Genomic DNA, 72089 nt, shown 5'->3' on the forward strand with positions numbered 1-72089 from the left:
CTCCTCCTCTCTCCTTTTCCTTTTCTGTTGTTATAGGTGTCTCTTTCAGATCTCAGTTTATGTTTTCTTGGGATGGTATTTCCGCAAACCCAAATATAGTTTAGCTTCATTTATTCCTTTACCTTTGCTAATCTATGCTAACTATATTTTCCCCCCTTTATATCTCGCTCTTGAATATATACTTGTATATTTAGTACTTTCTTTTCTGTTTTCCCCCTCTTCCCCCACCCTTTCTCATTTAACAAATCATTCTGATTGGAACTTGTGACTGAATACTTTAGCTCCTTCTTTGAGATTTATATTAATTTGGTAATATTTAATTAATATAATTAAAAATAGATGAGTTTTCTATTGACTGGATGCTTGCAGATGTGTGTTGACTTTCAGCTATATACTGTATTTCCCATACAAAGCCATGCTTACTGAGCATTATAGCAATAGCTATAACACTTAAACTTATATACCACCTAATAGTGCTTTAGAGCACTCTCTTGGTGGTTTACAATGTCAGAATATTGCCACCAACAATCTGGTCCTCATTTTACTGACCTCGGAAGGACGGAAGGCTGAGTAAATCAAACTCCAGGTTATAGGCAGAGTTAGCCTGCAATACTAAATTTTAACTACTGCATCACCAGGGCTCCTTTATCATAGATAAAGTCCAAAACATTTAACAGGGCACCATGGTAGGGGCCCAATTTTGGCTTTTATAGTGGGCTCAGTATCATTTAGCTGACATCGAAATGAGAATGCTAATGATGATAATCTTTTTACAGCATTTTTCTTTGCAGACATTATTTCTGTTCCAGTGATTGATAGCATCTTCATAGCATCTTCACAGTCATCGTTGAAGGGTTATAAAGCTTGTCTGCATTATTTTCACACAATACTGGCTGGATGAACGTAGATGATTTTACAAATCATTAATGCATAAATGACCTTATTCCATTTTACCACCAGATGGTTACAATTCAGTTAGTAATCTTGATTTACAACAACTGATGAATCCTTTTTAAATGCTAGAATTATTTAATAGGCATGGAGGCAACTAATAATTCCAAATATTAACAGTCTAAACCCAAAGAAATAGCTTCTTTTGTTTTCCCCATATCTACCGCCAATCATATTCACTTGTGATCCTAAGTTATTAATTGTTGTTTCACTGTATTGAATTAGGCTTTAAAATGCCAATAGAAGGATATACATGTAACTTAGGGTTGAACTGTGGAGGCCTTGATGTTCCCTGAGCATGATTGTTTGTAGATATTTTATTATCCACCTAGGTAATTTTATCAGTGCTCAAAAAACATGTTTTTTTTATTTACAAAACACAATGATTTTAAATATGATTTAAAAACATAATTATCTACCTCTGTATGTAAGTCTAAAATCTGATTTCATGAAAGATAACATTTTAAATAATTCCCGACATGTTGCTTCCCAAGCTGCAAACAGCATGTTTTCATTAAATAGAAGAGTATGCAAATGGCAGTTTTTATTGAGAAATTTAAGTGGAAGAAAAGCGATGTCACCATGTGATTGGGATGCCTTATACATGCCATTTTTTTTAAAAAAAAAGATGAAGTGAACCCATATGTAGTATGCAAAGATATGTTTAATGACACATCTATCTTGACCCCAATTTCAGAGCGGGCAGCAATGGACAAGTGGGTTGAGAAAAATAGAATACAAAGTTGCATTGTGGGTCTGCCCTTTAATAAACTGCTTTGGAGGCTGGTGTGATAAAGGCTGCCTATTTCTGCTTTTTGAAACTCACCTGCTGAACTCCACACACAGCAGAATAATGTTTTAAAATTAGAAATAAATAGATCATTTCCAATCCTCCCATGTTTCTTGCTGTCAGTTGAATTACATAGATGAATGACAGGGATTGTTAAATAGTGTCCAGCTTTTCTTCCATTCACTTTGGTATGCATAATATCATAGTGACATTTCTTGCCTTGTAACTTCTGTTCTGTAATTGCTCTATCAGAGCAGAACTGAACTACCTGTTCAAATTATTAACGTGTGTCAATTGGACTGACATATGAAGACGAATCACCACTTTTGCCTCTTCTGTTGATCTGAATCCCACACATAAAAGTACACGTATACACTTATAATTAGGTTCTGTCTGTTTGCAAAAATAATGCACACATGCACAGTGAAATCTAACAAATCACTACAAGTCATCCTTTAAAAGAGGAGTCCTTTTCTTAGGGCAAGGCTGACCCCTGGTGCTTGAGACAAGGAATTTCGTCCTGGAATGATAATGCCTTTGCGATTTAATCTGTACAATCTTTACTTATTTTTAAACTTGAATTAGCATTCCACTTTCAGCATACATTACAGAGCCAAAGGATAAAATAATGAAAGCAGACGCACCCTCCAGGGGATTTTTAAAATATCAATAACATTTTCCTTTTTGCTATTTTCACAACTGTTTACTTTTTTGTTTTGTTTTCAAAGACGTTTTACTCTTAATTTACTTAAAAGGGACTTTTAAAAGAAAGAAAGCAAACAAAACTTCAATGCAGGGACGGGATGTACATATGAGAACTGTAATTTTAATAATCTTGTAAACTGTTGCTGAAGAAACTAATAAAATAAAAAATGCTCAATAATAAATACAAACATTATAGTTTGTTTTAAAAACAAATTTACAATTAAAAACCAAATGTGGCTTTCTTAATGACCTGGTTCTAATTGGTTGGCCTCTTCATTTTTAGAATAGTTGTTCATACATAGTTCCATTTCAAAAGGTGAACAAATCTAAATTATTTCCTCCAGCAGTTCATAGCTTATGTTGCTAATTAACTATTTAGTTACTATAACAAAGGAAACAGTAGAAAACAAAACTTCAATTAGATTATTATACTATTAGAACAATATCTTAGTATTACTATTGGAATAGTAATAGTACAGGTAGTCTAGATTTACAACTTTTTGTTTAGTGACTGATCAAAGTTATAAAGGTGCTGGCAAAAAATGACTTATGATTGTTTTCACACGAATGACAGTTGTAGCACATCCACATCAGGTGATCAACATTCAGATGCTTGGCAACTGGCATGTATTTATGACAGCTGCAGTGTCCCAGGGTTGTGTGATCAGTTTGTGCCCTTCTAAGAAGAAAAGTCAATGGGGAAGCCAGATTTACTTAACAACTGTCACTGACAACTGCAGTGATTTATTTAACAACTGTGGCAAGAAAGTTTGTAAAACGGACAAAAGTCACTTAACAACTATCTTGCTCAGCAACAGAAATGTTGGGCTCAGTTGTGATTGTAAGTCAAGGACTATCTGTAATATTATTAAAAATATTACATTATTAGAAATAGTATAATCGTATGATACTTCGGGAGAAGAAAGTAATTGATAATGCCCAGCACACTAAACTAGTACAATGCACCTAGAGCAATTATATCATTTGAAATGGGACCTTGGATTCAATTCCGATTAAAATCAATGTTTTAGAAAGTGTATAGACCTGTGTTTTACCTCCTGTCAGATTCAGGTTAGATAATTTATCTGAAGGTAGTCATTCTTTTCATCTTTAAATAGAAATCAAAGTCAAGAAAACTTTTAAAGTTAAGAGGGATTATTTAGGTCACCAAGTCCTATTTGATTTATTTGTATCCCACCTTTATTATTTTTTATAAATTATTTAAGTTGGTGAACTATCCAATATACTATCTTCCTTCTATTGTCCCCACAATACTGTGAGAAGGATCAGGCGGAGAGAAAATGATTGGCCCAGTCACCCAGCTGGCTTTCATGGCTAAGGTGAGGCTTGATCTCACAGTCTTAAGAAAAGCATCACCAGTCACAACTATATAGCTTTTTACTCAGAAAAGGCGACCCATTATCAGTAAAACAAAATAATGCAAACTCTTTTGTGATCTGATTCATAGCCAGAAGAGTGAACTCATCCAATAAAGAAGAGCCTTCCAATATTCTGAATAACTGGTTCCCATATTAAATAGATATTGTTCTTAGGACTTCCCCCTAAAATTCAGCTTGAATTTACATTCCTGTCACTTAAATCAACTAAACTTATCTAATTGATTGAGAAAAATAACAGAATTTTACTTTCTTCCCATGAAATACTCTTCTAGGTTCTTCGCACTTTTCCAGGATAAATCTCTCCACACTTTTCCAGGATAAATCGCTTTAATTTCTTTTTGTTGGACATATTTCCTAGTCCTGATTATCTTTACTGATCTTCTCTTAACCTAATCCAAGTTGTCTCAATTTTCCTTAAATGTGATGCTCAGAATGGTACACAATACTAAAGGTGGCTTGATCAGTGCAGGGGAGAAAACATAAGTATTAATTCTTGTTTAGAAAATTTAATTCCATTTATGCAACCTAAAATTGTGTCTGTGGTGTGTGTGCATACTTGGAAGCTACTTGTACTGCTACACTTTTTCACAAATACTATTTCCATCCTATGTGCATTTGTTTCCTAAATAAATCACTCTGCATGCACTTTGCATTGTTAATTTCATTGTTATTTTCAGAACATTTCGGTAACATTTCAACAGTTTTTTTTATTTAAAGAAATTATTTATGTCTTCTGGTGTTTTAGTTATACCTCTTCAGATTTTGTCATCTCCATCTCCAATTCTTCATCCAAATTGCTAATAAAATCCATGCTTTTTGAAAGACATGCAATTTACTTTTGAAAAATAACTTTTTTGCATCTCCTTTCCAGCCTTGCAAAAGGAGATTCCTATTGAATATTTATTTTATTTATGTACCATATTTATAAGGCCATTGCCAAAATGTGACTCTGGGCAGTGTACTGTCAAAATATAAAAATACTTTTTTAAAAGAAAAAAAATCAATACAAAAATTAAAATTACTATTAAAAGGCTTGGAGAGTGTCAGATATCACAAACAATGGAGCCATCTCATCTCACTTAATCTTGCTTGCTGAATGTCACCTCCTTCAGTCAAATGAATAAATTCCAGCCAAACTGTGCAAAACTTTAATAGGCTGTTTGGTGTAATAAAGTTACCAATCTAAAAAGTGGGAGACTATGAGTTCTAGTCCACACCTTAAGCATAAAAACCACCTGGATGACATTGGACTAGTCACTCTCTCTCAGCCTAACTCCCCTCAAAAGAGTATTAGGTATGTTTACCATCTTGAGTTATTAGAAAAGATAATAAAGGAGGATTTAAAACAGTTGTTGCCTAGAAATCCACTGAGCTATATATGTAAACAATCTCTTTCACATTACAATGAATGATGTGGTTTGCTCCGGATTCTAACCCTTTGGATAATTATTACCTTTAACAAACCACATTCAGTTCAAGTATTTTAAAGAAGCTGCAGTCTGATCAGTTAACATTAGATGAACATGGCATTTCACATCAGCCTATAATAGTTATAATTGTCTGTTGATTCCACCATAATATCAAGTCTTTTGACATCTCGCTTATTCTTGCTTGCAACATGTGACCTCCTTCAGTCAGTCTAATGAATAATAGGCTACCATTTGGGATTTTAGCAAATTCAGCACCATCCATCTTCATTTTTCCTCGATGACTTCCCACTGTCTTTTTGCAGCTTTAGATATTTATATGAATTACTGCATTTATCACTTAGGCACCATGCCTTTTCTTTGTTCACACATCTTCTCAAATTATTAATAGAGATGCTTTAACATCATTTATTTTAATGTTATAAATGTTTCCCAACTGCTATTAAAAAGGGATGCATCCTAGAATGGGGGAAAGACCCCTCCATATGAGTGTGGAGCAAAATAATAATAATAATAGGACCAGAACTTCAAAATTCAGCTTCCTAAGGACACCTGTTTTGTTACTTAAAGAAACTTTTAATAGATCACAATTTAAGGTATCAGTGAAACAAACTGTATATAAAAAGCAGGGAAGAAAGGTAGTTATGATAATTGGACAAAACCTTTCCACTTTTTCTTTGATGATTATGTTAAAAAATTATAAGGCTTAATTTTCAATAATGTGCTCGAATTGCATAAAATACACTTATGAAAGTGAGAAATGTTTTGTTAGGTGAATATTTATATACATACACTTATCGTATGTACATTTTGTTTTTATAAGACAAAACACTGCCACATCAAAATAAAGCAGTTAGGCTTCTATCCCTGCTAATGATATTTCTGGGTTATGAAAAGGGACCATTTTTCCATAAACTTTGCTCCCTCCCTCCACTTCCTACTCACATGTAAATGGGCTATGCAAGGATTGTCACTCAGATTACTGAGATCACACTATAATTGGAATAAACAAACTATTCCATTCTGTCTATTTACTAGGACTGCATCCTATATTTTTATAGGACAACTGCTTATTCTAAAGAAAAAACTGGTTAGCCATATTTTTCTACACACACTTGAGTAACTGTTTCCTGGTTCATTTTCACAGAATAGTCTTCAGCTTCCTCAATTAACGACTCTTCTGTTTTTTAAAATAAACAACTCTGTGATTTTAGCCAACAACCAAAAACCATTTAGCTATTTTCCAGTAATTTAGGCAACTCTTAGGGAAATTCTTCCCTAGAAAATCAATCACATTATAAGCATCCTAAATTCCAGTTTCTAAAACAAAATCATAAAAAAATTCTTTAAGAGGATGCTTACTGCTGTTTACTCCAAGTTTAAGAAAAAAATTATACAACAGGATTGCTCATAACAAGAGTGTTGATATACTGTATATAGTCAATTGAAACCAAAGTACAACTGGACAATCATAAAAGTTAATGAACCTTCAAATTTCTTATACTACTAATGTCAATGTCCATCTCTATTTAATATAAACAGGGATTTAAATAGGTACCTCGGAGGTTGCTAGCTAGCACATTTGAGGCCTACTGTTTGATTATGTTTCTACATATATGTAGGGAGTATTAAAGATAAATCATATTCAATACTCAACCTCTACATTTTCAAAGCAATCATTATGAATTGATTTATCTGAAGTGTAGTTAACTTGGTTAATTCAAGTTTTCTGCTAAAACAATTTCCCCACTACTTTCAGCTGTGGCTTATTCCCCAGCATAATTTCTTTTCATTTTATTCTGTATGAAAAATATATTTACTAACCTATGAACAGCCAAATGTCCATAGCAGCTTCCAACTTCAAAATGAACATCCCTGTTTAATATACCTGGGACCTGCATCTGCTAATGTTTCAGGACTGTTACATACAGTACATATCAATAGCACTTAAGACTTATATACTACTTCACAGTTCTTAACTTCCCTCTGTAAGCAACTACAGAGTTAGCATATTGCCCCCCAACAATCTGGGTCCTCATTTTACTGACTTCGAAAGGAAGGAAGGCTGAGTGAGCCACTCAGAATTGAACTCCTGGAGTAAGCAGTACTGCACTCTAATCATTGTGCCATCATGCTCTCCAAAAGAAGGGGATTCAAATCTCATTCTTCCCTCCAAAAATGTTAAAACAAAACCAGATCATATAGTGGAAAATATGATACGTTAAAGCATCATTATCATAAGTAAATGCAGTTTGATCAAGGATATTTGAGGGGCTTTGCCCACCACATTTTTTTTCTCATTATCAGTTTATAGTACGAGTTATCATTTACATCTCTTTACATGAGCCAAGGTGGCGCAGTGGTTAAATGCAGCACTGCAGGCTACTGCTAGATCAGCAGTTCAGCGGTTCAAATCTCACCGGCTCAGGGTTGACTCAGCCTTCCATCCTTCCGAGGTGGGTAAAATGAGGACCCAGATTGTTGGGGGCAATATGCTGACTCTCTGTAAACCGCTTAGAGAGGCCTGAAAGGCCTATGAAGCGGTATATAAGTCTACTGCTATTGCTATCTCTTTAATATATATATAAATCTCAGTGTAATCTTTATTTTGATAACATTAACTTTGCCCCAAGATTTAATGAGACTTTTAACTATCAAATTATATTTACTTAAATTACATTTATACAAATATTGAATTTAACATATTGTGACATAATTGTTTTAAAAAAATCATAAACCCAAATATTTTATGCAATCTGTACAAATGGTAAATCCTAATCTAATACATACTTTCATAGACAAACTGTCAAAGGCAAATTAGCCTTGTTCCAGGTATAACCAGAGTATTAACCATATTGCTATAAGACTTCAATAAGATTTTAGTAATGACATTGCATAGTTACCAAGAATATCATCAGCATGTAAGAACAATTTAGATTCATTGTCAAATATCCTCAGTCTTTTGAAAATAGTTATCCCAAGAAGCCAATAGTTCACGAAAGAAATTGAAAATTAAAAAACAAAGTGCATCCTTACAGATGCCACAATATAATTTGAAAGTCTGAAAAACAATTCTATTCTTAATAACTCTAGCTATTGGATAAACAGTAATCCAATGAACAAAAAATAGATACGAAGCATTGTAGCATTTAATTTCGTTTGTACCATTTCAAAGGCTTTCCTTTCATATGAAAAAAATTAGAACTAATTTCATCAGCTACAATATCCATATTAATTACCAGATTAATATTGTCAGGTTCTTGTCTATTTATTTTAATAAATCCAGATCCACATGGTCAAATTATACATATAACTTTATGAAGTCTCCTGGATAGGAAGGTTATTTTAACATTCACATCAAGCAAAAGTATTGAACTAGTGTGTACATCTTGTGGGAGCATAAAATGATAAACAGAAAATAAAAAGATTAAATGATTATAGATCTCTAACTCTGTAGGTGCCAATAAGTCTGTATTCATTTGGAAGTCTGATTCAAAGTCTTTCCCCAGCTTCAGATTTCTTGCAATGTGAACAGCTGTATTTATTTAATTTTATCATCCCAAGAAATCTCTTCAGCACTTCTCAGGAAATTGATAACTTGTTGTGCAGCTACTAGAATCCCTAATTAATTAATTAATTAATTAATTAATTAATTAATTAGTCTTGTATGCCGCCCACTCCCGGAGGACTCCGGGCAGCTCACAAAAGACAAGGGAAAGGGGGGAACGAGACAAAGACAATATATTAAAAACAAAACCAACATTCACAATTTCCGTGGAGGTAGATGCTTCTCAGCTCCCCCCAGCCTGCTGGAACAGCCAGGACTTGGTGGCTTTGCGGAAGGCCAGGAGGGTAGTAAGGGTCCAGATCTCAACAGGGAGCTCGTTAAGTTAATACAAATACCATAAAATAGATTTTGTTTTGGTAAATAACTGTCCATCGTGAGCCTGAACTGCAGAAATAAAACTTTCTCTGTTTTATTGTTTCAAGTGATAAGCTAGTAATTTCTAGTTTTCTCTTATGATTCCTAATATTTTTTGTTAATACAGTTCAAATATTTAAATTGTTCTGTGTATTAGCTCCAGTAAATGCTTTGTTAATCTAAGTGCTTGACGTAGTCTGTTGCGTTCTTGTAAATGAACAAAGCTTTTAATTTTTTTTAAAAAGTCCTTCTTAAATATGTTCTATAAAAAGAGAACTCTTACAAGAACATATTCAAATACCATGTAGGATTTATTGGTTTATAAGAGTTAAATTTCATGCTTTCAGTCCCTGGAGCTTGGTTTGACATTGCAGTGGACTTACTGAAGAGTCTATAATTTGATAAAGTAGAAGAACCTTGGTTTTTTTAAAAAAAATAATTTGAAACAATTTTGAAGTACACGTAAAAAAGTGTATTCTCTACATTCTGTATTTTAAAACACCCAAATATCTGTTAAATTAAATTCTAATATATATGCTTGTAATTCCTTCCAAGTTAAAGAAATATGCTTCTAATTTCTATAAGAGATTTTTCAAGAAATATAACACGTTAGTGATGGGGGCGCTATGGGTCAGTGGTTAAGCTGAACATCAGCTGGAAAGCTAACAGCCTAGGTTTGAGACCTGAATGCCAGGCAAAGGTTAAGCTCCCTTTTCTTGCACCAGCTCCTACCACCTAGCAGTTTGAAAGCATGAAAATGAGAGTAGATAAATAGGCAACACTTAGTAACAGTGTTCCATGTTTCGCCGCACACTCTGCGCTGTGCTGTCATGCTGATCACAGGACTGTGGAAATGTCTTCAGATGACACTGGTTCCTTTGGCTATGTAATGGAGATAAGCACTACCCGCCCAGAGTCAGACACAACTGGATAGAGGAAACCTTTACCATTACCTATTATTTCATTCATTTCATTTGATTTTATTTGTAGGCCGCCCTTTTCCCTGAGGGGACTCAGGGCGGCTCACAGAAAACCAGGGAGGGGGGAATACAACACTAAGACGACAACACATAATAAAATAATAAGCAACATGCATACAACATTCGGGCGGGGTAATGGTCCTTATCCCCAGGCCTGACGGGCGAGCCAGTTCTTCAAGGCTGTGCGGAAGGCCTGGACGGTGGAGAGGGTGCGAATCTCTACGGGGAGCTCGTTCCAAAGGGTCGGGGCCGCTGCTGAGAAGGCCCTCCTCCTTGTGGTTGCCAGCCGACACTGGCTGGCCGATGGAATGCGGAGGAGGCCTAACCTATAGGATCTTATAGGTCGTAGGGAGGTAATTGGCAGAAGGCGGTCTCTCAAGTATCCAGATCCACTGCCATGTAGGGCTTTATGGGTGATCAGTAGCACCTTGAAGCGCATCCGGAGATCGACAGGTAGCCAGCGCAGCTCGCGGAGGATAGGTGTAATGCGGGTGAATCGGGGTGCACCCGCGATCACTCGCGCGGCTGCGTTCTGCACTAGCTGAAGTCGCCGGATGCTCCTCAAGGGCAGCCCCATGTAGAGCACGTTGCAGTATTCCAGCCTAGAAATCACGAGGGCCCGAGTGACTGTTGTGAGGGCCTCCCGGTTCAGGTAGGGTCGCAACTGGCGCACCAGGCGTACCTGGGCGAATGCCCCCCTGGTCACAGCCGCTATATGATGGTCGAATGACAGCTGTGGATCCAGGAGGACTCCCAAGTTGCGAACCCTCTCTGAGGGGTGTAAAATTTGACCCCCCAGCCTGAGTGTTGGATTAGTGGCCAAATTTTTGGGAGGAAAACACAACAGCCACTCGGTCTTTTCTGGGTTGAGCACAAGCTTGTTAATCCTCATCCAGTCCATGACGGCTTCAAGCCCCCGGTCCATTACGTCAACCGCTTCATTGATTTGGCACGGGGCGGACAGATACAATTGAGTATCGTCCGCGTATTGATGGTATCTAATCCCGTGCCTACGGATGATCTCTCCCAGCGGTTTCATGTAAATGTTAAATAGTAGGGGGGATAAGACCGAACCCTGCGGCACCCCATATTTCAGGGGCCTTGGGGACGATCTCTGCCCTCCCACTAACACCGACTGCGACCTGTCCGAGAGGTAGGAGGAGAACCACCGTAACACGGTGCCTCCCACTCCCACCTCCCGCAGTCTTCGCAGAAGGATACCATGGTCGATGGTATCGAAAGCCGCTGAGAGGTCAAGGAGGACCAGGATGGAGGGATGTCCTTCTTATTATATTAATGATAGTTATTTAATTTTATATTTTCAATTAAGCAAAGCATTAGCAAGATTTCAAATAAAAGCAATGTTTTCTGTTGTGAAGCAATGACAGCCAGAAGACCTCAAATTATTTTATTAATTAGATTGCTACTCTATCATATTTTGAACGAAAAGTCATAGGAACAAGCTAATTGTTTTTTTATTGGGTGCATTACCTTGGGAGATCAGGAAGTAGTAGGAAAAAAGTGCTGCCACAATGTACGTTATGTTGTTTTAGCAGAATCCTTATAAATAATACTCATTACTAAGATAAAAATACATTTGCATTTAAAAAGTAAACTTAAAGTAGATATGGATTCCAAATTCTATTAAGTACTTGCATTCTTTAGGTTTTGCCTTTTATGTTATAATGTACTACTTAATGATGTATGTCACTGCCTGAAAATAGCTGTTCTGCAACAGCTCTCTTTAAATAATTCTGTAATTATTTCAAATTTAATGAATTAATATTTTCTTTGAATAATTTTCAGGATTTTATCGCCTTCAATTATTATTGACTGAAGTGTAAGGAAATGTACTTTTACGACATAGTAAATAACATCAGTTATGCAGTGCATTTACAATGATATTGTTGAGAAAGGGATGTGAACTGTTTAATGCAATGCTGGAGTTTCAAGATGCAGTACAATGTGGAAACATGTGAAGTGTAAGTACACAATCATTCCAAACAAAAATAAAGTTTTTTTATTAGATTTTTTCTAATCATATCTAAAGCAGGTCCAGTGCTTTTTCACTCTAGTTTCAAATTGCATTTGGAAACATTGAAGTTCTGCATTACAATGTTTATTTATAGTAATCAAGAAAATAAATGCCAAGAGAGATTCTATCCAACAGTTTGAAACACAAAAATTGCATGTGAGGAAACATTCTCCTTCCATGTTATTGATGACTGCAATAATTGTAGATCACTAGATTTTTATGATAAGCTAAACATATATTAACAGCTTCAAACAAGGTTAAATTTTTTTATCAACACTTCTTACAATTTCACTAGTGCAAGACCATATTTTACCTGATTCAACTTGAAACACAGAATGCTGAATACAAAACTATTCTTTCTCCCTTTTTTAAAAAAGTGCGTCATATACCATACTTACACTAAAATATTTACAAGCTAGTGGAATACTGTCTGTCTCCATCTCTTGTCAGTGAGGAAAGGCCAAAGTGATTCTTTGATCCCAACTTGAAACGGAGTATGATGACCAATGCCCAACATCAGAAGACGGGAACAGTCAAGCTGAGCATTCTTAGGACGAGGAGCACCCAGCACCGGGCTATCTGTAATCTTTAATTTAAAAGACCAATGTACTTATTGTTCAGAATAAAAAAAATACTGAAATGCAGTTGTTTCTAAGGATCCTCTGTCTCCCATCTCAAAACCATTTTTCTCTCTCATGCTGTAATATTGTAATAATATCACAAGGAATCCTGAAATCTGCAAAAATTGCACAACAGAACCAAAGATTATCTGCCAAAATGTCTATCCAAGTTTTAGTCACGGAATCAAAGATACACGCAGACATTAAAGTCATTTGTGTCTTCTGAAAAGAAGCTTCTAAAGGTAGCCTTCGACTGTAAATAGAGCAAAAGTTGCTACAAGCTGTGCTCAACTTGCAACCACTTATTTGAGGACCATTCGAAGTTATAACTGCACTTATAAAAAAGTGACATAAGTGTTTTCCAGAGAATCTCCCCCTTCAGGGTCTTTTTGTGTGGGTCGGAGGGGGGCAGAAATTCCAACTTCGGCTCTGCTTCAACCTCCTGATGCTCTGAGGCTTTGGGTGAAGGCTGGAAGGAAGTGTCACTGGTGATAAAGAGTGGAGGGCCTTGTTCCAGTGGGACTGAATCATGGCCTGGAACTGGATGACCATCTCAGCCCATTTAGCCACCAGGCACCAGTACCTGGCATTGCCCTCCCGCAGGTCTTCCCTCTGCTTGGAAAGCCTATGTTTGTAGTCCTCAGTGATGTGCTTCTGCTGAGCCTACTTCTCAGTCAGACCCAATTTGAACTGAGCCAGCTATTTTGCTAACTCTTTCTTATGGTGGCTGCTTAGGTCCAACAACTGCTTCCAATTGGGGCTGGCAGGGGAGGGGCAAGTAAACACCGGCAAGGCACCCCTTCGATGTGACATCGGCCACGCCCATCATCACATGACCACATAGCCACGCCCATCCAACTATTAGGCAGTTCGTATTAGTGATCCGTGGGATTTAAAATTATGAATTTAGTGATCCCTGAGGTCCAAAAGGTCGGGGACCCCTGCTTTAAAGTATTTCTTTTCTAATTTTCCAGATCCATAGGTGCCTAGAATTCCTTTCACTTAGGTGAGTATTTACATAAAAGGCATGTAAAAGGACAATTCACTGAGCTATGAGAGACTATAATCAGAAAGCAATTTTTCATCCTTTCCAAATACCATCTTAATTGCAGCGGAAATTTCTGAGTTACATTGTTATAAGGTTATCACTTAAAATTGCAGGGACAAAAGCAAACATTGCTTCTCAAAGAGCCAAAGAAAGATCAAATAATTGGATTATAACATTTCATAACAGTATATAAAACAAATATCAAATGTTTACCAACTACAACTTAGCTCATTCTGATTAATTACTTACTGGTCTTAAGTGGCTACTAGGAAGATTGAAAGCGTCAGCCATAGCACTTGCCATTTCAAACTTAGTCATCTGTTCATTACCAGACCAGTGAAATGTTCCCTTAATGGATGGATCCTTGGAAAAACAACAAACACATATAATTTGAATTCATTTTCAGGAAGGGGAATATAAATTACAAGCTTTGTGGGAGGCCACTAAATAATATCAGAAGCAGCATTTAATTCAATGCACTGTTTTTTGCATTATTAAAACATATTGCTATGCTATATAATGTAATACTTACTATACATGTATTTAACTCAGGCTACATGATACTTTGTACACAATAGTGTTACTAGGAAAAAAAAACCTCAATGTCTTCTCCAGAATAGTTGCGGCTGTTTTACAACTGTTTTTGTTACAAATAATCTCTAGCACTCCATGATGCATTAATAAAATGCAACATTAAAAAAAAACTCAGTGAACTCTCTGAATATTAAGTTTAGCCTTGTATAGACATATATGGGAAGGAAGAGTTGACAGAAGCAATTTTTGTTTAAAATTTTGAATCATCTAGCTGGTTTTTTTTTTCAGATAAGCATAAAAAATCTCTATATTTATTTCTCATCTTCCAACAATACCATTATTCTGCCACCTTAGAATTCCTATTTACTTATTATCTCAATCTTAAGAACAACAGTATCATACATTGTATTGTAAATTTTAACCACGTGTTCTTATGTAAGTATTCCACATGTTTTGATCAGAACTTTATTATATTGTTCATGTTGCACTGTAATCAGATACACATTATTATTGCTTTTAGGAAGTTTGCATTTATTTTTAAAACCTCAAATACATAAAAAAATTATTTGTAGACATCAAACATGTGAAGCAGTGCTTCAAACCTGATATAATACATATAAGAAAGTTCTTACCACCATTCTCCTCTCAGCTAGCTGTCGGCAAACAATGGCTACATCCTTGACATATGTTGGAAACCTTTGCTGCCAATGGTCCATATTGGCTGATTTGTTACTGAACTGCACCTTATCAAACATAGTGGTCACAGCACTTTCTTCCAGCTTTTCCACTTCTCCATATAAAATAGGGATTCTAAGGATGGCAGAACCTAAGAAAAAAGAAATAAAAGCCATAAATGTTTCAGAAATCAAAATACATATCCATGCAATTGCCCAGCATGCTGTAAACTTCACATCAATAGAAAAAAAACATGGAAAAGGAACAGATTTAACTGGAAGAAGCCAAATTTAAAAAAAAAAGTCTGGAAACTGCTTCAAAACTGTTTCTGGCAATATTTCCTAGAATAATTCCAACTGTCGAAATGAATTCTAGACAGTTTTGTTTCCCGTGATAATTTTGACAATAAAATCTCATAGTGCAGTATACTTAAGGTAATAATACTTTGGAAACTACCAATATGAGCTTGCACATTCAACAAGCTCTGAAATACATACAAGAACTATCATTTAAAAATTCAAAATACAAAGTCTTTGTAGCTGCTTATTTCATTTCACCCTTTCTTTCCTCTTTCTATTTTTATTATCTATGTAATGCACAACCTATTCAGAGTATATTTCCTTTAATTCTCACAGCCATAATACACTTGTTTATGTAGCATTCTTCCATTTCTTATGTTTTTCCATTACGAACATAGCAAGCTGATTCTTATGTACAATCCAACCCAACCAAAAGTCTATGGAGATTCTCAGTCATCCAGGTCATGTTTGTTCCAAAGGTGCTTTTTCAAGAGGCAACTGGATTTTCTTGTTTTTATTTTGAAAACAATTCGCTTCTCATCCAAAAATCTTCTTCAGCTCTGAATGGATGCTGGGAATGGAAGGATTTATATTCCTTGCAGACACCTGGTCATTTGCATTCTTTCAGAGGGTCACTGATAAACCTGGAGGTTTATCCCTGTTCTCAGAGTCACATGAGTAGTGCAAATGGGAATGGACCCTTCTTGGCTGCAGGAAGTTTTCTGCCTGTGTCCCTTCACTGTTGAAGACAGGCACAGGCTATTTGGGATGAGTGATTGTGTTGTCTGTACCTCAAACCAAAGTGCAAATGGTTCTTGTAGTCTGCAATTTTTTCCCCCTGGAAATCTGTTCATACTCCAACACCATTCGATGCATCCCAAAATGCATAGTTAAGTCTATGGAGATTCTCAGTCATCCTAGTCATGGTTGCTCAAGAGGCAACTGGACTTTGTTTCTTCTTTGAAGACATTCTCATCCAAGAAGCGAAACTTAGATGACTTAAGACATTAATTAATTAAAAATAAATCTTATCTACTGAAATTTTCAAAGAGTATTTTAGAAAAGGGTGGATATCAGATTATTTCTGTATGTGTGTTAACACTTAAGTTAATCTGACTCATATTGATTTGGCCCTGTTCTGTTTTGACTCCATCAAATCTGAGTACGCAAACCTGGAGGGGGGGATGTAGTAGTTAAATTATGATATTGAATTAACATTCCAAAAATATGGAATTTCACACTTTATGGAGAATTAATCTTGGTAAATGAAAATAAAACAACATTCTTGGTATCAATGAGTCCAAGACACTGGCTCTCCTTCCCATTCACCCTCTACCAATCTACCAATGTAACTATTGTTGTTTTTATTATAAAACAATATGGGGAAATGTGTACCCAGAAATTAACTTACCTTCATTGTTTTTTAAAACTGCTCTTTCCCCTTCTAGTTTGGTTCTGCCGTAGAGATTTAGAGGATTTGGTACATCATTCTCCTTGTATGGAGGGTTTGTTCCATCAAATACATAGTCTGTACTAATGTAGATCAGAAATGCTTCCACTTGAGCTAAATTTGAAAAACATTTATCATAATTAAATGTGTAACTAAGGGACTATTCCATCTGGCTTTATAGCAATCAGTAGATCCCACATTCCTCTTTTAACAAAGCATGTTATGAAACATTAACTGACAGAAATTCTTCAACACTGGTCGAACTACCTACACTTAGAATATAGAAAATAATAATTTAACCTCGTTTTTTTAAAAAAAATCAATAATTTTTACCTGCTTCTTTTGCTATAATTCCTGAAGCAGTCACATTGAGCTGAGCAGCAGCATCTGGTTGACTGTCTACAATATCTGGCCTTCTCTCAGCTGCACAATGTATTATCACATGAGGCTGGAATATACACATATGAATAAGTTCATTCAAAGAGGACCACTGAACTTTCATTTAACTACCCTTTATCTATCAAAAACTTCATGTTATATTGCTGAAAGACTAATTTACCTGTGATCCCCCAGAATGTATACAATATTTATCCATTCAAAATTATTTTGCTGTTTAGCAGTTTGCTTATTACCCTATTCCGTTACAAAGAAATTCAACAGACAACATGAAGTAAAGAATTCTAGAAGTATGACCCCACTTTTAATAAATTCAATAATTTATTAAATTTACCGTATTTTTCAGAGTATAAGATGCACCTTTTTTCCTCAAAAAAGAGGCTGAAAATCTTGGTGCGTCTTATACATCGAATACACCATTTTTTTGCCTCCCGAAGCCCTGCCCCCTTCACCAAAATGGCAGTGCATAGCCTTATGGAGGCTTTCAGGGAGCTCCTGGGGGCTGGGGAGCAGAAATGAGCAAACAACAAGCCATTTTTGCCCCCTAGCCACCAGCAGCACTCTATAAGCCTTCATAAGGCTATGAATGCAATTTTTTTGACAAAAAATGGGCCTGTTTTCATGAAAAATGGGCCTTTTTTGCTCATTTTTGCTCCCCCAAAGCTATTCATTATTTTTTTAAGAGCTCATTTTTGCGAAAAATGGGCCATTTTGGGAGGTTTTTAGAGTGCAAAAACTTTTTTTTCCCTTTTGGAAAGCTCTTTAACTGATTGATGAGAATTACATTGATCAAGTGCTGGGCCAGCAGAAACAAAGTCTTAAGATGCTGCAGATTGTCAGCGATTTCCTTCTCCAGCACATGGATAAATACACCTGAAAACACCTACCTACCTACTCTCTCTCTCCCTACCTACCTATTGTATTTCTCTCTCTCTCTAATCTACCTACCTACTCTCTCTCCCTACCTACCTACTGTATTTCTCTATTTCTCTCTCTCCCTCTACCTACCAACCTACCTACTCTCTCTCTCCCTATCTATCTACTGTATTTCTCTATTTCTCTCACTCTGTCCCTCTACCAACTTATCTACCTACCTACACTCTCTCTCTCACCCTACCTACCTACTGTATTTCTCTCTATTTTTCTCTCACTCTCTATCCCTTTATCTACCTACCTACCTAACTACTCTCTCCCTCTTTCTCTCTACCTACTATATTTCTCTCTATTTCTCTCCCTCTCTATCCCTGTGTCTACCTACCTACTTTTTTAAAAAAATTGCCTCTTCAATACTTTGGTGCATCTTTTACTCCGGTGCGTCTTATACTCTGAAAAATACGGTATTTTCTGCAGTACCATTTTTTTTCTAATTAAAGCATTTAAAAAAAATAAAGTCCCAGTTGTTTAAAAGCAGAATATATAACGAATAGTATATGCTAATATTTTGGAAAACCAGTTAAATTATTTAGCAATTCTGAACAATATGAGAAACATTTCCTTTCCCAAATTCTCACCAGAAAATCTTGGATTACACTGTGAATAGCAGCAGAATCTAAAAGATTAACTTGTTCAAACAAAGGTCGAGCTCTACTGTAGCCACAGCCAAGAGTGTGCCAATGATTTGCTTTAAATTCTTTATAAACAGCTCTGCCAAGGAGTCCAGTGGCACCAGTAATTAGGACACGTCTATTTGGGATATCCACATCTTCCTAAAAAACGAAAAAGAAAATATGGTCCGTAGTCATATAAAATTATCAGTGTTTTTCCCAGAACTTTTGCAAGCTCCTCCTGCATATCTCTTTCCTTTATTTTTACACATCCCATTGAACATAAGCCACAGAATAGCAGCTACAATAATAATTTGTTTGGTAAATAAAGTTCAAATATCAAAGATAACATACTATGTACGTTTTTCACTCGTTTGTAGTCACAGATTTGATGGAGTCATAACAGAACAGGATCAAATTAATATCAGTCAGATCAGTTTAAGTGCTAACACACATACAGAAAGATAATATACCTTGGATGACTCTAACTTTTCATTGAATATGATTGAAATTGATATCTGCAAAAAGGTTAATTGAAAAAAATGTATTCTTTTTATTCTACTTTAAACTGTCAAGACAAAATCTTTCCAAGGCTGGTTACTTTTCTTTACCTATCAACCAGTAGTTTTTCTATCAAGATTCTTTAGACAGAAAGGAAAAACAGTTACCAAAAGTCCTACTGAAGTTTTACCTTCCTTATAATTATTCCAGAAAGTATTTCCATTCAAATCAATGACTTTTAGCAGGTTTCTGGTATTATAGCTGATGTACAGTAATTGTAATTCCAATTGCTTATAAAGAATGGTTATTGGAATTATACAACGTTGTTACTGAGGTATTTTTCTTTACTCTTCTCTTTTTTTCCCCTTTCGTGACTTGTCTTTTTTAGATTGCTAGATCTGACAGCAAGTTCTGTCTTGCCTTTGTTGATCCGTACATTTGTCTGGGGTTCCATGTAAACGTAGGAACAAGGACATAAATGCTCTGAAAATGTAGCTGATCAGCAAAGGGTTAATGGGATTTCATATCCCTATCAAGCACGCAAACTAGTTTAAACAAACACAAGGTCTGTCCTTGAAGTAGAACCAGCCCAAATACTTGACAAATAATAAAATCAGCATTTTTCTTTACTTTGTGTCACCTTAAGAAGTAGGAATGTTTACTTCATGCTAGGCTAAAAGTAAGGCATTCTTATAGGAGGATGGATGCAAATGAATTATCCCACCTCAGTCAAGAGAAAAAGCCTCCAAGTCTGACTCCAGAGCAACCATTAGAGGGGAAAAAACCACTTAGGAATTTCATTAAAAGCACATTACCGCTGAAAGATTGTTTACTAGGCCCATGATAATGGAACTGTGAATATTTAGTTTTATGCAACATTTGCAGTTTAACTGTTCGCCTCTCTGGATAGGCTATTTTTCATTCAACAGCGAGCAGTAGATTTAAACCATCACGTGTGCGAATGGCTTAATTTAACAACTCTCCTCCCACGCAGTACTAACGGGAACAAGGAAAGTCCCTCCGCAGCTCGCTCGCTCCCCCCCCCGAGTGTTTACAAGTGTTCCTCCAACCCTGAAGCTGGATTTAAACCCCCAAGCTGTAAACTCTCCCCCCCCCCGGCAACTAATGCTGGCTGGGGATTATGGGCGTCCCGATCTAGCACATTCAGAGCAGGGGAAGGGAAAACTGTCATATAAACACAGGCACGGGAAGAAAACCCTCTGGGAGCGCCGAAGGAGATCTGTGAGGCAACTCAAGATCTGCAGCCCCGAGGACCCCTTTAGGGCGCAAGGCAAACGTCGCCAAAGCCGAGCCGGAAGAAGGGCGAGGCGGCGCAGAGGAGGCGCGCCTAGTTTGTTTACCACGGAAAAGCCAGCGGAGAGGACAAGGGTGGTGATGGAGGGGGGAACGCCTTGCGAATCCTTCCTCACCTCCTCGAGCCAGCAGCTCCCCGGCTCAAAATGGATGCGGAGCCCTTTCTCCCACCCGACCATCCCTCCTGCCTTGGTTCGTAGGCGCCGCCGCCGCCGCCCGCGTTCAGCTAGACTGTGACGGCGGCTGTCGCCCAAAGCCCACCCCTTTCCTCCAGGCGAGCCGCGGATTGGTCCTTTCTTCCGCGGGAGGCGGGGTTGAGGGAGCGCCTCACTGCGGACGTGCGGACGGCGTGCGCTATGGGGGGGGGGGGAGGGCAAGCCCGACCCAGTTTTCCCGTCTCCGCGAAACCTTTGCTGGCTTCTTTGGGGGCTTATAAACTTTCTGAACTGGACTGTTTTAGAACCCTCCCCAAAGAAACAGCCAGGGGCCGCTCTTTGTACATTTTCCTATCCCGGAAATATTAGCGCTGCAGGGGACAGAAAACCAAAACCATGAAAACATCCTGACCCCGCCTCCCCATGAACTGAATTTCTTCTTGTTCTTTGCCTCAAAGCATTTAAGTCAGTGTAACACAATACTACTGGTTTAGTATGCAAGGCAGACTTGACTTTATTCTCCAAGCCCAGAAATCTTTGCAAAATGAGGTAACGTGTGATAGGCATGTACTAAAAGCCGTGGAAAATATGCGTAAAAAACCACATGCACAAACTTGCCACCCAGTTCAAAGTAGGTTGCTTTAATGCGCAGATAAAAAGGAACCTGGCGAGTTCTTTTACATCCAATTGAAAGTGAAATTGCTGTCTAATTTCTGGCCTTAGCTTTCACTTATTTGAAACGGTTAAAGCAAGGTTGCAATCTGATTGCGGGCAAGATTTTTGTAGCTCAAAATAAAATTTACTTTGTTATTAGCTAGCTTCCAGAAATTGCACAGTAAAATCTGGAAGACAAGCCATTACAAGTTTGAAATTATTATCATTATTGACATTTATTGTTTTTATGCTGTTTTTTTCTCATTTGCTGCCCAGAGTCACTTCTTGTAAGATGGATGGCCGTATAATTTATTGATCGATGGATTGCATATCCAAAGAAATTCAACCTTCAACATATTAAAAACATATATCACATCCAGTCCTGGAGAGATCCTCAAAGGCTGCTTGTGGGTCCTTATGGAAATGCATTAAGTTCCAAAGTGAAGTTAGTAATAAACTTAGCACCATCAGTATTGTGAAAATAAAGAATTTCCCAGGGGTAGTCAAATTGAAGATGGGGAAAAATTGCCTTGTTTTGCTGATGGAAGCTGTTTGGCTTCCCAGTTTGTTCTGTCTATAGAAGACATAGATAACAAATAGGAAACTAAAGGACATAATAGTTACATATCCTAAAATTAAAATATGAGTCAGGAAAGCATCTAGTGATTGTGAGTCTCAAATTTATTTTAATAAAATAAGCCAATAATAAAACGAATTACCATTGTAACCTAATACAAATAATCTTTAAATATCAGAATCATGCATAGTTCAATTTAGAAGCAAAAATATCAATTAGCATATTTTTAAAAAGGAAATTATGAGCTGCACATTTAAAGGCTAAAAACTTCAATAACTCTGAGCTATTTATGATCATTGAAGCAACTGTTTCAATTTCTAAAATACTGCACAAAAGTCAAAAGTTTAACTATGTAACATACCCTGTATAGGCATCTAAAGAGGTTTTATTTAGGTCTTGTGTACTGAGTCAGCTACAAAAATTATGGCTTTCACTTAAATGTTTGATAATTGTGCCCTATTGATAGTTTTAGAATTGCTGTGGCCATTTGTATTTTAGATAATTTAAAAGTACTAATTACTTGCTTTATTAAAATATATAGTTAAAGAAAACTTTCTATTGTAGAAATATAGATTGAAGCACACAAGGCAGTAGACAATACTTTCTTGGAAAGATGAAGCTCTCAAGTGTGAAGTTGTTCTTGATCAGTGTAGAATAGCTTGATTTTTGCTTCTGTTATCTGTTAAATAAATAAGATAAGTTAATTGAAATTATTATAATTACAAAAGATTCATTGCATTTCTGATGTGTTCAATAACTGGAATTACTGCCACCAATTAGTTAATTAAGCATCAGTAAAACAATAAATACAAAGAATAAACATATTAAAGCTACTCTGCTGGTTGATGTATACATCAAACTAATTCCCCAGGGCTAAGTTGTTAATGTTTATGGAAGATAAATAAAGAAGTACTCACTTTCTTTAAAAGGTGTTTTGGGAGCAACATTTTCCTTGCTAGGATGCTGAAAAGCTTTAGAAGGATCAAACCGTCTAACACCCTGAATTTCATTAATTTGATCTTGGAGGTCTTCCTTTGCTTGTTTTTCCTTTGCTACTTGGACACGCAACTTTAATACGTCCTAAAAGAAAACATCCCAATGCAAAATAAATTTCAGATATTGCAAACATGACAATGTATGACCCCTGATCAATTCCACCAAAAAGCTGAGTAATACTGTTTGAGGTTCAAAACACTCATGACATGTGTCTTTCATTTGTCATATCTCATCACATATCAAAACTGCCATGTTCTAATCCAAATGTTTTGGAGCCAGTTTGTGCAAACTTTGCATTCATTTCATTTATTTGTCTTGTATGCCGCCCACTCCCAAAGGACTTTGCAGTTAGCAAGAAGCCAAGAATAGGTATTTGCTTAGATTTATAAGAAAGGCACATATAATAGGAGAAAGGAGTGGCTAAATCTTTAATTCAAAGAACGAAAGGTTTTTCTTTCTTATCAACTAAATCTAGGGAAGAAAGAAAAAAACATTCATAGAAGAATGCATGCAATTAACTATGTTTGAAGCTGAAACTATGCTTTATTTTCTTAAGTCTGTTTTATCAGCCTAAATTTTGTCTAGTCCTATTATAGTATTTATTTACATGAGACATGGTTCTTGATTATCACTTCCACCCTCCCAAACTCAATCCAGTTTCAGGCATATATTATGAATTGTTCAATTTCCTGATTCAATTAATTGCCTATCCCTTCTTTTTGTTTCTGTTTTCCTTTGCATAGTGTTTGATAATTAATTTGAGGCATGTTTTTTCATCCAATGTTACTAGATGCTGTCTTGATCCTCATTTTTCTACTCACTTCTACCAACTGTGGGTTTTATTACCAATAAAGTTCCATGAATATTGGCTTTTACTCCCTGCTAATTGATGGGGATGGACAGAAACTCTACCTTTAGCATATGTTTGATTGTTTCATAACTGTTTAACAAATAGTTATTAAATCATATATTAGGAACCTGGTAGCACAATAGTTAGAATGTAGTATTGCAGGCTAATTTTGCCCAGTCTGGAATTCAGTCCTGATGGGCTCAAAGTTGACAGCCTTCCAAGTTCGATAAAATGAGGAATCAGATTTTTGGGGGCAATATGCTGACATTGTAAAACTACAGAGTAAATCTAAATGCTGTCAATAAGTGCTATTGCTAAACAGATGTTCTTTACTCACAAATATATCAATTTGGCATCATATTTTGAGTTTTCTCCAACACTTAACAGACACATACAGAGGCATCTTGGTGATTTACATATCCTTTGATATTTCTGTCTCTCCCTATCACAGATAAACATAAAATCTGTGTCCTTCATGGAATAGCAGACCTGTTTTAGTTGGGTGTTCTCTTCTTTCAGTTTCATTACATGTTTGATCTTCTGTTTCTGATTCTGATGGCCCAACAACTTAGCATAAGCATCACTAATTTTGTTCAGTTCTTCTTGGGTTGCACCATGCTCATTTAGAAGGGCATTTTTCTCTGCCTCATATGCATCTAACTGTTGCTGAAATGCAAAGTAAAATAGATGTTGAATAATGATGACCAAATCTCAACTGATGTCCCTGATTGACTCACAGAATCCATAAAACTAGGATGAGGTGATCTCTTTCTCAGTTGTGCTACCCCTCTCACCTTTCAGAACGGTCCCCCACTCCCCAGATGGTACAATTACCAATGATATAGGAAGAATTGCTCTTCAGCACATGTTTGTGATGAAAGTCTTCTACCATCACACTATGCCTATGTTTAAATAATAATAACAACTGGAGAAGATAACAAAATACAAACACCTTCAAATGGAAAGAGAATGTCTGTGCCAAAGAAAGCAAAGATAGTACCAGTGGTAAATAAGCTCTTTGAGTACAATCCCAAAAGAACTGGAATACCAGTTAAGTATCTCTGCTCAAGGTAGTGTCACCACAAAATCACCATCAATCAATTGCAAAAGGCAGCTTTACTTGGAACAGCTTACATCCTGTGATGATATCTTTAACATTGTCAAACATCTGCCTATTCCAGGTCCTTGGGAAAAATTTGATAGGATAGGATAAAAATGCCAAATCCAGACTGAACATCTAGTTGACTGTGCAATGAACCATAATAACCAATTCACTGCAAGTGCCATCCAACAATACAGGACATTTGTAGTATTAAAAGCATGGGAGCATCCAAGACATAATCAAAAATCCAGGTTGGTGTTGGAGTTCCAAAGTAATAAGTTATCAAAACCTGCCCAAACTCATCAGTGCTTATTAAGGACTAACCTGAAAAGGTTTTACTTTATTAGACAGGTCTTCATAGAGCGCACGCCAAGTTTTTATATTCTTTTTGTAATCTGCTCCAATTGTTTCTTTAATGGCTTTCCTAGAAATAAAAAATATTGGATACGTTTTCTAAATATCTCTCTTTATACAGGCAGCCGTTCTCTCTGGGACCACATTCTTTTGGAACACAGCATGTCAATGGGATAAGACAATATTTTCACTTTTGAAGGTTTTTTCTTCTTCTACCTCTACCTTTTTTTCTGACATCCCCTTTATTCTCTCCTCTTCCCTACTCTCTAGAAATAGGATGACAGCAAATGATAACTTTCCTTTAATTAATATATTTATATTTCTCTCTGTATGCCAAAGCTTCTCAAATCAGTTTATGATTTTTTAATGCAGGGACTTTGATAATATTAAACTTTATGGGGGGGGGGGAATCAGGTATTCATCTCAAAGTGTCCCAGGTTGCTCACTGCTGCTCTGATGCCTAGAATGTGATTTCTTTTAAAATGTGAACAGAACTCATTCTTTTTCTCCCCAAGACTCAAAGTATTTTCATCTGAAATTCCCATACAAGACAGCTGAAGCTCACCTTTCTATTTCAAGTTTTTTGTTCAGTTCTTCACTTTGTTGCTCCAGTTTGGCTTGTAGGTTAGCAATTTGCATAGTGCTCAATTCCTTGATTTCGTCTATTTCTGCATCTTTTAGTGCTATTTTTGTTTGACTGTCAAGAAGCGTCCTTAAAGGGAGAAGAAAAATGAGAAATTCTCAGTAATTTTAAGTATGGTTGGAAATAGGCAAAGTTTTAGCCTAAAAAAAGAATGTGCTACATGTTATGCCATAAATGGCAAAAGGTAAGTCGATCTCTAGATCAGAAACAATAAAAATTCCAAGTCTAAATTATACTGCTAAAATTAATATAACTCAAGTACTGGAAAACATCTTTCCAGAAAAAAGCTACACTAATAGACAAAACAAATCCCAAATGTTTGTTGTGTCTTTTTATAATGCACCCTGGATGTTGGATATAAATCCTAGGGTTTTTATTTATTTGTCTTTCTATAAAAGCAAATCCTACAGTCTAAAATCTGCTACTCTTCTGCTGATCTATATGTTTTGCTATTGAAATCATTGTAGATATTAATTCAGCAATATAACATTCATCTACTGCAGAGCTGGAGATGAAAGGAGATACATATTTTTATAAAATTTCCACTCAACCTGCAAACTTTCTGGTTGAATCAATACAGAAAAATCTTCTCTAAGTATTTTATTCTTTCTTAAACTAATCCAAAATAAACTTGATAGAAATTAGAATTTTCTACAAACTAGAATTTTGATGGAAACTAAATAATACTAAGCAGTCAGAAACCAGAACACAAATATTGGGGGGGGGGGGAGTTCCAATCATAGTCATAGCAGTTTGACAACAGAATCAGTTAGGAAGATAGGAATGTGGGCCTCTCTTCACTGAATACATAATGGAGATTGGGTATCCAATTGTCACTGACACTTTTAATTTGAATTCCTATATAAAGAAAGTTGTTGGACTTGATGAACTATACTATCTCTTTCAGTTATCTGATTCTATAAATGCCACAAAACACCAAGTACAAGTCTTCGTAGTCAAATTTTCTCGGCAAATTTTCCCAACTGTCCATACCTCATGTAATCTTCTTTTGCATGCTGTTCTTCTTGCATTGCATGAGTCACATTTTGGACTGTTCTACTCATTTCAGTTAATTTCTCCTCCAAAATAGCTTTGTCTTGTTTCAGGCATGTAATCTCTTGAGTCATGCAGACTTTGTAACTAAGAAAGATTTTAAGTTTACATTTCTTTTGACTTGTGCATAGTACTCTTAGCACCTCTATCATCTTTATGCTAAGTTTTTACCCACCATCCAGATACAAAGGGTTATCCCAAAGCTCATGTATGTCTTTCTCTTGTACTAAGAGAAAGGGAAACAATACATCTTATTCATTTTTAAGTGAAATTTGTTCACTTCAGTGAGCCTTTGCTACTTAAAGCAAAGAAACACAGTACAAGCTGTTGATTCCTCTGTTTCTATATAGTTACTCTGAAACAGATGACTACGTCCAGACTATGGAAAGAGTTCCCAATATCAAACAAATAAGACCCTTCCAATCCTGGTACTGACATACTTTTCAAATTCAGTGGCGGTCTCTCCAAATTTAAACTGGAGCTGGTTATATTCCTCTTGAAGCTTTTCAGTGATATTCTTGTGTGATGCAGCCATTTCTTCCAACTCTGCACTTTTCCTAGACAAAGTAATAATAATAAACAGTTAATAGAATAGAATAGAATAGAATAGAATAAGGGAGTAGGATTATTCCTTTAAGTTTGATTTAATTAGTTCACACTTAAATGGATAGGAATGGGAGATCTGTGAAACTCCAGAAATAGCTTGAAACATTTGGGTAACATAGGAGGATTAAAGGTAGAAAAGCCAATACAAAATCTTTTGACTCATCCTTAATTTTCAATAACCTGTTTAATTTAAACCAAAAATGTTAACATGATTATTTCTTACTCACATATTTATTCATTTTATTTCCCTGCCATATAAAACTTTACATTTTGGTAAAAACTTTGGGCATCTCTGGAGAGAAACCTGGGATCACAAGCCATGCACTACATTGTCTACCATTTATGAGAAGGATATTATCCATTAGTTCATAGCTATACTTCTGCTTCTTCAGTGGGAAAATTATATTCCTTCTTAGCAGATACTCCAATTCTTTCCAAAAGGATTTGAACATTCAGAAGAGATCTGAGAATACAAGCTTCAAATAAATAAATCTATTCTTTAATCCTATTAGCTAATTGACACAGATAATTTCAATAGCAGCCTGCTTTTCTACAAACCTCTGCAGTTTTGTTTCCAGCTGTGATAACTCCTCATTTTGGGATTCATTAGCCTGTTCCAAATGATTTAAAAGCTTCTCAACTTTAGATTCTTTAGCGTGCAATTTATCCAGCTCATCCATAGCTTCTTTCAATTCTGTCTCTAGTATCTCTCTCTCTTTAGCTACCTCCTCTTGGAATTTGAGTAACTTCTGATTCATATCATCTGAAGTTTCCTGAAGTGGGTGTCAACAAAAATACAAATAAAATATGACCGTTAACAATAAGTTTTCCCTCCACTTGAAAAATATAATATTTAAGACTTGTAACCTTCACATGTGACAATTTGCTCAGGCTTCCATTTATTTATTTATTTACAGTTATAACAGCATTTCTCTGCTATCCTACTTAATATAATTATAATTTTATATAGAAGAAAATAATAACACTATGCATCATCATGTGAAATGCAAGCAGATAGAGTTGTCTTCCAAAATCGCAAGGTCAAGGTATTATTATACGGCCGTGATGGTGAACATATGGCATACGTGCCCAAAGTGGCATGCGAAACCATGTTGCCTGTTTGTCTTCTGGGTTTTTGGCATGTGCGCACAACTATCAGCTGTCCTTTGCATGCACGGCAGTGCCAAAAACCAGCCTGTGCATGCGTGCCAGCCGATTGTTGGGTGCACATGCACGATAGAATCCAGAAGTTCGTTTTTCCTGGAGTGTGATCCCTTCGTGCACGTGGCAGTGCCAAAAACCAGCCTGTGCATGTACACCGGCTAGCTGATTGTTGGGTGGGCATGCGCGCCAGAACCCGGAAGTTCAGCTTTTCCGGAGCACGGCCCCATTTGGTGCCGAAATAGTTCGCCATCACTGCTAAAGGGTGGCATCAAATTTCAATCATCACCCACAAGTAATAATTCCATCTTCCAGGAATTAGCTTGTTTTGACCTATTTGGCCCCTCATAGCCTCTAGACATTTGACCAGAATATCTATGCCATTTCCAAATGTATAATTAAGTGTCATCACTGCTATTGTGATTATTATACACCCCAAACTGACAGATAATCTCTCAAAAATCTCATGTAGATATTAAACAGCTCGAATCTAGAGCCAAGGTTCATGTGGTAGAGAGGATCAACTAAAGAATGGCATCATCTATTCAGATAGCAGCAGAACCATTGTAAAACAATGACTTGCACTGATCCTTGCAGGGTCCAGATACCATATCTGATGGCACTGAATTCCACTGAGAGAGCCAGAAGTCATGGGAAATATGGACTCCTTCTTCCAGATAGAAAACTATATGGAATAACATATAGTTTTCAGCAACACACAGAGGGTGCTCAATACATCCTGAATTTTACACACTTATAAACGAACACAACAAACCTTTAGTTATCTTGATCTTTTTTTTACCTTAAAAATCTTCTTTTGTTTTTGGTTTTTCTGTTCTTCTATAGAAAGTTTTTCTTTTAAGCATTTTATCTCAGCATTTATAACTTGCTCCTTTTCTTCATATTCATGGACGCATTTCTCTAAATGAGAATTTTGCTTTTTACTTAAGAACTCATATATATAGACATTTTCATATATTTTTTACATTGATTATTTTTACTATTACAGGAAAATCTGATAGCTTAGGTTTCTCCCCATAAACTATTTCATAATAACATACTATTAGAGCCCATTGAATACTATTTGGACAACTTAGAAGTTCTCAAAACTGAATTATTTCTTAGAAATGCAACTGACAGAGCAAAGGGGATTTCTGAGTGGGTTTTTAAATATTTTTTTCTTTAAAAATCCAAGTAAATGATTGAACATTTTCTATTCAAGCTGCTGGGATCCATTAAAACTTTTTAGAGCACTCTCTAAATTTGTATATCAGGTTATTAAAGGCAAAAAGAGTACATTTCTTGGCACAACTTCTTGGCCAATTTTTTCTGTTGTATACAGAATATATAACTTAGGTTTGCACAAAGCACCTAGCTCTGCCCTGATTTAGCAATGCCCTGATTATAGCAGAGATTATATGCATGGAGCTTCCAATAGTTCCACCTGGAATATCAATGTAAACTTCCTTTTCTTCTTAACCTCCAAATTTTCCTAACCCAGTATTTCTCAACCGTGGCAACTTTAAGATGCATGGACTTAGTTCCAAGAATTTCCCAGCCAGGGACACTTCCTATCATTCAAGCAAAGCTGGAATTCTGGGAGTTGAAGTCCATGAGTTATAAAGATGCCAGTTGAGAAACACTGTCCTAGCCTATTATGGAAAGATGCAGGTAGAAGAAAGTTTTATGTGATGCTAAACAGAGCCAATAGAAAGGACAAATATTTAGTAATCAAGGTATAACAAGGCTAATGGGTTCCATCTTTAGTCTTAGAAAACTGATGATCTGATTCCCTTAATAAATAAATATAAAAACCATTTCATTAACTACTGTAACATGATAAAAGCTCATGTTACAACTTTTCAATATTGTTGAATAGTACTTTAAGCACCTAACTATATGTTGCTTAATATATTCCAAAAGCACAAGTAAACACATTTTCCTTAAATCCCTTTCTAATGTTCCAATTAACATAGAAACCAGCCCACTGCACTGTGGGAGTTGGGATGAAGCAACTCTGAAGTCAGCACTAAAACAAATCTTCTGACATATATTCCTGCTATAATCTATATTAGTGTGCAATCCAGTTAAAGCAGAAAAGTATTGCCCTCAAGGTAGTAATTTGCCTGGGGATCAGACATTTCTATCTAGCAATCCTTTCATCTAATAATAAGGCCATTTTGATTTTCATTTGTCATGATGGGAAGAAAGAAAATATTTCGCAGCCAAGCTTAGAAATAGATTCTAAATCCTAACAAATGGTTTATTTTGTTGAACAGTAATATGCATGCAAACTATATTTTTGCAGTTACCTTTCTGCTCCTCAAGTACTTTGCACTTTCCATTCAGTTCTTCAGTTTGTGAAGACAGCATAGTTTCTTTCAGATGAAGAGTACTTTCCAATGTTTCAAGGGCCTTGTTTTTAGATTCTATTATTTCCTGTAGTTGGACAATATGCAGCTTGTATTTATCAACTTCTTCTGTAACATTACTGTTGGAAAGAAAGAAAAAATACTCTAGTTTTCTCATTATATTTTACTATAATTTAGTGAAATAAGTTTATTCCAGCTCATTTTCTTCTGTATAATATACAAATTAATTGGGGGGGGGGTCTTATTTATTGTAAACTTCTTTTAAAGTAACCTCTTCCAAAAAGTAGTCAAGCAGTAGTAGTCATATATAACCACTGAAGATAAACCACAGTATCTTCACAGTATCTTCTATATCACACAATCTTTTTGCTTCCAGTTGAAAATTATATCTGTTCCCAGCAGAGGTGGGTTCCTACCGGTTCGCACCAGTTCGGTAGAACTGGTTCGTCAAATCTACCAAACTGGTTAGAAGAGGTTCCACCAGTGGACCTGGAAAGCAGGCCATACCTACAGAAGAGGTTCCAAAAATTTTTGAAACCCACCACTGGTTCCCAGCCAATACTTTCAGATTCTTCAGTTGCATTGTACACACTAAGACGAGTGGCATCACAAAACAATTTCAGAAGCATGAAAATTAATTGTTCAAAGGTAAGTTAAATGCTCAAATCAGAGATGCTATCTGATCTTAGTTTGAATTTAGTGTTTCGCAGGTTGAAATCTAAAAGATTTAAAAGATTTCATGTGAAAACATTGACATATTTGACAATTCCCATAATGAGTAAAGACAGATGGTTAAATGGATGGACAGGTTTTCTGTTCTTAATTTCAGCAGAACTCACTTTGAGGAACAAAGAACTAAAATAGTTACTTCAATCAGTTTATTTTTCTGCTGATCTTGAGGTGTTCAAGATACATATAGCCTTCCATAAATTATTCCTTTGAAGGGGGAAATGTGAATGCATGCCTATTTTATTACATGCATATCTAGCAATATCAATTTAATCTCTTCTCACTATACAAGTTTAAAATTAAACACTTAGCTATCAAGGATTTATTGCCAGTCACCAATATTAATTAATAATATTTGCTAAATCCCCCATGGTCCCATACACCATATTAGTAATGTTAGGATAGCCATTTTGAGAACTGGAGATTCATCCATCACATATACAACTGTAGCTTGAGAAAATTGGGGTTTGTGAGCAATGTGCTTATCTATAATTTTCATTCATTTAACATGTCTAGATACACAAATATTTAAATATACTTCTATTAGCAGATAGAGAACAAGCCTCATAATTTTTGTACAACATGGCTTGTCTAAAATTAGGATTGCATATGTATGCTTGACTTACCCAAGTTCTACAATACATTCCAGGTGTTTCTCCAAATCATATTTCTCTTCTGCTGGCCTCTCTGTTTCTGTTCTGAAATAAAGTTTGATCAGAATATTAATTTTAGAAAAAGGACAGAATATATTCCAAGCTAGCAAAAAAGTATACTTGTATTTGATTAACACCTTTGTCAGGATTGAGCTGGTCTGTTCCTCCCCATCCAGACCCCAACAGCCTCCAGCCAGATTCAGTAGCTCAGTAGTTTCTCACATCCAACTCAGACAGAGAGGAAGCTGGGAACCAATAGCATATTGAGGATACTAAACCCAAAATATGTTCTTACCAAAGTACATTTCATCAAAGTTAATAAAAATAGCTGGTACATGATAATTTATAAGATAACTTACAATTCTTTGGGCTGGGCTAGTTTTTCCTCCACAGTTCCTTGGACCACATTTAGTTTAATTTCCATGTCTACATTTTTAACAGGAACCATCTAAAATTGCATCAACAAACAGTGACATATTATAAGAGGAACTATGACTGTCCTAAACTTTCTTTAAGCCACGAAAAGGTATGAAAAATAAAATAACATTACTAGTAATAATTTTAACTCATATTCTTTAGTGAAAACTATAGATCTAACATACTATCTTGTGATACTTGTAAAAAAAAATTATTTCTGATTTCTTAGTTTTTTTTAACTGAATTGCTGGGAGTGGCAGATACCTCAATCGATTATGTTTTCTGCTCTGAATTTCTCCGCCACCTTGAAGTCTCCCTAGTTGCCTGCAGTCTGAAACAAATTTCAATAGGAGGAGTTCATTCACGCTCCTTCCTTTTAGAGTTACAGAAAGCTATGAAAACTCCAGATTGCTATAGACGTTGTGGCATGAAAAAGAAAGAAGGCAGTCCTCCAAATTCCTTGGTCACCTCAAAACTTATGAAGGATGAGAAAAATGTATCTCATCCAAATCTGTGATAACTGATGAGCTACCAAATAACAGAATACTAGAGTTGGAAGGGACCTTGGAGTCTTATGCTCCAGTCCTCAAGCAGGAAAACCTATACCCGTGATAGCAAACCTATGGCACGCGTGCCACAGGTGGCACGTGGAGCCATTTGTCAGGGCACACAAGGTGATGCCCTGTGAGCTGGCCAGCTATCTTCGGCCTTCTTTTCTCCCTCCCCAGGCTCCTAAAAAGCTTCTGGAGCCTGAGGAAGCGAAAAAACTGCAGCAAAAGCGGGGATGGGTTTGCTGATCCCGTGCATGCGCCGTGCTGGGGGAGTCACTGCATAGCATTATGGGTGTGGCATGCCGGTGCAGGAGCCCCCTATGCTTCCCCCCGCCCACTTTTGGCATGGCAGCCAAAAAAGGTTTGCCATCGCTAACCTATACCATTTCAGATAAATGGTTGTCCAATCCCTTCTTAAAAATCTCCAGTGTTACAGCACCCACAACTTCTGGAGGCAACTCGTTCCATTAATTGTTCTGTCAGGAAATCTCTCCTTAGTTCTAGGATGTTCTCTCCTTGATTAGTTTCCACCCATTCTTCTTGCCCTGTCTTCAGGTGCTTTGGAAAATAGACGAGGGGCTGCCTCTCCTTGGGTTGCCCTTCAAATATTGGAACATTGCTATCAGAACATCCAGAGTTCTTTTTTCATTAAACTAGATATACCCAATTCCTTCAACCATTTTTCATGCTTTAGCATCCAGTCCCCTAATCATTTTTGTTGCTCTTCTCTGCACTCTTTTTTCCAGAGTCTCAACATCTTTTGTATATTCTGATGACCAAAACTGGATGAAGTATTCTAACTGTGGTCTTGAAAACAAATCCTCTTTCATGACACTTAATATGAATTTCTACAAACATGCATAAGTTTTCCACACAGCATTATTACAATACTCTTGTAGAAGAAATGACTTTCACATGTGTGTTTTAAGCGTGCAGGTTCCGCTTAACAACCACAATTGGAACTAACAACTCCATTGGAAAATTAAGTGAGACGTTATTTGACCATAACAAACTGATGACCTCACATTCACTCTGGTTGTTAAGCAAACCCGCCACAACAATTGAGACATATCACTGCAATTTGTGATTTTACACTTCTTCGTTGACTCTGCTTGTTGGAAATTTGACTGCAAAGCTCACAAATGATAATCATGTGACTGCAGGACACTGTGATGATAAGCAAAGTTGACTGCATAACCACAGGGAAACTGTGACAGTCATAAGTGCAAGGAATGGTTGTTACTTTTATAACACAATTGTAACTTTAAATGGTAACTAAACTGGGCAGTTGTTAAGCAAGGGTTACCTGTATAAAACATCTATATTCACAGAATACAGACCATTACATATCTATACTACGTTACATTTTATCTTCTAACTATAAATGCAGGAGCCCAGCATTACCCCACTCCCCAAAAAAAGTATTCTAATGCCTTTAAAGAGAACTATCGATATGCACCTTTGTTTTGAGCAAGTCATTGCTTTTCCTCAACTCCAAAAGCTGTTTTTCCAGAGAAGCAATATTTGCTAAAAGGGTATTTTTCTCCCGAATTGCAGCAGACAGATTTGATTCAGACTTGGCAAGATGTTCCTCCAGGGCTTGCAATCTTTTATCTTGCTGGGCACGTATTCCAATTAGTATCCGAATCTACTCAACAGGATGAAATTAACTGAAACATTAGATAGAAAGCAAGTCCATCTCTTTATACAGTTTGGCAAAAGGCACAAGAATGTATTGCTAATATAAAACCACTGGACTGAAAGATTCTATTCCTTACATGTTCATTGAAAGAAGCAACTGTATATTTATTTGTAATATGCGCCTCTGAATAATTTCAAGATAGCATATTTAAATCACAAAATACAGGTTAAATAAAACAAGAGAAAGTAATTAATGCACTCCTACAATTTAAAATGTAAATTAAAATATTTATAACATTCTCTTTAGGGGCTAGTTTAATAAAGACTAACAATCAGACTCCACAAATATCTGAAAACAATATGGAATTTTACTGATACTTTTTTTTTGTTTATTAAATTTGTAGGCAACTCAACTCATAACATCTCTGGTCAACATACAACACTGGTTCATAAACTGGAGGTAAAGAGCCTCAAGGGTAATTTAGAAATATCACGAGGGTAATGAAATAATTTGTCATTGTCTGTGAGTTGTGGATTCAGTTTAGAACTGCAGCTAAGACACGTGTAAAGCAAGAGTTGAAGGGTCCTTGGTGCTCTCTGAGCTTGCTCGTTTTCTTGCAGATGTTTTATTACCCAAACTAGGCAACATCATCAGTGCTAGTAAGGAGTGCAGTTTACTGTCAGTTTATATAGCCATCAATAGACAACATAGACATTAACGTCTATAGAGTATGCAAGAGACAACCAACCAGCCAAAAAGGGAACAAAAAGACCAAAGCACCTCTTCACCAGCAATCAGCACCCAGACCAGCAAAGATTAATTCCACATGAGACCAACAATCAAATAAACAGTACCCCAATCAAGAAACCAACATTAAACAGCCTAACCAAAGAAACTCTAAGATCATTCCCATCAACACTGACAGGGCAAGCCACTAAAATATAAACTGATAATAAACCACACTGTTTACTAGCACTGATGTTACCTAGCTTGGGTAATGAAACATCTGCAAGAAAACAAGCAAGTTCAGAGAACACAAAGGACCCCTTCATTTCAACCCTAAGCTGCAAATATCCTCCTTTATTGGTATAACAGAGTTCGTCTTTTTGTGGGAGTGATGACATTGTTCAAAACAGGAAAAACAGGTAATTGAGTCAACAGTTTAAGAATGTCTGACATACAAGATAAAAGCATATAGTTAAGACGAAAAACTTTAAGCCCACTTTATACAGCTAGCTTATTAAGATGTATTATCAACTCCTGTGTTGACTCTACATCAGATTTAAAATAATGTTGATTCATACCTCCTTTTCCAGCTCTTTTTGTTTTTTCAATTCTTTAATGGAAATCAGACTCTTGTCAGACTTTATTCCCATGCTTTTTGGCTTTAAATTCAAGAAATATAAAAACTAAAATTAAAACTTTGCAAGTTTGCTTCCTAAAGTTACTGAAAGTTAGAAATGAGATTTTGCTTTCACTTTTTATGAAAACAACATTTAAAAGTATAAATGCAGCATGAATTGCCACACAGCTGAGAAACACACCAACTGCTGGGAAATCATACCCTGCATATAGTTATGCATCTTTAATGACATTTTGTGAAAATACTTTGAAAAATCAGTTTAGCAAATTTTAAATTATCCAGTTTAATATGTGGGGTTGGAAACCCCACCCCATAAAACAATTGTCATTGTCATAACTATTACAATGCCAAATTCTGTCTCCTTTAATATGGCTAACAGTTTGCTTAACAGTATATTCTACTGTAAATTTAAAAAAAACTCCTAATTAGAAAAAAATATATTTCACTCCCTACAAAATAATGCTAATGGAATATAAAAGAATGACTCTTACTCTTGAACCGAGAGATGGAAGTTTTCTTTTAGTTGCTGGGGAAGGAATGGGTTTCATGTTGCTTGGATTTGGCTGGTCTCCTACATCTTCTACAAAAATATAAAATAAGAGGTTTTATTTTCCATCCTAAAGTGTGTAGTTTCCCCCAAATATATTCCAAAGCTATTAACAACACTGAAACACTAGAAAATAGAGACACTATACAGAAAGCTTGAAATAGAAAATCAGGCACATTATCTATTTGACTTACAAATGTTCCAAATCAATGGTAGCAATGATGTCATTTCAAAAAATAACATCATCATTTTCCCCAATTCTACACTCCATGAAAGCTTACATGCCAAATGTAAGTATGTTTACAGTTTTATAATGACATTAATATGACTCTCAAAGAGAAATATTAACTTGTTAAATGCATAATTCCAGTAAATATAGGATTTCATTTGATTAAGCTATTTAGAGGCGTCCAGCTAAAAAGAGCAAAGGGGCTGCTTTGTTTTAACAAAGTCATGTTAAATATGAACTGGCAGAATAAAAATAGCAATGGCACTTAGACTTATATACCACTTCATAGTGCTTTTACACCCCTTTCTAAACAGTTTACAAAGTCAAAATATTGCCCCCAACAATTGGGTCCTCATTTTACTGACCTCGGAAGCTAAGTCAACCTTGAACCATGGAGATTTGAACTGTTGAACTGCAGCTAACAGACAGCTGAATTAGCCTGCAGGACTCTAACCACTGCACCACTTCTGCTCTTTTTGTTGGAATTAGGCAGGACAACACATACACATTTTTGCAAGATTTGGTTTAGTAAACTAAGATCAATTGAATACAGTTACAGTAAAATGATTTTTTTTTCTGTATGCAGGTGGTCCTCAACTTACAACCACAATTGAGCTCAAAATTTCTGATGTTAAGTGAGAGATTTGTTATGTGAGTTTTGCCTCATTTTATGATCTTTATTGCCACAGTTGCTAAGTGAATCACTACAGGTATTAAATTATTAACATGGTTGTTAACTGACTTCCCCATTGAATTTGCTTGTCAGAAGAATGGAAAAGGTGATCACATGAGCTGGAATTGTCATAAATATGGGTCAGCTGCCAAGAGGCTGAACTTTGATCATGCGACCATAGCGATGCTGCAAAAGCCATAAATGTGAAAAATGGTCATACGTCATTTTTTTCCAGTGTCGTTGTAACTCAAATGGTCACTAAATGAACTATTGTTAAGTTAAGGACTACCTTATTTAAAAGTAGAATTGTCAAACATAAACAACTATTTAAACATTTGATTAAAATCCAATTTGTATAGGACACATCGTTAATACAATTTAGCATCACTTCAGCAATTTTAAATTAAAAAAATAAATGCCCAGTATGTTGTTTTTTTAAAAAAAATACTCACAGTACTGCTACATAGTGCATTCTGAATTTTGTTGTTTTCATATTATCTCTGTCAAGTTGCTAATTAACTGTGGATTAACCTGTTTATTTCTTGACCTTAAGTAACAACAACCTTGAGTAAGATTGCCAATTGATCAAGTTAGACACTGCATTGAGCCTGAGTTTGCTACTCACTGTTTAATTCTTAGCACCTAGAATTTTATAGGAAATAAATCCTGCTATGTTTGCTAAGGGTCATTACAGAGGAGATAAATCAGGGAAGATACTCCAGTGAATAAGGTGTTATTCAACATTCAGCTGCTACACATGATCAAACTGCAAAGTAAATTAGAAACAGACGATCTCCAGACACAAACAAGCAACTGTACATATAAGTAAAAAGCTGATGAAGAAACTTTGCAAAAGCCACTGCCATTCATAACCCAATTACTTACCCATCTTGAATCGTTCAGACTTTTCAAAGGACACAGGTCCTTTTGATGGGTCTGAATTTTTGATATCGTAAGAGCCAGGTGGTGGGGCACAAGCTAGAGATGTGGGTAGGAGACAGATATTAATCAAAGTCAGAGCACCAGTTACAATACATTTAATTTCTTTTTTTAAAAATAATCTATTAGAATGATTATATTTAACTTAAATTTGTGTATATTTTGTGGGTTTTTTTTTCCTTGTTTTCATGAGGTACCTTTGAATATTTATGAACTCTTAATAAAATGCCCCCATCACAGGGAGAGAAGATAAATTGTATCTGTTCCAAAAAAATATAACTTCAGACCTTGATACAATTAGCACTTATTTTAAAGAATATACCATCCTTTTGCATGATCTACCATGGCATACTTGAAAAGAATACTATTTGAAATTTTTGTCACAGAATTTCAAAGAAATTCTTGATTTGGGGGCACCTCTAAAGAAGTCTTTCTCAATCTTAGCAAGTTTAAGATGAGTGAATTTCAATTCTCAACGTTCTGGGCTGGATGGGGAATTTTGGGTAATGAAATCCACTCATCATAAATGGTGCATTCCAGGCTTCTGGAATGTGTTTGTACAACTGCCAAGGATTGCATTGGATTTGTGATATTAAAGCAACAGGAAACTCCCTATTATCTAGCTCTGACCTTGGCTTGGCTTGAACTAATCAGGGTTATGTCTGGTTACAACCTGAGTAGGAAACTTCAAAGAAAATCAAAGCCCAGATTTTTTTTAAAAAATCCAGAATGCAATAACCAACCACTTATAAAGAGTTGCCATGAAATTATTAGGAGTTAAATTCAGCTCAAAAGAGACTACCTTTTACCTTGCATGACTTCTAAAGCTGGATGCACTAAAGTCTCCTATTTAAATGTTGTTGTTTTTTTAATTCTGACCTACCAGCAAATAAATGATCTGTTTGATCTCTACCTTTTTTGTGAGGTTTGCAATAGTTCACGGTGAAAATATAACGCTAAATGGAAGTTTTTAAAAATTTTATGTGATTTATCATGGGATAAGCAGGCACCTCCTTTTTCAATCTTTTCACCTACTTACATTGATCATAGCACTATCCTAGTGCATTATGCCAAGCAATTCCAAGATTGTTTTTCTCCAACAATGCTTTACTCTGCAAGCCAATGGTAATTTTGGCTGGCGATAATGGGAATTATAATCCACTTCATTAGGAAAGTTCTGGATTGGGTAAGGCTGTTTTATTACACGATAGAGGAAGGAAATGCTGATATAATGATACCCTAAATATCTCAAGAACGGAACTTCTTACAATTTACCATTATTTTGGAGATAAAAGGTTGCACAGAAGTGCAGCAAAGTAAGGCGGAAGGAGAGGTATAAAACGTTATGGGGCATATTTTCCATCATGCTCGAAAAAGATATTTTCAAAGATCTTTTCCTTCGGAAGGGCAACCAGAGCCTCTTGAAAAACAAAACAAACCCAGCGTGACCCAGCACCAATTCACTTACTTAATGCCTCATTGAAGCGCTTGATCGGAGCCTTCGGAAAAGACATAGCCAGCCCGCAACTTCCTACAGCCAGAACGCACAGAACAAATTCAAAAACTGAACAAAATCCCGCCCGCTTTAAGAACGCCCGAATCAGCCAATTGGAGAATTCGACCGACCAGTTGGTCAACAAATCAGGGCTCCACGGTGGAGCATGCGCTGTAGGTGGGCGGAAGATAATTAGGTAATAGATTTAATAGGTAATAGAATATAATAATAAAGATTGCGAAGCTAGGCATGGATGAGGCGATATGATTTTAGACTCCCAAACTGAGTGCAATGAAATGTGAACATAAATGATTGACAGTTTGAGATTGTAAAGTAAAATGAATATTTAACCTACTTTAGACTTTTCTTAAGGATAAATTCACAGCCTGACCCGTTTTCAAAAAAACGACAACAACATTGTATGTTGTCAAATGGAAATACATTTTATACTGTGCACATAGAATGCAGTTTCAACACGTCAACTAGATTGTGGATATATTTAGCAAGCTTCCCCAGCCTGGCATCTTTTTAATTCCAGATCAATCCTTTTTGGACTCTCATAATCTGTTGGCCAATCAATGATTTTGGGAATTGAACTCCAAAAGCATCTCTCGATCAAGAGCAACGGACGTGATTATAGTACGGAAGCCTTGTTTCTTAACCCTTTCTTCACGCAAAATATTGACATTCTGAGTGAACAGCAAAATTATCTGTGATTTTTAAAGCGGATCGTGTAACTACGCATGTTTCTTTTTACTAGCAGTGGGCAAACAAATTGACCAAATGTAGCGGATAGCAATAGGGCTTTCTCAGTGTCGTTTCCCCCTATTGTCTCTCAGTAGTTCTTGACAGGTTGTCGTATTGCTTGACTTAAAGGTTTTTCATTAATACGAGAGAAAACAGCTAGAAACTTGAACCAGCTGTTTTCACACAAAAGGGCAGATTGTGCTGTGATTACCGGTAGTTGTGAAATGTTATAACCGCGCACTCTACGGTTCTGGATCTATGGGCGATGTTGTAGGAAGCTGGCGGAAGTCTGGCACGCTTGGCTTCGCTCCCGGTGGTTTCTACCGGAATAGTTCCGAAGGCAAGGCGCAGCGGATCGGACGAGCGGCAGCCGGGCAAAGGCGCATGCGTCTTTTTCCCCCCAGACTTGAGCGGCCAAGTAGATGTCTGCGCCGTTCGAAGAGCGGAGCGGGCTCGTGCCCTGCGCCACTCCCTGGGGACGCTGGTACCAAACCATGGAAGAGGTCTTCGTCGAGGTGAACGTGCCGCAAGGGACCCGCGCGCGGGACGTGGAATGCAGCCTGAAGAGCCGGCACTTGGCTTTGACCGTAGCGGGGAAGGAGGTGCTCAAGGTATCTCTGCAAAACAGAAGAGAGAGCATGTCCTTCCATGCTACTTCGGTTTAGCCCTCATGATGTGAGATGGGAGGGCGTGGCGCAGATTCATTGCTGCGTGGTCTCGCATTGAGTTTTGCTTAATGTTTCTACTATGCTAAGCGTTTTTGACGGAGCGAGGGATGTGTGTGTGTGTGTGTCTTCGAGTCAATCTTGACTCCTGGTGACTGCCCGGATAATGTCCTGCAGTTTTGTTGCCACGATGTCAGAAGTGATTTGCCAACAAATCGCTTTTATAGTCCTTTTATCATTTCCCCTAGAAACCAGGAGTCTGGGAGTTCTAGTGCTGCCTTAAGCATGAAGCCAGACTTTGAACCTCACCCTCAGCCTTAGAAAGCAGGCAATGACAAGCCATTTCTGAAAACCTTGCCAAGAAAATTGCAGGGACCATATCAAGGGAACCTTGTCACCGGTCACATTGATTAGTAAAAGAAAAAAAAATAAGTAAACAGGTTATATGTAGAATTCTGGTTTAATTACCCCACTCATCTTGAGCACTGCATGTAAAAGCTTAGTCTCCTATCTATCTCCCATCTTAGACAATTCAGATTTCTAGTCTACCATTGATGAGCAAAACCAACAGTAAAGCCAGGAATACAGTTAGAAGAATAAATAATATTTATGTTGTATAATCTTTTTAGATGCCAGTCTGCCTTGACAAGCTGAATAAAATGTAACATTTGTGCTAACAGTTAGTCCTCGGTTTATGACCGCAGTTGGGATTGGCATCTCAGGCATTGAGTAAGGCAGTTGTTAAGACATCATATGAATGCTTTGCTCAGTTGACCACAATCCCACTGAGTGCCGAAAAGGGAGCGTGCACACTCATCTGGCCCACAACCTGGAAGAGGAGCTGGCCAGGGCACATGTGCATGCCCAAAATGAACTTCTGGTTTCCAGTGTGCACATGCACACTGGCCAGCTAGTCTTCCAGTTACTGGTGTGCATGCGCTTGCGATGATCAGCTGGCTGGCACACATGCTCATGCAGGAAAATGGAAGACTAGCTCTTCCAGTTTCTGGCACTGCTGCATGCACAAAGGCCAGCTGATCATCGTGTGCGCATGCACACCAGAAACCTGGAAGAGGAATGGCTGACGCCACACGTACCAGGTGACATGGCTCCATGTTCCACTTCGGGCACGCATGCCATAGGTTCGCCATCACGGATATATAGTATGAGGTAGTGAACAGGTCTGCTTTGGGATTGGGGGAAGCCTTGCATAGACTACAAACAAGTCTCTTTCTGCTTATGAGATGAAATTCCTCCCTGCCAAAATTCAGAAAGATTCTCATCACTCAAGTAAGGGGACACTGTGCACTGTTGGTTCTCAACTCAGGAGCTGAAAATCTTGCCTGCTGCAATTCAAGCAGGCACAAAGTTGAAATTCCTCAGAAGGAAGTCCTTTCATCCAGCCCAGAAATAAGTGAGAGTCCTCTTGACAGGCGTCTGCATATTGTATGTAACCTTCCCTGCTGGCTTCCCCAATGAATTTCTGGGAAAACCAGTAGAGACAATTGCAAATGGTGATCCTACAATTGTGGGGCACTTGGAAACTGATCGTAAATGTAAACACATTTCCAAGCACCCAGACTACAGTCATGTATGCTGATTCATTCCCTATCTTTGGAATTATGGCTTCGGAATGAAAAACATGTCTGTCACCTTAGGTGTCACTAAACAGTTGACAACTTAATCATTTCTCCTTTCCAAAAGGGATCTAATTTGGAATTAAATCTTTCCATTTTATCAGGATAGAGTTCAAATGAAAGAAAAACAAATGGTCATAATTAAGCTTTAAATTTTTATACATTAGAATCTTCAAGCCCTCAATTAATATAGCCAAATCTATTAAAAATGTGTCCTTCTTTTATGCTATAATTGTACTGTTAAGCAACCTTTTTGATGATCTACTAAATCTAATATTTATTCAGCAAAGTTTACAAAATTGTATGCAAAACTAGTATTTTTGTTACCAATTTGACATTCAAATATTAGAAATCTATAATACTTGCTTTGAAACTGGGCTCCTATATTTTTATTTTTGTTTTCCAGGGTAATCTATTTGACTCTACAATAGCTGATGAAGCGACCTGGACACTAGGTAAGATCTGTGCTTCAGAAAACTTTACACAACAATTTAGTTTCATTGTAAACTTTCCTTTTTCTAGCTTGGATTTTTTGTTATCTTTTTTTTTAAAAAAAAACACCACATGGTATATGTATGCTATTGTTTTGTAAGGACATGGGAGATGTGATTTTGCAACCATTTTTCCCTTTTGGCAAAATCACAAATTTGTTTCTCACTTATTTTGCCCATGTCAAGTGAAGGAATTCGCTAGCGAAAGCAATTATGCTGGGAAGAGTTAGTGATAAAGCAAAGCAAGCCGCCAAAGAACATGGTGATTAGATACCATCAAAGCTGATACCAACCAGAACATAGAAAATAGAGATCTGGTCCATGGAATCTGCAAGAGTCAGACACGACTGAATGGATAACATCATTGTTTTCCTTTTCTCAACTTTTTAAAATAAAACGAAAGCTTCTTAAGAGAAACCTACAGAGACCTGCATAAATTATCATTCCCATATTCTGATTTGTTAATAGAAGTGGAGGTAAAAATGAGAGTTCACCGAGAAATGCGCGCTCGACAAAACCGCAGAGAGAAAACCGCAAGGTCGAAATTGCGCCGATGCACGCAAAAGCACGCCGACAAAAGAGCGCCTTCAACAAACAACTAATAACAACCTAATAACCCTAAACCTAACCCTGAACCTAACCCTAACCCTAACCCTTAACTTAAATCGCGCTTTTGTGGGCGCAGTTTTGTCGGCACGTTGTTGTGGGAGCGTTTATGACATCGCAGTGTTATCGCTGTGGTTTCGTTGCCGCGCTTTTGTCGTGCGCGCATTTGTTGGGTCACGAAAAATGAGTCTGCTGGTTTCCATTTAGATAAATACTTCAGCTATCTTGAGTTAAGATATATTCAAATGTTTTCTAATTTGATTGAACCATTGAAGAAAAAGATGTACGGGAATGTGACAAGACAACACTGATCTCTTTAAAGTCTTGAAAGATTTACTGTAATGTCAGAACATGGATAGATGGGAGAAATAGGGAAGGTTCATACCCATGATGTTCATAAATTATACAAAGATCAACAGAACGCTGTGATTAATATTTTATTAATCCAGTATATGAAAAAAAAAACCTGTTTTTATGGACCTCCTAACTTAGAAAGTTTGAAGGTTACTCAAAAGCTACATTGCATTCAGAACACGGGAGAATGGCAAAGTTCTTCCCCATGTTGCGATGACCATCTTGGAAATTCCTGAAACATCTTGCTGATTTCTAACAACCTGAAATTTATCATAATTAGTACAAGTATCTGTCCGTTTTTTTAGCTGTAAAGGAAAATAGGACTATACTCCAGCACTTGTATTAAATTAATCTCAGTTGGAATATCATTCATTAGACCATGTCCCTTCACTCTGGAAAACAAATTTGTGTTGTATTTCCTTACAGTTCAAAATATGAGATTTATTATGATAATATGCCATCAAATCAGTGCTGAATTTTAGGGATCACATAAATTTTCTCCATGATAATTTGTCCTCAACTGTCTTCTAACAGTGTACTCTTGATCTTATAATTGAGTGTATCCACCTAATCATCCTCTTCTTTCAAATAATGGTGAATAAATCCAGTGTTTTTTTTGTTTGAAAAGAGGATCAGAAATTGATACGAATCACCTTGACAAAAACCAACCGTGATGCTGGAAACTGTTGGAGTTCCCTGTTGAAGAATGAGTATGCTGCTGATCCCTGGCTTCAAGACCAAATGCAAAGGAAGCTTACATTAGAAAGGTTCCAGAGGGAGGCAAGTCAATAGATATTACCCATATTGTAAAACAATGGTGGCCCAGTGGTTAGAATGCAGTATTGCAAACTCTGCCCACAGCCAGGAGTTCAATCCTGAGTTCAAGCTTGACTCATCCTTCCATTCTTCAAGATCAGTGAAATGAAGACCCAGATTGTTGGGGGCCATATGCTGGCACTTGTAAACCCCTCGGAAAGTGCTGTACAGTACTATGGAGCAGTATATAAGTCTAAGTGCTATTGCTAAGTGCTGTTTCATAGACAAGGCATTATAAACAAATAAAAAACACGATATTTACATACCATCTATATCAGAAAATAATATAATATATATCATATAGTATTATCCGAAGTTCTATATTAATTTACCAGGATCAAGATTCATGGAGTGTACTTTAAATACATTGTGACATTTAATTTGGCTTCCAGATGTGTTATTAATGTTGCTAGATCACAGCTGGTTGTCTTTACATTTAGCTTTATTTAAAGAAAAATGAGAGGAAAATGGAAAAAATAGAAGGAGCATTTTCATAGGTGCAGGATATATTATGAAATAAAAATAAATTATATACAGGGAATTTAAAAATATTTGTGTTTTTCAGGTACTAATACAATAAATCAAAAATGTTAAAAAGAGTACATAACAGAATTCTGTGTAGTCTTAGTTTGAAATATATTCCAGTAGAAATATTCAGCAAGAATATAAATAAAATGCTATGTTTTCTCTTACAGAACCCTGGATTTGACTTCAGTGGAGCAGAAATTTCTGGAAATTATACCAAAGGAGGACCAGACTTTTCCAGTCTTGAAAGATAGCATGTCCTATATTTCCTCCAGTTTCTACAAAATGACAAAGCATTAAGCTTCAGAATAGCTTACTGTTTTTTTCTGGTCAGCTTTAAACCACAAAATAATGACTGTTATCAGAATTGCACAAACAGTAATTAAAAAAAAAAACATTTCATGCATACTCAGAGCAATATTTATTTTTTGGAAAGTCTGTGATCTGGCTTATTTTTTGCCAAAGCAGTTAAGTAAAAAAAAAATCACTACCTAAATGCTCTGGCTTTCTCTACTGGCAAATAACTAAAATAACTGAAATATGGAAATTTATTTTCAAATACATTGTTGCATGGCATAAGAACACATTTTGAAGGCTAGTGATTAAAAACTTATTAGCCATCCTGAAAATTTGTACTAAGCCAACTTCAACACTATTTCACATAGAAGAATCATTAAAACTAGTAATGTTAAAATCTGGTATAATTAATACCTTCTATAATTTTGTGCCAAACTGTATTGTCAGTCAAACCATAACATGCAATATGCATTCTTGGGTAAAGCCATTTAGCATTCATAAATTTATCCCTGACATTCTTTAGAAGAATAGGCATTCCAGTGTGTATATTCTTTTAATGAAACTCAGAGAACCATTTTAGCTACTTTAAAGAACTATTTATGCCAAGGAAGATTTTTGACTTATTTTGACTTTGTGTTATATTTCAAACTGGCTGGAACACTTGATAAAATAATTAAAGCACATGTACTTTTTCATGCGACATAGTTCTGCTTAATCTGACACATATTTTTCTGCAGCCCAAGGTGTGATTTATAGTCAAGCATGTAACACTCTTGATAAAAAAGATCTGGGTTGTATTCTGTGATGGTCTTTTCCTGGACTACCCAAAAAGCCCCCTTTTGCATCCCAGCATGTTAGTGTTTATGGAACCAGTGGCAGGATAAAACAATGAGCTGAATTCTCATTGAGTGACAAGAAATCCATTTGGACAGCATGGCATATATCTTTTGTTTATATATGTAAGAAGAAAGTACATACATCGTATGTAATTAAAAATTCTAATAGTTGCAATACACTTTGCTTTATGCATGTACAGTGGGGCAAAAAAGTATTTAGTCAGCCACCAATTGTGCAAGTTTTCCCACTTAAAAAGATGAGAGAGTCCTATAATTGACATCATAAGTAGACCTCAACTATGAGAGATAAAAAGAGAAAACATTCAGACAATCATATTGTCTGATTTTGAAAGAATTTTTTTGCAAATTATGGTGGAAAATAAGTATTTGGTCAATATCAAAAGTTCATCTCAATACTTCGTTATATATACTTTGTTGGCAATGACAGAGGTCAAATGTTTTCTGTAAGTCTTCACAAGTTTGGCACACACTGTTGCTGGTATGTTGGCCTATTCCTCCATGCAGATCTCCTCTAGAGCAGTGATGTTTTGGGGCTATCACTAGGCAACACGGACTTTCAACTCTCTCCAAAGGTTTTCTGTGGGGTTGAGATCTGGAGACTGGCTAGGCCACTCCAGGACCTTGAAATGCTTCTTACGAAGTCACTTCTTCATTGCCCAGGCGGTGTGTTTGGGATCATTGTCATGCTGAAAGACCCAGCTAAGTTTCATCTTTAATGCCCTTGCTGATGGAAGGAGGTTTGCACTCAAAATCTCACGATACATGGCCCCATTCATTCTTTCCTGTACACGGATCAGTCGTCCTGGTCCTTTTGCAAAGAAACAGCCCCAAAGCATGATGTTGCCACCCCCGTGCTTCACAGTAGGTATGGTGTTCTTTGGATGCAACTCAGCATTCTCTCTCCTCCAAACACGAGTTGTATCTCTACCAAACAGTTCTACTTTGGTTTCATCCGACCAATCCTCTTCTGGATCATCCAAATGCTCTCTAGCAAACTTCAGACGGGTCTGGACATGTACTGGCTTAAGCAGGGGGACACGTCTGGCACTGCAGGAGCTGAGTCCCTAGTGGTGTAGTGTATTACTGATGTAGCCTTTGTTATGTTGGTCCCAGCTCTCTGCAGGTCATTCACTAGGTCCCCCCCATGTGGTTCTGGGATTTTTGCTCACCTTGTGATCATTTTGACCCCTTGGAGTGAGATCTTGCGTGGAGCACCGGATTGAGGGAGATCAGTGGTTTTGTATGTCTTCTATTTTCTAATTATTGCTCCCACAGTTAATTTCTCCACACCAAGCTGCTTGCCTATTGCAGATTCAGTCTTCCCAGCCTGGTGCAGGTCTACAATTTTGTTTCTGGTGTCCTTCGACAGCTCTTTGGTCTTCACCATAGTGGAGTTTGGAGTGTGGCTGAGGTTTATACGGCTAACAAGTTGAAACAGGTGCCATTAATACAGGTAATGAGTGGAGGACAGAGGAGCCTCTTAAAGAAGAAGTTACAGGTCTGTGAGAGCCAGAAATCTTGCTTGTTTGTAGGTGACCAAATACTTAATTTCCACCATAATTTGCAAATAAATTCTTTCCAAATCAGACAATGTGATTGTCTGCATTTCTTTTCTCATTTTGTCTCTCATAGTTGATGTCTACCTATGTCAATTATAGGCCTCTCTCATCTTTTAAAGTGGGAGAACTTGCACAATTGGTGGCTGACTAAATACTTTTTTGCCCCACTGTATATACTCATCCAATTAACAGAATGAGAGTTAATTGTAGTCTGATTCACTCCCTAACCATGTGTACCCTATCTATAATTTTTGTATCTTTATGCTTAGACATGTTTAGTTATCTATAGTAAAGTGAAGTAGTAATTTTCATGTTTAAAAAAGATTTAAACTACCTCACAGTTAGTTCTATAGTATGTTTTAATTGTACATTGCCAGGGAATGCTAAGTGTTTTGTCTGCCAAGAATTCAAGGCTGCTATTTCAGCTATTAAAGATGCCACAAGGAGAACTTGTATTGTTTATACAAATTGAGGAAATGGAATCAATAAAATTGATTTTGTATGCCTAAGGCCAGTCGTGGGTTTTGGATCCCGTTCCAACCGGTACGGTTGGAATGGGGCCGGCATCGCCCACATGGGCGCGCGTGCACGGGGTGCACTCTTGCGTCATACCTGCCTGCGACGCCTCCGCAAGGCTCTGTGATGCTCCAGCTGCTCGGCAGAGCGGCGCACAGATACCATACGCACCATACGCGTGCGCGGAAGCGCCAAAGGCTTAAAAGACAGGTAAGCTTGGGCGGGTGGGCCCTCCGGAGCACCGTATCAGAACAGTATCTAACACCATTGGTGCAGTGGTTAGAATGCAGTATTGCAGGCTAACTCTGCCCACAGTCAGAAATTTAATCCTAACTAGCTCAAGGTTGACTCAGCTTTCCATCCTTCCAAGGTCAGTGTTTGGAGCAATATGCTGACATTGTAAAATGCTCAGAAAGTAGTATGGAGTGGTATATAAGTGAGTGCCATTGCTATCCATAATCTAGGACCAGAGTATCTAACTGAATTCACACAACACCCATTTCCATATCCAGGTTAGTCTATCTATTTTAGAGAGAAGGTAAATTTCCAGAAGCCCATCTGTGGTGTAATCAATTCTATCAGGCTGCAGAAATTACTTTTTCTGAAAGTTTTTCTTTGCAAACGCATCAAAGGTGGACCACAATGATTGCTTGCAAAGTGTGTTCCAGGTATGTGTCTGACCCAGCATAACCAGGTCTTGTAAACACAGGCATACATATCTCAACATATAGCCTTGTTTAGAGAACAATAAATATTAACACATTTTAGAAAATATTTTCCTTTAAGCAAGTTACTTTCACAATCCAAGGCCATCAAATCAATTCATGCAATTCCATTTCAATGAGTTTTATTGAAAGGTGCTCTTGTTGCTTATAGGCATAATAGGACATTTTAATAACAAATTTGTTCCTTCTTGACACTGTAAACATCATATTGAACATTGTTCAGTTTCAACATTCAAATACTAAAGTTATATAAGATATAATTATTCAATTTAATAACGTCCATAAAAAAGGATAGTTTGTGGAAACTTCCCATCAGTTTTGTTCTGAAGAGCAGCTTGCAATGAGGTAGAAGTAAATGGTTTGTCCAAATGCTGGGTTAAACCAAAAATAAGTCAGATTTCTGTAACTGTAGTAAGTCTTCTAAATTTGTTACTTTGATTTTAAAGACAAGCCAGTCAGCTTTAAGTGAGCCATAAGGAAAATGTGAAATTACACCAATGATATATGTGCTAAAATTAAAAAGATAACAATTCTTACATTATCTTTCCAGTTTTTCTTATGGCAATTTAAACAACCAGTAAAACTTAGGTAGAATACTAAATTGAACACAGTACAACTATAAACAGACATTATTGCGAAAAGTGATTTAAAAATAACCAAAGTACAAAAGCTACGGAACATGTTGACAGTTGATTTAACAGATCACTGCTGGGTAGCAACTGTTGTTTCCTTGGGCTTTTAAATCGCAATGCATAACGTATGTTGGTGTAGCCACCTCAATTATTCATTTGAATCAACTGATAATTATAAATTGAATGAGCAAAATAGTAGTTTAATCCTGCCTAGCTTTTAGCATCAGCTCCCAAAGTTCCTTCTAGTAAAATTCACTCTAGTAAAATTCACTCAGCCCAACTTTGGGCTGAACAAAGCAGTACACACTATGGTATGGTAGAATACATTCTCAAGTTGAAAAGATAATTAAAACTGTTTAAAGTAGCATAACACTAAATTCTATGCTTTGAAATTATTTAACACAATGTTTTACTGAAAGCTTGATAGTAATCCAAAACCACAGACACATTCCCCAAAATATATGCTTAATATAAACATATAACTTTTTATGCTTCTAATAGCAACACATAAAAATTTTTAATCCAAATCAGAGAAGTGTAGTAAAATTAGCTTGTGTTTGCAGTGAAATGCAGATGTGTCAAATCATGCTTAATTTGCCCCACCAATTTTGGTACATGCAAGCAGAACTAAAGATTGAGGTAAAACACTCTGGGAGAAATTCAAAATGTTAATTCTATTTTTAGACATTGCCCACATTCTCAGCTGGTGCCTGACTTGCATTCTTTAAACAGCTTTAATTTCCACAGTGACTTTCCAACTTCTTTCAAATATACTTGGCTACAATCTGAACTGTAATAATGCTTGCTAAAAATGTATTCTTTATGCTAATGCACTGTAAATACAGATCTCTAAATTCGGCTCTTGAACTCAGTATGATCTAGGACCAACATATTTTTAATTCAGTTCCCAACTTCTAATGTGAATCAAGATTTAAAGCAGAGGTGGGGAATCTTGACTCTTTTATGATTTGTGGGCTTAAACCTCCAGAATTCCCAAGGCAGTCATGCGTTCCCCACTTCTGATTTAAAGGAATTATCTAATTTTGGATTAATTTCGAATTTTATGTTAGAGTTTCTCAATCATTATTACCATTACCATGTATCAGATGTAGCAACTTTCTTTCCCTTAGTAATGTTCCTACTCTCACTAGAAAATACATGCATATCTATTTTACTAGTTTAGAACATGGTTATGTTCATTTTCATATTCATTTTCTACCACCATTTAGTTCAGAAGTGCAGAATTATTTAGGATCAAGCTCTATGACTCACATTTTCACATTTCCAGGGGGCAGATTAAAACAAAAGCAGCTGGCTTGTTTGTATTTTAGCCCCAAACACTGTTTTATAAAAAAAGTCTTCAGTTTTATTAAGAACCTTGAGAAGATTAAGAAGAGTCTTGTGGCAACACGCTGTATTGTTGTACAGTTCAGAGTTTTAAAAATGTGGTTGCAGTTTAATATTCATGAAATCAGACTTTCCATAGGTCAGAAGAATCCAAGAAATTCTGTTTCAGCAGTGAAAAGCTTTTATCCTTGTTGATTGAACATATGTTGCCAGACAATGTCCCATCCACTCTTCTTCAGGATTACCACTAAATCAAAAAGAAATTTGAAAATTATTATTGTAAAATAAAATATTCAAATATGGGGTGAATTAGCATTGTTTACAAGTAATGCATTATAAAAGAACAAACAGGAATTTATCTCTTTTTGAAGATTCCAATTTTTTGACTATTCCTTTTTTATGTTATTAAACAAAACTATGTTTATATTACAGGTAGTCCTCTATTTACAATACAATACAATAGCAGAGTTGGAAGGGACCTTGGAGGTCTTCTAGTCCAACCCCCTGCCTAGACAGGAAACCCTATACCATTCCAGACAAATGGCTATCCAACATCTTAAAGACTTCCAGTGTTGGGGCATTCACAACTTCTGGAGGCAAGCTATTCCACTGATTAATTGTTCTAACTGTAAGGAAATTTCTCCTCAATTCTAAGTTGCTTCTCCCCTTGATTAGTTTCCACCCTTTGCTTCTTGTTCTACCCTCAGGTGCCTTGGAGAATAAGTTGACTCCCTCTTTGTGGCAACCCCAAGATATTGGAACACTGCTGTCATGACTCCTCTAGTCCTTCTTTCTATTAAACTAGACATACCCAGTTCCTGCAACCATTCTTCATGTTTTAGTCTCCAGTTCCCTAATCATCTTTGTTGCTCTTCTCTGCACTCTTTCTAGAGTCTCCACATCTTTTCTACATTGTGGCGACCAAAACTGAATGCAGTATTCCAAGTGTGGCCTTACCAAGGCTTATAAAGTGGTATTAACACTTCACTTACAACAGTTCATTTAGTGACCGTTAGAAGTTATGACTCTGAAAAAAGTGACTTATGAATGTTTTTCACACTCGCGACTGTTGTATCACCCCCATGGTTGCATGGTCAAAATTCAGATGCTTGACAACTGACTCATATTTATGGCGGTTGCAGCATCCCAGTGTCATATGCTCACCTTTTGAGACATTCTGACAAGCAAAGTCAATGGGGAAGCCAGATTCACTTAACAATCATGTTATTAACAATTGTAGTGATGCACTTAACTATAGCAAGAAAGTTTGCAAAATGGGAAAAATTCACGTAACAACTATTTCACTTAGCAGCAAAAATTTGGGGCTCACTTGTGGTCATAAGTCAAGGACTACCTGTACTATAATCTTTTCTGAGTGCACTCTCATGAATGGTAATAACCCTGTCAGCAAGGCATTGCTGGGATGAAAGTTTAAAGTATCTGAAAGGATCCTGGTTTTGCAAAGATGAACTTTCTATTCTCCCATTAACTAAGGTCTTTAAAATTACAAGTAATTCTCACTTGCCGACCACAACTGGGGATCACCAAATCTGTTGCTAAGCAACTCAGTCATAAAATGAGACATCATGACCCATTTACAAAGTTAGTTTCAACTAGACCTACAGCTTTCAGCCAGTTTCTCTATTGTCTTTGCTTGCCAGAAAATGCCTATGAAGCAAATGGCAGTTACATGACTTTGGAATGCGGTAACCTTCGTAAAATGTATGCCAATGCTAAGCACCTGAATCACAATCATGGATGGTATGATGGCAAGTTCAAAGACTGGTCTTAAGCAAACAAACAGTCGGGAAGGGAAGACTCTATGTATGAAAGTATATTTATAAGCGTGCAAACCATAAGAAAATCCCACATTTATATTTCTCATAGTTTAGGATTTTACTTCTTGACTATTACATGCCCATCTACTATGAACAGCTTTTAAACTGAAGAATGCAGGCAAGTATATTAGCAACAAAGGATATGGGTAATCCTCACGAGTGCAATTAGGATTGGCCACTATAGCACTATGTGATGCCGTTGCTAAGTGAGACCATGTAACTACAACTTATGATTTCACTGCCAGCTTTTCCAGACTGTTGGAAGCCCGCTGTGAATCTCTCAAATTATATTCATGTGATCGGAGAAACAATTGTGACAATTGTAAGTTGAAGGAGTTAAAGTTAAGTTTTTCAGCACCTTTGTAAGTTTGAACAATGGCTAAACAGGGTAGTTAGTAAGCGAGAACTAGCTGTATACTGAAGCATTTTAGGAAACTTGAGAATACAGAACAGACACATAGGCTTTCAACATGTTTTCCTTATAAACACCTAGAGATTATTTTTTTCTGAACCATATATACATCTACATATTTTTGTTCGTAGTTATATCTTCCAGATTACTAAAAAGATTGCTGCAACTTTTACACAATATTTATTTAAATTCAAGAATTCAGAATAGTTAAACAATCTACCTATCTATTTTTTGGGGTGTAGCTTTTAAATTATTCCTATCACATGCCAAAAACACATTTAGAAAGTTCACCTTTTAGGGACTAGTTTCTGGGATTGTGGGAAGATGGGCAATTCTGTAATAACTGGGTTTCAGTTGCCGGGCTGTGCGGCCAGACACAATCCATTTTAGCTTTTGTCCATTTGGCTTAGAACATTTGCTTGACGAATATTCTGAGAGGCACTTTGATACAAGTTCTTTCCAAAAGGAAAATTCACTGCTATTTATCTGTAGGGAAAAAAAGGGAAATTAAAAACCAATCAGTACTACTCATGAGCAACCAATGCTGATCAGATAACACAAAAACAATACACTTCATTTATCATGTGAGTCTGAAAATCTTCATTCAATGCATAACTTTAGTTTATTAAGAGGTTTTTTGGTTGTTAATATTTTTTTTTACTATAAAACTCTGGAGATATAAATATGAGGTTAAAAACTTATTTATTGCAGGGAAATACACCAAAATGCAAGAAATTAGTTATTAGTATCTGTCATAAAAATATGTGCAATATGTTTTAGATAAATAATTTAAAAAAGAATTCTGGAATGAAGATTCACTAGAAAAATGTTATGAGGGACAAAAAATTACAGTACTGTACACAATATATCAGTATCTAGGGAAAAATGTAAAATGAAATAGTATGTTTCAAAAATGAGACTGGTGTTAAAGCTACTGATTTACAATGAAATATAGTTATGCATCAGAGAAAAAATAGTTAAAATATGTATCAATATATTCATACACACACATACATAAAATCCACTTAATTCTTTCATTGCAACAGACTGAATAATCGGAACTTTCAAATACTTGGAGAGAAATAAATGATCTGTTTATGACAAGTTTTAAGACTCAAAATGTTTTCTCCATTTGGTCTTCAGGAAATGCAGATCTTCAAAGCTCTGACATTTTTGATATTACCATTTAAGACTTCATTTTCTTTTTAAAAAAAGTTTTTTATAGCATAATTTAAAAATTAATGAATTTATATATAAAACCAGGTGAGTCAAATAAAGGAAAATCCATGAACACACACACACAAGTTAATATGTAATCTGGAAAATAATGATTGTCTAATGCTATATTGAAGCACATCGTGGGGCTAATTCAGCAAATCGTGGCTAATCTATGAATTAGCCTATGAACCTTACCATACCTCCACAAAAAGGTTTCTAAATGTATAAGCTGTGAAAGTTTTCATTTGCAAAATTCCTACTCAACTGGCCTTCACCAATGTCCAAATATCAGCAACCTTAATCCAGAACTATATTCTGTTTCCTAGTGTCAGGTTTGCCCTTTAGCTACCATTCTGCTGAGCACTAAGGGACTTTCTGCTCTGAACTCTAGCCAGCTACTTTATTCTATTTTAACAAGTAATTAAACAATGAAATCTGCTGAACTGCACCATTTGCTATAACAAGAGTTAAGCCACATAAGTTATTTTAATGTTTAAATGCAAAATAACCATTGTTAAAGATATTTGCAAGAGATTGAAACTGTGACTCCAAACATACATTTGAGATACCCTTCAAAAATATGTTCCCAAAACTGTCAGCAACTATTCTCCTGAAAATTACTGTTTCACTTGCTACTTAGCTATTTCTGTCTTCCTCTCACCAAGTTAGAAGTAAACATCAAACAGATATTTAATTATGGCTTACCTTGGAATGTATTCGGAGACATTGTATTATTTCAATCAATTCTGGTACTTTCTCCTCTTCAGCTTCTAGAGCCATTATTGAAAGTGCCAATACTGAAGGCTAGTGAAAAATAAAATAATTAAGATCAATCAAATATGTTAAGCTTTTGCAAAACTGCTGAATTGATCATTAATAGATCATAGTCCATACCTTTGCTTTTGAAAGAATAAGTCTGCAGTGGCAGGCCTTTAGTTGGGCTTCAAGTCTATCTAATTTAAGATTATCTTTCCTGCATAAAACAAAGGTTAATTTGTTGATTTTCAATATTTTTATATAAAGATTAGAAGTATACTGAGTAGTTAGAAGATATGAAAAACTAAGTCATAAAGTGACTTTTTAAAGTTAAATCAAAAACACATTACTTAATATTTGACAACACAGCTCTAAATTCTCAAATTATTTTAAAAAAAAAATCTAAATATAACCATGCTTCACTCATACCATATTTAAAAACAGTAATTAACAGTAGTTCAGGCCTAGATTATATTCAGCTACTGAAGAGTACTGGTATTTTTGGTAGATAAATGATAAATTCTTATTCAGAAACTTGCTCTGAGTGGAGAGTGAGTAACTACAGAGGATTAGTAAAATTGAATATTGATTGCCCTTTATTTTCTGTTTTCATTTGGTTCCTCCATGCAGTTCTTGTACTATGATCAAAACTACCCATCTACACTTTCTACTGCATTCTGCAGGATTGAGGTAAATCAGGTTATTAAAGAGAGTTAACTGGGTTGCATTTATCTACAGGCAGATGAACTACATTTGTATGAAAATGTATAAAAACCTCAAAGACCCCTAACAGAAAGTTACTATTTAAGGGGCAAGGAAAATTAGTTCCATCCTTTAAGCTCTACTGTAATTTAACTATGATGGCCTGGCAAAAGTAAATACTGGTTTTACACAAATATAGTAAGTGGTATTTATTCAACCCTGTTTCAGATAGGTCAAATCTGATAGGATTCTAATAATACTTCAAACTGCTATGTGGCATTAATAGAATTGTACATCAGTCTTGTAAATATTAATATGTCTTAAAACCAGAATGTCTGTCTGCTATAATGTACATATGTTGGATATGGTTTAACAGTTTCAACCCCATGGTTAAAATTTGAATTGCAAAGGCACATCTGGATTATTTTAAAAAGGAATTATTGGATATTTACTAATTTTGCTAGCACATAGGACCTTTTCTCTCCATAAATTTATCTTTGGTCTAAAGGAATTGGCACTTCCAAATTGGTCCAGAAAAGGACACTTACCTTTCACAGTTGATGCTTTCACCCAGAATTGAACAATACAGTTGCAGAAACTGGAAGGCAGTTGTTACTTTTACTTTTCTATGTAGCTTCTTTAAAATAATTCCCTCCATTCTCATTAGGTCACTAACAGTAAACCGATACTGACTTATTCGGATTAAGTCCGTAGCTAATGGAATATTACTCTCTTCTTCCATGACTTTCACAGCCAAGTAAAAGCAACTTAAGCCAACACAGCCCAAGCATTTTGATTCCACCTAGAAGAAGAAGAAACTTTCAGATGAAGCTTACAATATACTTAGTTTATATACACATTGCAAACCTACAAAGCAGATTTCTTACATAAGTCAATTGGATTTTTGACCTTAAAATGTTAAGATTGGGCTATCTGCTTTCTACTGTGCTATGTTTTAAACTTTTAGTGTGTTTATATTCAAGAAAATAAGAATTCCCAGTGTGGAACCACCTTGGTACAAAGCAATTAGTTTGTCTATTGTTCAGAAAAGTAAGCTTTCATGTCTAGCTGTTCAACATCAATCAAATACCTATCATTGTACGTTGTAATGGCCAGAAAGGCACCCACCCATCTAAAATAGCACTTTCTAAAGCATATTATTAGAGGGATGCGTTTGCTTGGAACTTCTCTAATCTTTGCTTCATTAAAGAATCCAGAACTTTTAAAGATCACATGGATCCATTAAGCCCATTCCCCAAAAACAGATACTTCTGTAGCTGAAACAATGTACTTTGTATAAGGCAACATAAAGTTTTATTAAGTCAATCTTTTGCAATGAACTAGAAATTCCAGGAACCCCAGACACAATGAGAATTATGGGAGTTGCAGTCAAACAATCTACTGGGCTACGAAAGGATAATCTGCATTTACAAAAAAAGAAAAAAAAGGAGGGGAACCACTCTGGTACTATTAATAAGACTGGCAAGGAAAAGGTTTAAATAATCATAGTAGGTTCCCTTTTTGGTCCTTATTAAATATCCTGAAAAGTCCAAATGCAATTAGTATTTGAAATGATATTAAGCCATACTAGCTGCTATAAGTTCTGCTGTAAATGCTCCACCTATGAGCTGTTTATCTACTATATTCCGCTAAAAATAAGTGTTGATTCCAATTAATAAGATTTACATGGCAAAACTGCATGTTAGGATTACAGACTAATGCTATAGTGATAAAATTCTCCTTGGCTGCTGAAAATCTGAAAAGCAAATTAGCAGCAATGTGCAAAGTCTTGCATCAAAACAGAAATAAACTGGCTTATACTGTAATTTCATAATCTAAAGACCTACCTTCATTTTTGATAAAAAACGATCTAATAAATTCACGGCAAGAGAAAACGTCTCTGTGCGAAAGCTGAAGAATTGAATCAAACTAAGCAGGTCTTTCACTTCAAAATCCCGCAACCTTGCTGTCATCTGGAACCTATTATCATGAGCCGATTCAATTATTCGCAAGCCAGAGAGCTTTGGCTGACTTTGTAATTCCTGTTCAAGCAATGCATTGAGCTGCACTAGTAACTCCTGAGTCCCATTTGTTACAAACGTGTCAATCATCTGAAATACAAAACTTAGATCAAGACTGTTCCAAGCAAAACAATTAGAGAAGTTTATGTTTGCTTTTGCCACTTTTCAGAAAAGTTGCAGAAACCTTGCTGTACATCTACTCTCTTTAACCACATATGTAATATTTGCAGAAGTAACACAAAATGCACAGGCAAAAAGCAGCTTAACAGGAAAAGAATAATGAGCCGAGGTGGTGGAGATGGTCAGAATAATTGAATAGAGTATATAAACTGAGCCTCTGAAGATGCATAAAAATACAAACATGAATTAAAGTTGTAACAGAGCCATTGTATTCACAGCACTGTTTTCAGAATAGAATAGAATAGATTGGACACACAAGGACTTTGTCTTTGGTGCATATATTCTCAGTGTACTTAAAGAAAAATAAAATAGATTATTATAGCATGATCCCACCTTCATTATGTTTCTATATTTTTTTAAAAACATATATAAAGTGAAAAATTTAAACCAATTCTGTAAATGGCCTATGATTTAAGCTTTTTAGACATTATGAAGAAAGCAGCACACACAATGAAGCCCAGTATTTATTTACCAGTCCATTAATTCTGTATTAGTTACAAAGCACTGCTGTGAATGTTATCCCGACTCCCCTCACTAAGAAGTCCCTTGCTTTCTCCCAGTGGGAAAAGATTAACCATAATTTATTAGCCGATCCTTATATAATAAATCTGTTAAATTAGCCTGTCACTAGCTAGCGGCTTCTAGAAGCCTTGGACTTGACTGAGCTGCCAAGCGGCTAAACGGGCGTATAATTGGGAGACGCCAAATTAAGCGTGACCAAGTTTAACCAAATGAATGTATCAAGTAACATCTTAATAGCATTCTAACACAGCTGGCTTTATCTCGCACTCACTTTCCTTTCGGGAATCCTTATCTGGGAAATATAGGAAACCTTTCACTTCTGGTTCTCTCTTTCCCACTCCCCCGCTCTTCACTTTGTATTATTTCATAGACATAATACAAAGTTGATGGACATAGGAATTATTATGTTTAAGTAGACCCTGTCAAGTTAACGATACCAACTTCTAATACCAACTCTATTAACGATACCAACTTCAAAGACATGCCCGGACTTGTTCTCTCGATCCATACAGCACGCTGACAAGGCACTCGCCAGTAGGAACGGGTTACTACATGTTAAATAAATAGCCCAGCTCTCAAAATTCCAGCCTCTTACCTTTATTATCCTAGGAAAAATACAGCCGGCCGGAGAGTCTTCAGATAATCCGAGTTAAAACAAACTATGGACTTTAAAAAAAATAAATATATAAATAGCTACCTCCAGATTTAAAAATAAATAAATTAGCCTTGTATTTATTTTACCAAAGCACAGACCTAGGTCTGCAGCTTTAGAGGAGAAGAAGGGAGGGAAGAATTCACGCGAAGTTTCCCCACCTCTTTCAGCTCAGGAGAAAACTAGATTCTGCAGGCATTAATTCTGCTTAGTCTAAACTCCGCCCCGGCTTTTATAGAAAAAAAACTGATAATTCTTCTGATTGGCTATTGTCTTAATCTAGTGGACCAATCATAGCCTCTCAGCCCGCAATTTGCTCCAACCAGGAACTGAAAAGCTATATGGATCTGTTGTGCTTTTTAGTGTCCTTGTGCTGCCCCAGCAATATATAGTGTAGAACTGTCTCCTTTAAGAAACTGCCTCATGGGAAATGTAGTTCCATAACATGTGATCACATCTGTGTTTCTGATTGGCCACTGGAACATTCTGCCTGCGTGCAGAGATTATAGCCGGGCAGTTTAAATGCCCTTGTGAACCGGAATAGTAGTGTTTGTATCTCTGCTTAACATGGAAATGAAATTAGCATCTTTTTATACCACGTGATGGGACAGATTATGGAAAGTCAGAAGTATCTTAACACTGAACTGTAAGTTTTGCTATTAAGAATGCCTGATAATAAACTTGATCTGAATGAGATTCCTAAGCACGGAGTTAACTGCATGCCCTCAGCAAGCCTACAAGATCATGATATTTTCGCTCCCCTAGAGTAAAAAGATGATGTTACCCCCCCCCCCCATTAAAAACGACGTTGGAGTTGAATCCCAAACTCTGTTTGCATTTTAACTGAGAACAGCTGCCGGGTTTTCCCCCACCCCCTCTCGGAGCAAAAAGAAACATTCCATTTCAGTGAGAAAGGCTGATTTCTGAGATGAAGGACTTTGTTGTGATTAAGAAAATGTCCTTAAAGGGGGCCAAGAGTTGCATGAGAAAAGAAGCCTCTACAACCTAGCTGATTCAGTCTGCTTTGAAAAGCCTGTTTTTTTGTTTGTTTGTGGAAGAATGCTTACAGGCTAGACTCTTGTTTCTCCTCTGAGATACTGAGAAAGCAGATCCTGCAGAATTAGAAAAGCATGTTTCCTCTCTCTTTGTTTGAAAGCAAGATCGACTTTGTTTCAGTTTAATTGAGCTCCAGGGGACCCAGGAGTCACATGATAAAACAGCCCCCCCTTCCAAGCCTATTCAGTCGGATCTGCTGTTGTTAAGGCCACAATGCATGTATCTTGGATGCAAGCAGCAGCCTAACAAAGAAAGAAAAAACTGTTTCAGTAAATCAAAAGAAATTCCAAGCCTTACTCCTTAAGTGGTTGTAAAACCTCATGGAAAGGTCTCCATGGAAACGGAATTTGAATAAGTTCAGTTAGTCCAAATCCCACCTCCCAAGTCCTTTGAACTTTATTGATAAGCAATAAAGAGGCCCCAACCACCCCAGCATCAGCTTACTGATGTGCAAAACCATCTGATAGTCAAATGGCCACAAGGCAGATGCACTCCAGCTGAAGGGCCTGCAAGTTATGAACCTTGCTGATTTGTTACTATTGTTTATGAATTATTGGGAAAAGGCACGACCCCTTTAGGAGGTACCAAGCTAGCAAGATGGGTTCCGAGTCCGGGTAAAGACCCTTAGGAATTTCAAAACTGGAGAGTTAGCTTTACAAAACTCAGCAAGGAAAACACCATTACCAATCACTCCAAACATTAGTCCCAAACAGTGTCCTCTAGTGGCTCCTCTACAAACTGCAATCCAGTATTTCAAGCCAACACTTGCAACACACCCTAGTGGCCGACATGTGAACTGCCCCTGCATCGCCAAAGCCTTGCAACACACCCTATTGGCTGACACATGAACTGTGCCTGCATCTCCAAAGCCTTGCAATGCACCCTAGTGGCCGACATGTGAAATGTGCCTGCATCTACAAAGTCTTGCAATGCAAAAAATGAATTGAACTCAAAAAATTCATAGCACGTAGAAGAAATTTCCTGAGCTAATCCTAGTTATAGAATCTTCTCCAGCCATGGCAGAAGAGTCAGACATGCTGAACCCCATGCCTGAACCCAACACAGACTCAGTATTGGTTGTCCAAAGCTCAGAATTGGTTGCCAAAACTCAGAATTGGATGTCCAACTCTCAGAAAAGGCAGAGTCCCCTCAGATAGCCTATGACCTAAAGCAGGATAGAAAGCCTACACAAATTAAGTGGTCAAACCTGTTGGAAGAATGGGACAGGCTTTATCAAAAGCATGAGAGTCGCTGGAAGAAGTTGCAACATTTCTGCTACAAACTCCAAGATGATTCACACACACACCCCCCAAACAACTCTGCTCTTTGGACGAGGACATGGATGAAATCTTCACGCAATAGATATTTTATGGAGACCACCTCAACGACATCCAGTCACAACTAAATGATAATGAAGAACTTCAGAAGGAGATGCTGTGCCTTCAGATATTAAACAAGGAACATAAAAAGCAGTTTTGACGCAGCAAAGACCTTATCCAAACCAGTCTGAAGAGGGAGACTGCCCTGGACAAGAAGGCCAAATGTGAAGTGTCTCATTTTTCACATGCAACATCTCAGCAGTAGCATGCGGCTTCCTCATCTAGTCCCAAGGACCCACCGGGAGCAAAGGCTGTATCTGAGGTGTCTCAACATTCGCAGGCATCATCTTAGCAGTGACACACAACTTCCTCCCATGTCTCCAAAAAGGCCTCATCCTTCTGCCCAAAATCAACCCGATCTCGAGCGAGTAGCAGCATCTTGCAGCAATCTTCCCATTACAACCAGAGGTCACAGGCATCTAGCGTTGCAGAAGCACAAATAGAAGCTTAGATAGCCAAGGTAGAACTAGAGATAGCAAGGAAAGAGCAGCTGCTGAAGGTAGAGAGGACAGCTGTGGAAATCAAAGCTCAGGCAGAGAAGGCAGCTGATTGGCTATTGTCTTAATCTAGTGGACCAATCATAGCCTCTCAGTCCGCAATTTGCTCCAATCATAAACTGAAAAACTATACGGAACTGGGAAATTGTGTGCCTGTTGTGCATTTTAGTGTCTTCATTCATCTCTAGTACCGCAATCCCCGGCTTTCTCTTGAGTTTGGGGGTACAGAAAGAAAGTTAACTTTTATTTCAGCTTAAGATAGATTTGTATGATATGTTTTTCTAGAGACAATCCTTGGAAAGGAAACCCCACCCCATAGGTCATCTTTATTCATCAGAATATGACTGAGTGAATGAAAGAATTACACAAACACAATATCACAGGTGATATTTACTCAGGCGTTCGTTTCAGACAAGACAATCGGTCAAATTTGCTATGATGATAATTCCAACCTACTATACGAAAGTAATAGAATCGCACTACATTACAGGCTTGTCATCAATAATACCTGGCAGTCCTGTCCTGTCCTGTCCATCTGTAATAGACAGCAATATGTTTGCACAAAACTTGAACGGATGATACTATTTAAGAATTTAAGATACTATTTTCATCACATGGTTAAGCTCTCAATTGAAAATGCATCATAAATTGCTGCCTTGATGGTGGGAGGGGGAATAGATAATCAAATCACCGAAATAGTTTGTCAGCTGGCTTGATTTATGCATTACATTAAATCATGAAGTGGACATTAGAAAAAAAGTGTTGGCTTAGTATGGAATATAAACTTGGCAACATCATAGTTTGCTGCTAATCTCAGAACTGTTGATTCAGTTTTTTAAAAAGGTCCAAGAAGAACAATTATTTTTTACAACACGTTGACTATAGCCTTCCTAGAACAGGAGCCTGCAAAGGATATAGGGAATTACATAAAGGTAAAGGTTCCTCTCGCACATATGTGCTAGTCGTTCCCGACTCTAGGAGACAGTGCTCATCCCCATTTCAAAGACAAAGAGCCAGCACTGTCCAAAGACGTCTCTGTAGTCATATGGCCAGCATGACTAAACAACAAAGGCGCACAGAACGCTGTTACAGTATCTTCCCACTAAAGGTGGTTCCTATTTTTTTCTACTTGCACTTTTACATGCTTTTGATAGGTTGGCAGAAGCTAGGACAAATAACAAATAGCTCAAATAATCACTAGGGATTCGAACCACCAAACTGCCAACATTCCTGATCAATAAGCTCAGTGCCTTAGCCACTGAGCCACCACATCCCCACCAAAAGAATACGCCCTCTGAATAAATATGCAATCAGTAAAGTTTATTCCCAGATAAATGACATACAGTATGCTTTTATCGATGACTTGATTAGGTGCCGTCAAATATTTTTTGACTCCTACAAACCACAAGGATAGATTTTTCTCCCTGACCAACTTTCCCTAACATGGTCTCTCAGGTCTTCCAACAATGTAGTCATCACCACTGTAATTGAATCCATCCACTTTGCTAATGATTGTCCTTCTCTTCTATCTTTATCAGCATTAAAGTTTTCTCTAGGTTTTCACATAATGTATCTGAGGATTTTTTTAAAAAAGGTTAGGATAAATTTAAGGTATTTTTTTTTAAAAAGTCAGTTTTATCTAATTAGTTCTTAAAGCATCAGGCTGAAAAGCAGGAGACCATGACTTCAAGTGTCACCTTAGCCATGAAAGCCAGTGGGGTGACCTTGGGCCAGTCATTCGCTCTTTTCAGCTGAACTCTTCTCACAAGATTGTGAAGTTGATAGGAAGAAGAAGGTGTGTTGGATATGTTTGCCGCCTTATTTGTTAAAATAATAAAAGTGGGAGATAAATATATAAATACATAAATAAATAAATTTGAACCTGAACTGATGAAAACTTTTGTTCAATGATCTACTGGCTTGTTTTCTTGGCTGTCCATAATGTTCAAGAGTTTTATCCAAAATAAAAGTTCAAAAACATCAATATTCTTCCTATGCTGCTTCCTCAAAGTCTAACTTTTGCTTCCATAGATTGTCTAAGGAAATCCCATGTCTTGCAGTTTTCTTTTTTGTAGGGATAGACATTTGAATGTATTTAACAAGGCCTTCAGGACTGCCCTATCTTTATGGCACATTTCTTGACTGTTACTTTATTGTCAGTGATTGATCTAAAAAGTAGACTATATATATAGTTAGCAATAGCAGTTAGACTTATATACTGCTTCATAGGGCTTTCAGCCCTCTCTAAGCGGTTTACAGAGTCAGCATATTGCCGAGGTGGCGCAGTGGTTAGGGTGCAGTACTGCAGGCCACTTCAGCTGACTGTTATCTGCATTTCAGTGGTTCTAATCTCACCAGCTCAAGGTTGACTCAGCCTTCCATCCTTCCGAGGTGGGTGAAATGAGGACTCAGACTGTGGGGGCGATATGCTGACTCTGTAAACCGTTTAGAGAGAGCTGAAAGCCCTATGAAGCGGTATATAAGTCTAACTGCTATTGATAACTGCTATTCAGTTAACTTTGAAGACAATGAAAGAAATGGCTTTTGTTAAGTTAGAGCTGAAGCACCTTGTATCTTGGATCAAGTTCTAGGTCAATATTTTTGATGGGTGGCAACTACACTTAGCTTTGGGGAAAGGACATAGGACATAGAAGATGGATAGAGTTGAATCATGACTGGGCATTTTTATTCTCTGCGTGGTGGGATACCCTCTTTTTATACTATATAAACAATATTTTAGGGCTTACTCTAGTATTTGTGTGTTTCCATTTCAAAAATTGTCAGCGATTTTTGATAATTGCTCTAAACAAAATAAGGAGGCAGGAACAGTGAGGTCTGCAGGGGGAGATTCTAAACTGCTAATCTACAGAGCAAACTATCACATTGTGAGTCCTACCTCTTTCATATGCACATCAAAAGAGGCAAGGTTGGCACAGTAATGCTCCATCTGCCATCTTGTCAATTTTAACCCTGTCCCCTGGTAACACTGGGCAGGGCCCTGTGCAGTGCAAAATATTTCATCAACTGAATGTATATCATTCTGGAAACATTAGACATATATTCTATGTATTTATAATCCCTAATAATAAATAGGAAATAAAAAGTATGACAGAAATGGTACTTGAGAGTAGTGTTTCTTATACTAACAGATTAGCCATATGTTTGTTGCCTATATTAAAATAGCATCAAAAGCCTCAATACCAATGATCAAATATGGATAATCCAAGAGTTACTCCCATTCCTGGGAGGGAATGCGGGTAATCATACATTAAGAATAGATTCATTAATGAAAAACCAATTGCCTTTAATGGTTAAGGTGATTCCTTAAATTGTCTATTAGTATCTAGTTTAAAGAATTTTTACTAAAGTGTCTACATAGATGGAAAAAGTATTAAAAGAAAAAAGTTTTTGTTGACGAGAAGAGAAATAAAAGTCACCCAAATCCAGTTAGTAATATGTATATTAAGATCAACCAAACCCAAAATAATGCAAGCATTTTATTCCTGTACATCTAATCATTAAGACCATTTCGTCTTTTCTAGTGTCTTGAACAGCAGAAGAGTTTTGGAGAGTTTTAAAAAGCAATTTTGTGTCACTTTGCTGGTTCCAATAAAGTTTTGTTTAACTATGATTTGTGATATATTTTTAAACTTGCTTTTGGCATAGAAAGCACTCAAGCACACTCAATGCTTGTGTGCAAGACAGAAGATTTCTAATGTTTCTTACAATTGTTTTCCCAATTTTATTTTTAGAAAAGTTATACATTTGCAACACCATCATAGAGGAATGCATATTCATTTATATTATTTTATTTTAAAAAAAGAGAGACTTTCAAAATTAAGCAACTGCACAGTGGCTAACAGAGATGTCATTTGTACTAAATCAGTGTTTCTCAACCTTGACGACTTTAAGTCCTGTGGACTTCAACTCCCAGAATCCCCCAGCCAGCACAGCTGGCTGGGGGATTCTGGGAATTGAGGTCCACAGGACTTAAAGTTGCCAAGGTTGAGAAATACTGTACTAAATAATACATGACCACAAAGTAAACTGAACAAAGCCCTCAGCAAATCAATTTGCCAAAGGTTTGTGAGGTTTGAGAACACTGAAAGAAGGAAGGGACAAAATAAACAATTAGCAAGTTGGTGCCCTAACTGCCAGGGGATTGGTATTGATCACTGGCTACAATACCTTTGAGGACAATATTTAGCAAGTGACTCACTTCTAACTCTGGTTTGTTAAAAAAAAAAAACAGGCAAAAGTTAAACTTTGGCCATGATTTACTGTAGAGTGAAGAATGCTTAAACACAACAGTAAACTTCAATCCCCTAATTTTGCACTTTAGAAATTGAAACCATAATTTCAAACTTCTATAGAAAAAATGTTTTAAAAAACGTATCTATATCTATGTTATGTGTTTGTATTTTTATTCAGGTATTTCCTAACTACTTTTGTCTGTTTTCAGTGTGTTCCAGAAGACAGCAAAGTGTGAATTTTTGAAACATGGTTAGAACAAGACTTACTAATGTTTCATATACCTTGGCTAATTACTTTAGAAGCAGAAACACATCTTTCCTCTGCTAATTAGTGAATACTGTATCTGGGAGGCAAATATCACTACTAGATATCTGTAGGTAATGGCATCATAATGTGATGAAGCTATGAGGAAAATTTCTGAATTGGCCAATATGACATGGCCACTCCTGGAAAAAAAAATCCTGTCCCAGTCAAGAGATGATATCATCTGATGGCAGATCAAGATCATCACAGAAACACCAAGGTCAACTGATTTCTATTCAACAACCATCTTTTGTTATAGGAGCCCCTTCCCCCCCCCTTTTTTTTTTTGCTAAAGAAATCCAGAATTTTTGAGATTTCTATTCACTGTGCAGGAGGCCTCTATACAAACAGTACTGGTTTTTTTATCAGGAAAAAGTTGTCCGATCATGAGATACATGCTGAGGATCAGACTACTGAGTGTAACTATGTCAGAAAGTTCCTGCTATTTGGGAGTAATATTGGTATAACATACTTAATCAGGTTTTGGTGCCAATTTGCCTGATGATCAGATAACATGGCCAATATCTCAGCCAATTCTGTGATAACTGATGAGCTACCAAATAACAGAATAACAGAGTTGGAAGGGACCTTGGAGATCTTCTAGTCCTTCCCCTGCTCAAGCAGGAAAGCCTATAATATTTCAAATAAATGGTTATCCAGTCTCTTCTTAAAAATCTCCAGGGTTGGAGCACCCACAACTTCTAGAGGCAAGTCATTCCACTAATTTATTGTTCTAATGATATTTTAAAAAATAGCACATGAGAAATCAGTAACAACTTTGATAGACCTGTTAGAACTTAATCTCCCCACCCTCTTTCTATTCAATTTTGTAGGAATACATGTGTGTTTGGACAAGGGGTGATGTTATCAGGCTGATGTTTTTTTTTTTTTTTATATATATATTTTATTTAACATTTATAGGCCGCCCTTTTCCCTGAGGGGACTCAGGGCGGCTTACAATAATGAGGGGAGGGGAGTGAAAGACAAAATACGACAAAAAGAAAAGTGAAATAACAAAAAGTGCTAAAACACAACATTCACTCAGCATTCGGGAGGGGCAAGAAAATTTATCCCCAGGCCTGACGGGCTAGCCAGGTCTTGAGGGCTGTGCGGATTATTACATAATTATAATGTTAATGATAATAACATAATTATTATGTTATTATCACTTACCTGGGAATAAGTCCCAATGAACATAGTGGGACTGAATGAATGCATATACAATTGTGCTGTATACAATTTAAACACTTAGAAGATTGGAAAAGGAAATAATTACAAATTGCAGCTTTTTTCTGATTTAATTGGCATCCTGTGAAAGCATTTGGCCTTGCAAAATAACATGATCTGGCTAAAAGAGGAAAGACTGCTGACAGCACATATTCTTTTTACAGTCTACAGTTGTTTACAACTAAGTTCCTCTTTGTAGAAGAATGACAGTTCTTTAGAAAAGAGCTTGGGAACTTAGGGTTGAATAACACTTTAAAAGTGGATACAATCAAACAGCTGTGCTCTTAAAGTGGCAAGTCTAACTAACAGCTGTTGATTGCATATAATTCTGTCTTTCAGCTGTTAAATACAATTTTATGGTTGCTGTTTTTAGGCTGACAGCCATTTGCTGAGAGGTAATGCAGAATTGAGCACAATTAAGTTAAAAACTATACATAAATTATCTATTTTATATCCCAAACTGATGAACATATGAGGGTGTGTATGAGAGAGAGGATGTCAAATTGCACTAATTAATGTGAAATTAAACACATAATCATGGCACTTGAGGCATATTTTTTTTCTTGAGAACATCCATTAGAAATAAAGACAATTGTGATCTTGTTCAAAACATTAAAATGTCTTGGTATGACTTGTATCCACAAGTTATCACTTGTAAAGCAAGAATGCTTTATATACATTTCTATGTATAGTCTATGATTTATGTATTTACCTATCTTAAAGTTTTATCACACAGCATATCACTTTCTTACATTCCACAAATCAACATATAAAATCTTTATTCCATTGGTGGTATTAATTATTTGATTATTTCTCATTTGTGCACTGCTCAGAGGCGGAATAGATCTAATAAAATATTAGAAGTAGGACCACATTTATAATTGTCTGTCCTCAAAATTCAGCATTCAAGTTCTTGTACAGAACTGTAGAGATGTCAATCACAATGTTTAGATGCGTTTCAGTGATTTTGAATTAGCATTTGATAAAATAAGACATAGCAAAGTATTACAAATTCTGAAACAGATGACAAAGACATCTGAATCATAAATAATCTATATTGGCATCAGGTAGCAAATGTGAGACTAGACCAAAAATACTCAGATGATGCAGAAATATGAAGAGTGGTCAGACAGGGCTGTATTCTGTCTCCGCTTGTTTAATATCTACTCTGAATCAATTTTTAATGAAGCACTAGGAAACATAGATGTTGGCCTCAAAGTAAATGGTGTTCAGATCAACAATTTAAGATATGCTGATGATATAATTCTGTTTTCCAGTAAGCATGAAGACCTTTAACTCCTCACAACAGAGTGTCAGAAATATCCGAAAAATATGGTTTGAAGCTTAACACCTCAAAAACCAAGATCATGGTCATCAGCAAACAACCCATTAATTTACCACTGATAAATTCAGAAGAATACCACTAGAAAAAGTTGAAAAGATCACATACCTCGGTTTTAATTTACATGAAAGCTAGGACATGATCAGTGAAGTAAAGACAAGGATAGAAAGCTCGAACATCATTCTTCAAAATGAAAAAGGTTTGCAGTCATGACATAAGCCTAAGTCTGAAAATCAGGCTTGTCAGATGTTACATCTTTTCTATCCTGCTTTACGGAGTAGAGAGTTGGTCTCTGACAGAAAACCACTTGAAGAAGCTAGAAGCATTTGAAATTTGGATTTACAGACCTCTATTACGTATAAGGTGGGTTGACAAAATCACAAATGAGAAGGTGATAAGCCGCGTGGGAAAGCCAAGGGAAATCATCAAAGCCATTAAAAAGCAAAAGTTAGAATATTTTGGACATGTGATGCGACACCCAGAAAAATAAGGCATCCTTCACTTAATCCTCCAGGGAAAGATTGAAGGCAAACAAGGTCCAAGCAGAAGAAGAACATCATACTTCAAGATCTAAGGGACTGGTTTGGACAAAACTCAGCAGCACTTTTTCATGTGGCTGTTGACAAAAATAGGATTGTTAACATGACCACCAACGTCCAATGATGGATTGCTGAAATGTGCAGAAACATTTCTGAAAATACAGGTAATCCTTGAAAATTGGGTCCAACATTTTCATTGGTAAGCAAGGCAATTGTTAAGTGAGTCTTGCCTCATTTTATGACCTTTTGCCACAGTTGTTAGGTAAATCATTGCGGTTGTGAAATGAATCATGGGGTTGTTAAGTAAATCTGGTTCCCCTCATTGACTTTGCTTATTGGAAGCTGGCTGGAAAGATTACAAATGGTGATTACATGACCACAGGACAGTGCAACTGCCATTAATACATGCCAGCTGCCAAGCACCTGAATTTGGATCATGTGATCATGGAGATGCTGCAGTGGTTGTAAGTGGTCATAAGTCACCTTTTTCAGTGCCATTGTAACTTCAAACAGTTGCTAAAGAACAGTTTCAATTTGAAGACTACCTGTACTACTGTCTATTGGAGCAGTGTTTCTCAAACTTGACAAGTTTAAGAGGTGCAGACTTCAACTCCCAGAATTCCCCATGCAGCATGGTGGATGTGGCATTCTGACAGCTGACATCTTAAACTTAACAGGGTTGAGAAACATTGCTATAGAGTAAGGGTGTCAAACTCCTGACCCATGGGCTGGATGCCTTACAGGCTGGCCACACCCATGCCCAGTTTAGCAAAGAGGGGGGGGGGGGAAGTCACAATATGTCACGTGATGACACAAGTTTGACACCCCTGGTATAGAAACGTTTAAATTGCTACATAGTTATCAGGCTGATAAATATGGTAAGATGATATAAAAATGCTACTAAATTAAAAGTATTTTCCGTAGAAATTTGCATTGCATTGTCTCTTTCCTATTTTAGTGAAACTTACTTTCCTTGATTGTTCATTGTTTGTTCACAAAGAAACAACTGTACTGCAAAAGTACCACCTGATGGCAACAAGTTTGGGTTTTTTTTAAAAAAAATCT

At 36.7% G+C, this 72089-nt stretch overlaps 4 protein-coding genes across 5 annotated transcripts; 1 reads left to right on the forward strand and 3 right to left on the reverse strand.

Annotated features, from left to right (window-relative positions):
• Positions 1-12172: 12172 nt before the first annotated feature.
• On the reverse strand, positions 12173-20841 carry MAT2B (methionine adenosyltransferase 2 non-catalytic beta subunit). 2 transcript variants are annotated; one of them, XM_014061295.2, is made up of 7 exons: positions 20708-20841; positions 18744-18938; positions 17170-17284; positions 16798-16950; positions 15045-15238; positions 14128-14241; positions 12173-12796 (listed from the first exon to the last, which is right to left on the reverse strand). In XM_014061295.2, exons 1-7 carry the CDS (start codon positions 20768-20770, stop codon positions 12626-12628), a joined length of 1005 nt encoding a protein of 334 aa, XP_013916770.2. In that variant the 5' UTR covers positions 20771-20841; the 3' UTR covers positions 12173-12625. The 2 variants fall into 2 exon arrangements, with proteins under 2 accessions (XP_013916770.2, XP_087565801.1); XM_087709675.1 differs by having other exon boundaries at positions 20639-20816.
• A 1223-nt stretch (positions 20842-22064) lies between these two features.
• On the reverse strand, positions 22065-37044 carry HMMR (hyaluronan mediated motility receptor). The gene is made up of 15 exons (XM_087709676.1): positions 36961-37044; positions 36411-36491; positions 34924-35112; positions 32856-32944; positions 32470-32541; positions 31055-31233; positions 29545-29663; positions 28140-28354; positions 27416-27532; positions 26916-27062; positions 25845-25991; positions 25250-25349; positions 24313-24489; positions 22895-23057; positions 22065-22656 (listed from the first exon to the last, which is right to left on the reverse strand). Exons 1-15 carry the CDS (start codon positions 37015-37017, stop codon positions 22622-22624), a joined length of 1887 nt encoding a protein of 628 aa, XP_087565802.1. The 5' UTR covers positions 37018-37044; the 3' UTR covers positions 22065-22621.
• Positions 37045-41432: 4388 nt separating this feature from the next.
• Positions 41433-47190, forward strand: NUDCD2 (NudC domain containing 2). The gene is made up of 4 exons (XM_014061297.2): positions 41433-41710; positions 43808-43856; positions 45481-45632; positions 46364-47190. Exons 1-4 carry the CDS (start codon positions 41522-41524, stop codon positions 46445-46447), a joined length of 474 nt encoding a protein of 157 aa, XP_013916772.2. The 5' UTR covers positions 41433-41521; the 3' UTR covers positions 46448-47190.
• Positions 47191-50252: 3062 nt separating this feature from the next.
• On the reverse strand, positions 50253-60629 carry CCNG1 (cyclin G1). Its single transcript, XM_014061296.2, has 7 exons — positions 60371-60629; positions 58900-59163; positions 57601-57854; positions 56489-56567; positions 56300-56398; positions 54668-54862; positions 50253-52373 (listed from the first exon to the last, which is right to left on the reverse strand). Exons 2-6 carry the CDS (start codon positions 59161-59163, stop codon positions 54671-54673), a joined length of 888 nt encoding a protein of 295 aa, XP_013916771.2. The 5' UTR covers positions 60371-60629; the 3' UTR covers positions 50253-52373; positions 54668-54670.
• Positions 60630-72089: the final 11460 nt, after the last annotated feature.

Source organism: Thamnophis sirtalis, unplaced genomic scaffold, assembly GCF_051295495.1.
Source record: "Thamnophis sirtalis isolate CommonGarterSnake01/CBP01778 unplaced genomic scaffold, rThaSir2_p1.2 scaffold_3, whole genome shotgun sequence".
Lineage (NCBI taxonomy): Eukaryota > Metazoa > Chordata > Lepidosauria > Squamata > Natricidae > Thamnophis > Thamnophis sirtalis.

Bases quoted from the DNA above. Each gene is read 5' to 3' on its own strand.
- MAT2B (XM_087709675.1), bottom strand. From the start codon at position 20,770: ATGGTCGGGTGGGAGAAAGGGCTCCGCATCCATTTTGAGCCGGGGAGC. The intron at 18,939-20,638 runs GTAAACAAACTA...TTCGTTTTTTAG, and splicing joins TCTCCGCTGGCTTTTCCGTG to GAAGATGTGGATATCCCAAA. The intron at 17,285-18,743 runs GTGAGAATTTGG...TGTATATTCCAG, and splicing joins GTGTAATCCAAGATTTTCTG to CCTCATGTGATAATACATTG.
- HMMR (XM_087709676.1), bottom strand. From the start codon at position 37,017: ATGAAACCCATTCCTTCCCCAGCAACTAAAAGAAAACTTCCATCTCTC. The intron at 27,063-27,415 runs GTATGTCAGTAC...AATCTTTCTTAG, and splicing joins ACCGCCACTGAATTTGAAAA to TTACAAAGTCTGCATGACTC. The intron at 22,657-22,894 runs GTGAGTACTTCT...TTTATTTAACAG, and splicing joins CAAAACACCTTTTAAAGAAA to ATAACAGAAGCAAAAATCAA.
- NUDCD2 (XM_014061297.2), top strand. From the start codon at position 41,522: ATGTCTGCGCCGTTCGAAGAGCGGAGCGGGCTCGTGCCCTGCGCCACT. The intron at 43,857-45,480 runs GTAAGATCTGTG...TTGTTTGAAAAG, and splicing joins TGAAGCGACCTGGACACTAG to AGGATCAGAAATTGATACGA. The intron at 45,633-46,363 runs GCAAGTCAATAG...TTTCTCTTACAG, and splicing joins TAGAAAGGTTCCAGAGGGAG to AACCCTGGATTTGACTTCAG.
- CCNG1 (XM_014061296.2), bottom strand. From the start codon at position 59,163: ATGATTGACACGTTTGTAACAAATGGGACTCAGGAGTTACTAGTGCAG. The intron at 57,855-58,899 runs GTAGGTCTTTAG...TTCTTCTTCTAG, and splicing joins GTTTTTTATCAAAAATGAAG to GTGGAATCAAAATGCTTGGG. The intron at 54,863-56,299 runs GTAAGCCATAAT...TTTTCCCTACAG, and splicing joins GTCTCCGAATACATTCCAAG to ATAAATAGCAGTGAATTTTC.